Consider the following 72,089-nt stretch of genomic DNA (forward strand, 5'->3'; position numbering starts at 1 on the left):
AATTCAATCACAATGAATGGAATCCACACATTCAATCGGGATGTTTTGGGCCATGCTGCATAAAATCTACTGCATTCAATCGGGATGCATTGGGCCATGCTGTATGAAATCCACTGCATTCCATCATGCTGCATAAAATCCACTGCATTCAATAGGGTTCCATTTCTTCACGCTGCATGGAATCAACTGAATTCTAACACAATGCATGGAGTTCACTGCATTCACTAGGGATGCATTTTACCACGCTGCATGGAGTAATCTGAATTCAATCACAATGCATGGAATCCACTGCATTCAATCGGGATGCTTTGGGCCACGCTGCATCGACTCCACTGCATACAATCGGGATCCATTGCGCCACAATGCATGGAATCCTCTGCATTCAATGACGCTGCATGGAATCCACTGCATTCAATCGGGATGCTTTGGGCCATGCTGCATATAATCCACTGCTTTCAATCACGCTGCATGGAATCCACTGCATTCAATCATGCTGCATAAAATCCACTGCATTCAATAGGGTTCCATTTCTTCACGCTGCATGGAATCGACTGCATTCAATCTCGCTGCATGGAATCCACTGCATTCAATCGGGATGCATTTGACCACGCTGCATGGAGTACACTGCATTCAATCACAATGCATGGAATCCACTGCATTCAATCGGGATGCATTGGGCGATGCTGCATAAAATGCACTTCATTCAATCTGGATGAATTGCGCCTCGCATAATGGACTCCACTGCATACAATCGGGATCCATTGCACCAGAATGCATGGAATACTCTGCATTCAATGACGCTGCATGGAATCCACTGCATTCAATCGGGATGCATTTGACCACGCTGCATGGAGTACACTGCATTCAATTACAATGCATGGAATACACTGCATTCAATCGGGATGCATTGGGCCATGCTGCATAAAACGCTCTGCATTCAATCTGGATGCATTGCGCCTCACTGCATGGACTCCACTGCATACAATCGGGATCCATTGCGCCAAAATGCATGGAATCCTCTGCATTCAATGACGTTGCATGGAATCCACTGCATTCAATCGGGATGCTTTGGGCCATGCTGCATAAAACGCACTTCATTCAATCTGGTTGAATTGAGCCTCGCTGCATGGACTCCACTGCATAAAATCGGGATCCATTGCGCCACAATGCATGGAATCCTCTGCATTCAATGACGCTGCATGGAATCCACTGCATTCAATCGGGATGCTTTGGGCCATGCTGCATGTAATCCACTGCATTCAATCATGCTGCATGGAATCCACTGCATTCAATCATGCTGCATAAAATCCACTGCATTCAATAGGGTTCCATTTCTTCACGCTGCATAGAATCCACTGCATTCAGCCACGCTGCATGCAATCCACTGCATGCAATCGGGATGCATTTTACCACGCTGCATGGATTACACTGCATTCAATCACAATGCATTTAATCCACTGCATTCAATAGGTATGCTTTGGGCCATGCTGCATAAATACCACTGCATTCAATCGGGATGCACTGGGCCTTGTTGCATCGACTCCACTGCATACAATCGGTATCCATTGTGCCACAATGCATGGAATCCTCTGCATTCAATGACGTGGCAAGGAATCCACTGCATTCAGTCTGGATGCTTTGGGCCAAGCTGCATAAAATCCACTGCATTCAATCATGCTGCATAAAATCCACTGCATTCAATAGGGTTTCATTTCTTCATGCTGCATGGAATCCACTACATTTAATCATGTTGCATGGAGTCCACTGCATTCAATCGGGATGCATTTTACCACACTGCATGGATTACACTGCATTCAATGACGCTGCATGGAATCCACTGCATTCAATCGGGATGCTTTGGGACATGCTGCATAAAATCCACTGCATTGTATCGGGATGCATTGGGCCATGCTGTAACGACCCCACTGCATACAATCGGGATCCATTGCGCCACAATGCATGGAATCCTCTGCATTCAATGACGCTGCATCGAATCCACTGCATTCAATCGGGATGCTTTGGGCCATGCTGCATAAAACACACTGCATTCAATCACGCTGCATGGAATCCACTGCATTCAATCACGCTGCATGGAATCCACTGCATTCAATCGGGATATATTGGGCCATGCTGCATAAAACGCACTTCATTCAATCTGGGTGAATTGCGCCTCGCTGCATGGACTCCACTACATACAATCGGGATGCTCTTGGCCATGCTGCATAACATCCACTGCATTCAATCATGCTGCATGGAATCCACTGCATTCAATCATGCTGCATAAAATCCACTGCATTCAATAGGGTTCCATTTTTTCACCCTGCATGGAATCAACTGAATTCTAACACAATGCATGGAGTCCACTTCATTCAACACGGATGCATTTTACCATGCTGCATGGAGTAAACTGCATTCAATCACAATGCATGGAATTCACTGCATTCAATCGGGATGAATTTTACCACGCTGCATGGAGTACACTGCATTCACTCACAATGCATGGAATTCACTTCATTCAATCGGGATGCTTTGGGCGATGCTGCATATAATCCACTTCATTCAATCGGGATGCATTGGGCCTCACTGCATGGACTCCACTGCATGCAATCGGGATCCATTGCGCAACAATGCATGGAATCCTCTGCATTCAATGATAATGCATGGAATCCACTGCATTCAATCGGGATGCTTTGGGCCAGGCTGCATAACATCCACTGCATTCAATCACCCTGAATGGAGTCCAATGCATTCAATCGGGATGCATTTTACCACGCTGCATGGAGTACACAGCATTCAATCTCGCTGCATGGAATCCACTGCATTCAATCGGGATGCTTTGGGCCATGCTGCATAAAATCCACTGCATTCTATCGGGATGCATTGGACCTCGCTGCATCAATTCAACGGCATACAATCGGGATCCATTGCGCCACAATGCAAGGATTCCTCTGCATTCAATGACGCTGCATGTAATCCACTGCATTCAATCGGGATGCTTTGGGCCATGCTGCATAAAATCCACAGCATTCCATCATGATGCATAAAATCCACTGCATTCAATAGGGTTCCATTTCTTCACGCTGCATGGAATCAACTGAATTCTGACACAATGCATGGAGTCCACTGCATTCAATAGGGATGCATTTTACCACGGTGCATGGAGTAAACTGAATTCAATCACAATGCATGGAATCCACTGCATTCAATCGGGATGCTTTGGGCCTCGCTGCATCGACTCCACTGCATACAATCGGGATCCATTGCGCCACAATGCATGGAATCCTCTGCATTAAATGATGCTGCATGGAATCCACTGCATTCAATCGGGATGCTTTGGGCCATGCTGCATAAAATCCACTGCAATCAATCACGCTGCATGGAATCCACTGCATTCAATCATGCTGCATAAAATCCACGACATTCAATAGGGTTCCATTTCTTCACGCTGCATGGAATCCACTGCATTCACTCTCGCTGCATGGGATCCACAGCATTCAACCGGGATGCATTTGACCACGCTGCATGGAGTACACTGCATTCAATCACAATGCATGGAATATACTGCATTCAATCGGGGTGCATTGGGCAATGCTGCATAAAACGCACTTCATTCAATCTGGATGCATTGCGCCTTGCTGCATGGACTCCACTGCATACAATCGGGATCCATTGGGCTAAAATGCATTGAATAATCTGCATTCAATGACGCTGCATGGAATCCACTGCATTCAATCGGGATGCTTTGGGCCATGCTGCATAACATCCACTGCATTCAATCATGCTGCATGGAATTCACTGCATTCAATCATGCTGCATAATATCCACTGCATTCAATAGGGTTCCATTTCTTCATGCTGCATAGAATCCACTGCATTCAACCAAGCTGCATGGAATCCAGTGCATTCAATCGGGATGCATTTTACCACGCTGCATGGATTACACTGCATTCAATCACAATGCATGTAATCCACTGCATTCGATCTGGATGCTTTTGGCATGCTGCATAAAACACACTGCATTCAATCATGCTGCATAAAATCCACTGCATTCAATAGGGTTCTATTTCTTCATGCTGCATGGAATCCACTGCATTTATTCATGCTGCATAGAATCCACTGCTTTCAATCGGGATGCATTTTACAACGCTGCATGGAGTACACTGCATTCAATGACGCTGCATGGAATCCACTGCATTCAATCGGGATGCTTTGTGCCAGGCTGCATAAAATCCACTGCATTATATCGGGATGCATTGGACCTCGCTGCATCGACCCCAATGCATACAATCGGGATCCATTGCGCCACAATGCATGGAATCCTCTGCATTCAATGACGCTGCATGGAATCCACTGCATTCAATCGGGATGCTTTCGGCCATGCTGCATAAAATCCACTGCATTCAATCACGCTGCATGGAATCCACTGCATTCAATCATGCTGCATATAATCCACTGCATTCAATAGAGATCCATTTCTTCACGCTGCATGCAATACACTGCATTCAATCTCGCTGCATGGAATTCACTGCATTCAAACGGGATGCATTTGACCACGCTGAATGGAGTACACTGCATTCAATCACAATGCATGGAATATACTGCATTCAATCGGGATGCATTGGGCCATGCTGCATAAAACCCACTTCATTCAATCGGGATGCATTGGGCCTCACTGTATGGACTCCACTGCATACAATCGGGATCCATTGCGCTAAAATGCATTGAATAATCTGCATTCAATGACGCTGCATGGAATCCATTGCATTCAATCGGTATGCTTTGGGCCATGCTGCATTGCATCCACTGCATTCAATCATGCTGCATTAAATCCACTGCATTCTATAGGGTTCCATTTCTTCACCCTGCATGGAATCAACTGAATTCTAACACAATGCATGGAGTCCACTGCATTCAATAGGGATGCATTATACCACGCTGCATGGAGTAAACTGAATTCAATCACAATGCATGGAATTCACTGCATTCAATCGGGATGCTTTGGGCCATGCTGCAAAAATCCACTGCATTCCATCATGCTGCATAAAATCCACTGCATTCAATATGGTTCCATTTCTTCACGCTGCATGGAATCCACTGCATTCAATCACGCTACATGGAATCCACTGCATTCAATCGGGATGCTTTGTGCGATGCTGCATAAAATCCACTGCATTCAATCGAGATGCATTGCGCCTCGCTGCATGGACTCCACTGCATACAATTGGGATCCATTGCACCACAATGCATGGAATCCTCTGCATTCAATGACGCTGCATGTAATCCACTGCATTCATTCGGGATGCTTTGGGCCATGCTGCATAACATAAACTGCATTCAATCACCCTGCATGGAGTCCATTGCATTCAATACGGATGCATTTTACCACGCTGCATGGAGTACACTGCATTCAATCACAATGCATGGAATCCACTGCATTCAATCGGGATGCTTTTGGCCATGCTGCATAAAAGGCACTGCATTCAATCTGGATGCACTGGGCCTCGCTGCATGGACTCCACTGCATACAATCGGGATCCGTTGCACCACAATGCATGGAATCTTCTTCATTCATTGACGCTGCATGGAATCCACTGCATTCAATCGGGATGCTTTGGGCCATGCTGCATAAACTCCACTGCATTCAAACATGCTGCATAGAATCCACTGCATTCAATCATGCTGCATATAATCCACTGCATTCAATATGGTTCCATTTTTCACGGTGCATGGAATCCACTGCATTCAATCACGCTGCATGGAGTCCACTGCATTCAATCGGTATGATTTGGGCCATGCTGCATGTAATCCACTGCATTCAATTGGGATGCTTTGGGCCATGCTGCATAAAATCCACAGCTTTCAATCACGCTGCATGTAATCCACTGCATTCAATCATGCTGCTTAAAATCCACTGCATTCAATATGGTTCCATTTCTTCACGCTGCATGGAATCAACTGCATTCACTCTCGCTGCATGGAATCCTCTGCATTCAATCGGGATGAATTTTACCACGCTGCATGGAGTACACTGCATTCACTCACAATGCATGGAATTCACTACATTCAATCGGGATGCTTTGGGCGATGCTGCATAAAATCCACTGCATTCCATCACGCTGCATAAAATCCACTGCATTCAATAGGGTTCCATTTCTTCACGCTGCATGGAATCAACTGAATTCTGACACAATGCATGGAGTCCACTGCATTCAATAGGGATGCATTTTACCAAGGTGCATGGGGTAAACTGAATTCAATCACAATGCATGGAATCCACTGCATTCAATCGGGATGCTTTGGGCCTCGCTGCATCGACTCCACTGCATACAATCGGGATCCATTGCGCCACAATGCATGGAATCTTCTGCATTCAATGATGCTGCATGGAATCCACTGCATTCAACCGGGATGCATTTGACCACGCTGCATGGAGTACACTGTATTCAATCACAATGCATGGAATATACTGCATTCAATCGTGGTGCATTGGGCCATGCTGCATAAAACGCACTTCATTCAATCTGGATGCATTGCGCCTCGCTGCATGGACTCCACTGCATACAATCGGGATCCATTGCGCTAAAATGCATTGAATGCATATAATCCACTGCATTCAATATGGTTCCATTTTTCACGGTGCATGGAATCCACTGCATTCAATCACGCTGCATGGAGTCCACTGCATTCATTCGGTATGATTTGGGCCATGCTGCATGTAATCCACTGCATTCAATCGGGATGCTTTGGGCCATGCTGCATAACATCCACTGCATTCAATCATGCTGCATGGAATCCACTGCATTCAATCATGCTGCATAAAATCCACTGCATTCAATAGGGTTCCATTTCTTCACGCTGCAAGGAATCAACTGAATTCTAACACAATGCATGGAGTCCACTGCATTCAATACGGATGCATTTTACCACGCTGCATGGAGTAAACTGAATTCAATCACAATGCATGGAATCCACTGCATTCAATCGGGATGCTTTGGGTGATGCTGCATAAAATCCATTGCATTCAATCGGGATGCATTGGGCCTCGCTGCATGGACTCCACTGCATACAATCGGGATCCATTGCGCCACAATGCATGGAATCCTCGGCATTCAATGACGCTGCATGGAATCCACTGCATTCAATCGGGATGCTTTGGGCCATGCTGCATAACATCCACTGCATTCCATCTTGCTGTAAATCCACTGCATTCAATAGAGTTCCATTTCTTCACGCTGCATGGAATCAACTGAATTCTACCACAATTCAAGGAGTCCACTGCATTCAATAGGGATGCATTTTACCACGCTGCATGGAGTACACTGCATTCAATCTCGCTGCATGGAATCCACTGCATTCCATCGGGATGCTTTGGGCCATGCTGCATAAAACGCACTGCATTCAATCTGGATGCATTGGGCCTCGCTGCATGGACTCCACTGCATACAATCGGGATCCTTTGTACCACAATGCATGGAATCCTCTTCATTCAATGACGCTGCATGGAATCCACTGCATTCAATCGGGATGCTTTGGGCCATGCTGCATAAAATCAACTGCATTCAATCATGATGCATGGAATCCACTGCATTCAATCATGCTGCATAAAATCCACTACATTCAATGGGTTCCATTTCTTCACACTGCATAGACTCCACTGCATTCAATCGGGATGCATTTGAACACGCTGCATGGAGCACACTGAATTCAATCACAATGAATGGAATCCACACATTCAATCGAGATGATTTGGGCCATGCTGCATAAAATCCACTGATTTCAATCGGGATGCATTGGGTGATGCTGCATAAAATCCACTGCATTCAAACATGCTGCATAGAATCCACTGCATTCAATCATGCTGCATATAATCCACTGCATTCAATATGGTTCCATTTTTCACGGTGCATGGTATCCAATTCATTCAATCACGCTGCATGGAGTCCACTGCATTCAATCGGTATGATTTGGGCCATGCTGCATGTAATCCACTGCATTCAATTGGGATGCTTTGGGCCATGCTGCATAAAATCCACAGCTTTCAATCACGCTGCATGTAATCCACTGCATTCAATCATGCTGCATAAAATCCACTGAATTCAATATGGTTCCATTTCTTCACACTGCATGGAATCAACTGCATTCAATCTCGCTGCATGGAATCCTCTGCATTCAATCGGGATGAATTTTACCACGCTGCATGGAGTACACTGCATTCACTCACAATGCATGGAATTCACTACATTCAATCGGGATGCTTTGGGCGATGCTGCATATAATCCACTTCATTCAATAGGGATGCATTGGGCCTCACTGCATGGACTCCACTGCATGCAATCGGGATCCATTGCGCAACAATGCATGGAATCCTCTGCATTCAATGATAATGCATGGAATCCACTGCATTCAATCGGGATGCTTTGGGCCAGGCTGCATAAAATCCACTGCATTTCATCATGCTGCATAAAATCCACGGCATTCAATAGGGTTCCATTTCTTCACGCTGAATGGAATCAACTGAATTCTAACACAATGCATGGAGTCCACTGCATTCAATAGGAATGCATTTTACCAGGCTGCATGGAGTAAACTGCATTCAATCACAATGCATGGAATCCACTGCATTCAATCGGGATGCTTTGGGCCATGCTGCATAAAACACACTGCATTCAATCACGCTGCATGGAATCCACTGCATTCAATCATGCTGCATAAAATCCACTGCATTCAATATGGTTCCATTTCTTCACACTGCATGGAATCCACTGCATTCAATCACGCTACATGGAATCCACTGCATTCAATCGGGATGCTTTGAGCGATGCTGCGTAAAATCCACTGCATTCAATCGAGATGCATTGGGCCTCTCTGCATGGACTCCACTGCATACATTTGGGATCCATTGCACCACAATGCATGGAATCCTCTGCATTCAATGACGCTGCATGGAATCCACTGCATTCAATCGGGATGCTTTGGGCCATGCTGCATAAAACACACTGCATTCAATCACGCTGCATGGAATCCACTGCATTCAATCATGCTGCATAAAATCCACTGCATTCAATAGGGTTCCATTTCTTCACGCTGCATGGAATCCACTGCATTCAATCACGCTACATGGAATCCACTGCATTCATTCGGGATGCTTTGGGCCATGCTGCATAACATCCACTGCATTCAATCACCCTGCATGGAGTCCATTGCATTCAATACGGATGCATTTTACCACACTGCATGGAGTACACTACATTCAATCACAATGCATGGAATCCACACAATTCATTCGGGATGCTTTTGGCCATGCTGCATAAAAGGCACTGCATTCAATCTGGATGCACTGGGCCTCGCTGCATGGACTCCACTGCATACAATCGGGATCCGTTGCACCACAATGCATGGAATCCTCTTCATTCATTGACGCTGCATGGAAACCACTGCATTCAATCGGGATGCTTTGGGCGATGCTGCATAAAATCCACTGCATTCAAACATGCTGCATAGAATCCACTGCATTCAATCATGCTGCATAAAATCCACTGCATTCAATACGGTTCCATTTTTCACGGTGCATGGAATCCACTGCATTCAATCACGCTGCATGGAGTCCACTGCATTCAATCGGTATGATTTGGGCCATGCTGCATGTAATCCACTGCATTCAATTGGGATGCTTTGGGCCATGCTGCATAAAATCCACAGCTTTCAATCACGCTGCATGTAATCCACTGCATTCAATCATGCTGCATAAAATCCACTGCATTCAATAGGGTTCCATTTCTTCACGCTGCATGGAATCAACTGCATTCAATCTCGCTGCATGCAATCCTCTGCATTCAATCGGGATGAATTTTACCACGCTGCATGGAGTACACTGCATTCACTCACAATGCATGGAATTCACTACATTCAATCGGGATGCTTTGGGCGATGCTGCATATAATCCACTTCATTCAATCGGGATGCATTGGGCCTCACTGCATGGACTCCACTGCATGCAATCGGGATCCATTGCGCAACAATGCATGGAATCCTCTGCATTCAATGATAATGCATGGAATCCACTGCATTCAATCGGGATGCTTTGGGCCAGGCTGCATAACATCCACTGCATTCAATCACCCTGAATGGAGTCCAATGCATTCAATCGGGATGCATGTTACCACGCTGCATGGAGTACACTGCATTCAATCTCGCTGCATGTAATCCACTGCATTCAATCATGCTGCATAAAATCCACTGCATTCAATAGGGTTCCATTTCTTCACGCTGCATGGAATCAACTGAATTCTAACACAATGCATGGAGTCCACTGCATTCAATACGGATGCATTTTACCACGCTGCATGGAGTAAACTGAATTCAATCACAATGCATGGAATCCACTGCATTCAATCGGGATGCTTTGGGTGATGCTGCATAAAATCCATTGCATTCAATCGGGATGCATTGCGCCTCGCTGCATGGACTCCACTGCATAAAATCGGGATCCATTGCGCCACAATGCATGGAATCCTCTGCATTCAATCACGCTGCATGGAATCCACTGCATTCAATCATGCTGCATATAATCCACTACATTCAATAGGGTTCCATTTCTTCACGCTGCATGGAATCCACTGCATTCAATCACGCTACATGGAATCCACTGCATTCAATCGGGATGCTTTGAGCGATGCTGCGTAAAATCCACTGCATTCAATCGAGATGCATTGGGCTTCTCTGCATGGACTCCACTGCATACATTTGGGATCCATTGCACCACAATGCATGGAATCCACTGCATTCAATCGGGATGCTTTGGGCCAGGCTGCATAACCTCCACTGCATTCAATCACCCTGAATGGAGTCCAATGCATTCAATCGGGATGCATGTTACCACGCTGCATGGAGTACACTGCATTCAATCTCGCTGCATGGAATCCACTGCATTCAATCGGGATGCTTTGGGCCATGCTGCATAAAATCCACTGCATTCTATCGGGATGCATTGGACCTCGCTGCATCGATTCAACGGCATACAATCGGGATCCATTGCGCCACAATGCAAGGATTCCTCTGCATTCAATGACGCTGCATGTAATCCACTGCATTCAATCGGGATGCTTTGGGCCATGATGCATAAAATCCACAGCATTCCATCATGCTGCATAAAATCCACTGCATTCAATAGGGTTCCATTTCTTCACGCTGCATGGAATCCACTGCATTCACTCTCGCTGCATGGGATCCACTGCATTCAACCGGGATGCATTTGACCACGCTCCATGGAGTACACTGCATTCAATCACAATGCATGGAATATACTGCATTCAATCGGGGTGCTTTGGGCCATGCTGCATAAAACGCACTTCATTCAATCTGGATGCATTGCGCCTCGCTGCATGGACTCCACTGCATACAATCTGGATCCATTGCGCTAAAATGCATTGAATAATCTGCATTCAATGACGCTGCATGGAATCCACTGCATTCAATCGGGATGCTTTGGGCCATGCTGCATAACATCCACTGCATTCAATCATGCTGCATGGAATCCACTGCATTCAATCATGCTGCATAAAATCCACTGCATTCAATAGGGTTCCATTTCTTCACGCTGCATGGAATCAACTGAATTCTAACACAATGCATGGAGTCCACTGCATTCAATACGGATGCATTTTACCACGCTGCATGGAGTAAACTGAATCCAATCACAATGCATGGAATCCACTGCATTCAATCGGGATGCTTTGGGTGATGCTGCATAAAATCCATTGCATTCAATCGGGATGCATTGGGCCTCGCTGCATGGACTCCACTGCATACAATCGGGATCCATTGCGCCACAATGCATGGAATCCTCGGCATTCAATGACGCTGCATGGAATCCACTGCATTCAATCGGGATGCTCTGGGCCATGCTGCATAACATCCACTGCATTCCATCTTGCTGCATAAATCCACTGCATTCAATAGAGTTCCATTTCTTCACCCTGCATGGAATCAACTGAATTCTACCACAATTCATGGAGTCCACTGCATTCAATAGGTATGCATTTTAACACGCTGCATGGAGTACACTGCATTCAATCTCGCTGCATGGAATCCACTGCATTCAAACGTGATGCTTTGGGCCATGCTGCATACAACGCACTGCATTCAATCTGGATGCATTGGGCCTCGCTGCATGGACTCCACTGCATACAATCAGGATCCTTTGTACCACAATGCATGGAATCCTCTGCATTCAATGACGCTGCATGGAATCCACTGCATTCAGTCGGGATGTTTGGGCCATGCTGCATAACATCCAGTGCTTTCAATCACCCTCCATATAATCCACTGCATTCAATCATGCTGCATAAAATCCACTGCATTCAATATGGTTCCATTATTTCACGCTGCATGGAATCCACTGCATTCAGTCTGGATGCTTTGGGCCAAGCTGCATAAAATCCACTGCATTCAATCGGGATGCATGGAATCCACTGCATTCAATCATGCTGCATAACATCCACTACATTCAATAGGGTTCCATGACTTCATGCTGCATAGAATCCACTGCATTCTACCACGCTGGATGGAATCCACTGCATTCAATCGGGATGCATTTTAGCACGCTGCATGGATTACACTGCATTCAATCACAATGCATGTAATCCACTGCATTCAATAGGGATGTTTGGGCCATGCTGCATAAATACAACTGCAATCAAGCGGGATGCTTTGGGCCTCGTTGCATCGACTCCACTGCATAAAATCGGTATCCATTGCGCCACAATGCATGGAATCCTCTGCATTCAATGATGCTGCATGGAATCCACTGCATTCAATCTACATGATTTGGGCCATGCTGCATAATATCCACTGCATTCAATCCGGATGCATTGGGCCTCGCTGCATCAACTCCACTGCATACAATCTGGATCCATTGCGCCACAATGCATGGAATCCTATGCATTCAATTACGCTGCATGGAATCCACTGCATACAATCGGGATGCTTTGGGCCATGCTGCATAAAATCCACTGCATTCCATCATGCTACATGGAATCCACGGCATTCAATCATGCTGCATATAATCCACTGCATTCAATAGTGTTCCATTTCTTCATGCTGCATGGAATCCACTGCATTCAATCACGCTGCATGGAATCCACTGCATTCAATCGGGATGCATTTTACCACGCTGCATGGATTTCACTGCATTCAATCACAAGGCATGGATTCCACTGCATTCAATCAGTATCCATTACACCTGGCTGCATGGAATGCATTGCATTCAATCTGGATACATTGCCCCACACTGCATTAAATCTACTGCATTCACTCGGGATGCATTTCACAACGCTGCATGGAATCCACTGCATTCAATCTTGATGCATGGAATCTACTGCATTCAATCTGGATCCTTTCTGCCACGCTGCATGGAATCATCTCCAATCAATCACGCCACATGGAATCCACTGCATTCAAACAGGATCCATTGGGCCACGCTGCATAGAATCCACTGCTTTCAATCCCGATCCATTGGGCCACGCTGGATGAAATCCACTGCATTCAATCGGGATTCATTGCACCATGCTGCATGGAATCCACTGCATTCAATCGGTATCCACTCTGCCATGCTGCATGGAATCCACTGCATTCACTCGGGATACATTGCCCCAAGCTGCATGGAATCCACTGCATTCACTCAGGATGCATTTCACAACGCTGACTGGAATACACTGCTTTCAATCATGCTGAATAGAATCCACTGCATTCAATCGGCATCAATTACACCATGCTGCATGGAATCGACTACATTCACTCTGGATGCATTTCACAACGCTGCATGGATTCCACTGCATTCAACCACGCTGCATGGAGTCCACTGCATTCAATCAGTATCAATTACACCACGCAGCATGGAATCCAATGCATTCAATCGGAATTCATTGTGCCATGCTGCATATAATCCACTACATTCAATCGGGATCCATTGTGCCACGCTGCATGGAATCCAATGCATTCAATCACGCTGCATGGAATCCACTATATTCAATCAGTATCCATTTCACCATGCTGCATTGAATCCACTGCATTCACTCTGGATACATTGCCCCAAGCTTCATGGACTCCACTGCATTCACTCAGGATGCATTTCAAAACGCTGCATGGAATCCACTGCATTCATTCGGTATCCATTACACCATGCTGTATGCAATCCACTGCATTCAATCGGTATCCATTTCACCACGCTGCATAAAATCTACTGCATTCAATCTGGATACATTGCCCCAAGCTGCATGGAATCTACTGCATTCACTCGGGATTCACTTCACAATGCTGCATGCAATCCACTGCATTCAATCATGCTGCATGCAATCCACTGCATTTGATCGGAATTCATTGTGCCATGCTCCATGGAATCCACTGCATTCAATCGGGCTCCATTGTGGCACGCTGCATGGAATCCACTGCATTCAATCACGCTGCATGGAATCCACTGCATTCAATCGGTATCAATTACACCACGCAGCATGGAATCCAATGCACTCAATCGGAATTCATTGTGCCATGCTGCATGGAATCCACTGCATTCAATCGGGCTCCATTGTGCCACGCTGCAGGGAATCCACTGCATTCTATCACGCTGCATGGAATCCACTGCATTCATTCGGTATCAATTCCACCACGCAGCATTGAATCCAATGCATTCAATCGGAATTCATTGTGCCATGCTGCATGGAATCCACTGCATTCAATCGGGCTCCATTGCGCCACGCTGCAGGGAATCCAAGGCATTCAATCACACTGCATGGAATCCACTGCATTCAATCGGTATCCATTTCACCTTGCTGCATGGAATCCACTGCATCAAATCTGGATCCATTGCACCACGCTGCATGGAATCCACTGCATTCAATCGGTATCCACTCTGCCATGCTGCATGGAATCCACTGCATTCACTCGGGATACATTGCCCCAAGCTGCATGGAATCCACTGCATTCACTCAGGATGCATTTCACAACGCTGACTGGAATACACTGCTTTCAATCATGCTGAATAGAATCCACTGCATTCAATCGGCATCAATTACACCATGCTGCATGGAATCGACTACATTCACTCTGGATGCATTTCACAACGCTGCATGGATTCCACTGCATTCAATCCCGCTGCATGGAATCCACTGCATTCAATCAGTATCAATTACACCATGCTGCATGGAATCCACTACATTTACTCTGGATGCATTTTATAACGCTGCATGGATTCCACTGCATTCAACCACACTGCATGGAATCCACTGCATTCAATCAGTATCAATTACACCACGCAGCATGGAATCCAATGCATTCAATCGGAATTTATTGTGCCGTGCTGCATGGAATCCACTTCATTCAATCTGGATCCATTTCACCATGCTGCATTGAATCCACTGCATTCACTCTGGATACATTGACCCAAGCTGCATGGAATCCACTGCATTCAATCTTGATGCATGCAATCCACTGCATTCAATCGGGATCCTTTCTGCCACGATGCATGGAATCATCTGCATTCAATCACACCACATGGAATCCACTGCATTCAAACAGGATCCATTGGGCCACGCTGCATAGAATCCACTGCTTTCAATCCCGATCCATTGGGCCACGCTGGATGAAATCCACTGCATTCAATCGGGATTCATTGCACCATGCTGCATGGAATCCACTGCATCAAATCTGGATCCATTGTGCCATGCTGCATTGAATCCACTGCCTTCAATCTGGATACATTGCACCACGCTGCATGGAATCCACTGCATTCAATCGGTATCCACTCTGCCATGCTGCATGGAATCCACTGCATTCACTCGGGATACATTGCCCCAAGCTGCATGGAATCCACTGCATTCACTCAGGATGCATTTCACAACGCTGATTGGAATACACTGCATTCAATCATGCTGAATGGAATCCACTGCATTCAATCGGTATCAATTACACCATGCTGCATGGAATCGACTACATTCACTCTGGATGCATTTCACAACGCTGCATGGATTCCCCTGCATGTAATCCACTGCATTCAATCGGTATCAATTACACCATGCTGCATGGAATCCACTGCATTCACTCTAGATGCATTTCACAACGCTGATTGGAATGCACTGCATTCAATCATGCTGCATAAAATCCACTGCATTCAATATGGTTCCATTTTTTCACGCTGCATGGAATCCACTGCATTCAATCTCGCTGCATGGAATCCTCTGCATTCAATCGGGATGCATTTTACCACGCTGCATGGAGTACACTGCATTCAATCACAATGCATGGAATCCACTGCATTCAATCGGGATGCTTTGGGCCATGTTGCATAAAATCCACTGCATTCTATCGGGATGCATTGGACCTCGCTGCATCGATTCCACTGCATATAATCGGGATCCATTGCGCCACAATGCATGGATTTTTCTGCATTTAATGACGCTGCATGCAATCCACTGCATTCAATCGAGATGCTTTGGGCCATGAGCATAAAATCCACTGCATTCCATCATGCTGCATGGAAACCACTGCATTCAATCATGCTGCATAAAATCCACTACATTCAATAGGGTTCCATTTCTTCACGCTGCATGGAATCAACTGAATTCTAACACGCTGCATGGAGTCCACTGCATTAATAGGGATGCATTTTACCACGCTGCATGGAATACACTGCAGTCAATCACAATGCATGGAGTCCACTGCATTCAATAGGGTTGCATTTACCAGGCTGTATGGAGTAAACTGAATTCACTCACAATGCATGGAATCCACTGCATTCAATCGGGATGCTTTGGGCCTCGCTGCATCGACTCCACTGCATACAATCGGGATCCATTGCGCCAAAATGGATGGAATCCTCTGCATTCAATGACGCTGCATGGAATCCACTGCATTCAATCGGGATGCTTTGGGCCATGCTGCATAACATCCACTGCGTTCAATCACGCTGCATGGAATCCACTGCATTCAATCATGCTGCATAAAATCCACTGCATTCAATAGGGTTCCATTTCTTCACGCTGCATGGAATCCACTGCATTCAATCTCGCTACATGGAATCCACTGCATTCAATCGGGATCCATTGCGCCACAATGCATGGAATCCTCTGCATTCAATGACGCTGCATGGAATCCACTGCATTCAATCGGGATGCTTTGGGCCATGCTGCATGTAATCCACTGCATTCAATCATGCTGCATGGAATCCACTGCATTCAATCATGCTGCATAAAATCCACTGCATTCAATAGGGTTCCATTTCTTCACTCTGCATAGAATCCACTGCATTCCACCACGCTGCATGCAATCCACTGCATGCAATCGGGATGCATTTTACCACGCTGCATGGATTACACTGCATTCAATCACAATGCATTTAATCCACTGCATTCAATAGGGATGCTTTGGGCCATGCTGCATAAATACCACTGCATTCAATCGGGATGCACTGGGCCTTGTTGCATCGACTCCACTGCATACAATCGGTATCCATTGTGCCACAATGCATGGAATCCTCTGCATTCAATGACGCGGCAAGGAATCCACTGCATTCAGTCTGGATGCTTTGGGCCAAGCTGCATAAAATCCACTGCATTCAATCATGCTGCATAAAATCCACTGCATTCAATAGGGTTCCATTTCTTCACGCTGCATGGAATCCACTGCATTTAATCATGTTGCATGGAGTCCACTGCATTCAATCGGGATGCATTTTACCACACTGAATGGAGAACACTGCATTCAATGTCGCTGCATGGAATCCACTGCATTCAATCGGGAGGCTTTGGGACATGCTGCATATAATTCACTGCATTCTATCGGGATGCATTGGACCTCGCTGCATCGACCCCACTGCATACAATCGGGATCCATTGCGCCACAATGCATGGAATCCTCTGCATTCAATGACGCTGCAGGGAATCCACTGAATTCAGTCACCCGGCATGGAGTCCATTGCATTCAATACGGATGCATTTTACCACGCTGCATGGAGTACACTGCATTCAATCACAATGCATGGAATCAACTGCATTCAATCGGGATGCTTTTGGCCATGCTGCATAACACGCACTGCATTCAATCTGGATGCATTGGGCCTCGCTGCATGGACTCCACCGTATACAATCTGGATCCGTTGCACCAAAATGCATGGAACCCTCTTCATTAAATGACGCTGCATGGAAACCACTGCATTCAATCGGGATGCTTTGGGCCATGCTGCATAAAATCCACTGCATTCAAACATGCTGCATGGAATCCACTGCATTAAATCATGCTGCATAAAATCCACTGCATTCCATAGGGTTGCATTTTTCACGGTGCATGGAATCCACTGCATACAATCACGCTGCATGGAGTCCACTGCATTCAATCGGTATGATTTGAGCCATGCTGCATGTAATCCACTGCATTCAATCGGGATGGTTTGGGCCATGCTGCATAAAATCCACTGCTTTCAAACATGCTGCATGGAATCCACTGCATTCAATCATGCTGCATAAAATCCACTGCATTCAATATGGTTCCATTTCTTCACGCTGCATGGAATCCTCTGCATTCAATAGGGATGCATTTGACCACGCTGCATGGAGTACACTGCATTCAATCTCGCTGCATGGAATCCACTGCATTCAATCGTGATGCTTTGGGCCATGCTGCATAAAATCCACTGCATTCAATCGAGATGCATTGGGCCTCGCTGCATGGACTCCACTGCATACAATCGGGATCCATTGCGCCACAATGCATGGAATCCTCTGCATTCAATGACGCTGCATGGAATCCACTGCATTCAATCGGGATGCTTTGGGCCATGCTGCATAAAATCAACTGCATTCAATCATGATGCATGGAATCCACTGCATTCAATCATGCTGCATAAAATCCACTACATTCAATGGGTTCCATTTCTTCACACTGCATAGACTCCACTGCATTCAATCGGGATGCATTTGAACACGCTGCATGGAGCACACTGAATTCAATCACAATGAATGGAATCCACACATTCAATCGTGATGCTTTGGGCCATGCTGCATAAAATCCACTGCATTCAATCGGGATGCATTGGGCCATGCTGCATAAAATGCACTGCATTCCTTCATGCTGCATGGAATCCACTGCATTCAATAGGGTTCCATTTCTTCACGCTGCATGGAATCAACTGAATTCTAACACAATGCATGGAGTTCACTGCATTCAATAGGGATGCATTTTACCACGCTGCATGGAGTAATCTGAATTCAATCACAATGCATGGAATCCACTGCATTCAATCGGGATGCTTTGGGCCTCGCTGCATCGACTCCACTGCATATAATCGGGATCCATTGCGCAACAATGCATGGAATCCTCTGCATTCAATGACACTGCATGGAATCCACTGCATTCAATCGGGATGCTTTGGGCCATGCTGCATAAAATCAACTGCATTCAATCATGATGCATGGAATCCACTGCATTCAATCATGCTGCATAAAATCCACTGCATTCAATATGGTTCCATTTCTTCACGCTTTATAGAATACACTGCATTCAATCTCGCTTCATGGAATCCACTGCATTCAATCGGGATGCATTGGGCCATGCTGCATAAAACGCACTTCATTCAATCTGGATGAATTGCGCCTCGCTGCATGGACTCCACTGCATACAATCGGGATCCATTGCGCCACAATGCATGGAATCCTCTGCATTCAATGACGCTGCATGGAATCCACTGCATTCAATCGGGATGCTTTGGGCCATGCTGCATGTAATCCACTGCATTCCATCATGCTGCATGGAATCCACTGCATTCAATCATGCTGCATAAAATCCACTGCATTCAATAGGGTTCCATTTCTTCACGCTGCATAGAATCCACTGCATTCAACCAAGCTGCATGGAATCCACTGCATGCAATCGGGATGCATTTTACCACGCTGCATGGATTACACTGCATTCAATCACAATGCATTTAATCCACTGCATTCAATAGGGATGCTTTTGGCCATGCTGCATAAATACCACTGCATTCAATCGGGATGCACTGGGCCTCGTTGCATCGACTCCACTGCATACAATCGGTATCCATTTTGCCACAATGCATGGAATCCTCTGCATTCAATGACGCGGCAAGGAATCCACTGCATTCAGTCTGGATGCTTTGGGCCAAGCTGCATAAAATCCACTGCATTCAATCATGCTGCATAAAATCCACTGCATTCAATAGGGTTCCATTTCTTCACGCTGCATGGAATCCACTGCATTTAATCATGTTGCATGGAGTCCACTGCATTCAATCGGGATGCATTTTACCACACTGAATGGAGAACACTGCATTCAATGACGCTGCATGGAATCCACTGCATTCAATCGGGAGGCTTTGGGACATGCTGCATATAATTCACTGCATTCTATCGGGATGCATTGGACCTCGCTGCATCGACCCCACTGCATACAATCGGGATCCATTGCGCCACAATGCATGGAATCCTCTGCATTCAATGACGCTGCAGGGAATCCACTGAATTCAATCACCCGGCATGGAGTCCATTGCATTCAATACGGATGCATTTTACCACGCTGCATGGAGTACACTGCATTCAATCACAATGCATGGAATCAACTGCATTCAATCGGGATGCTTTTGGCCATGCTGCATAACACGCACTGCATTCAATCTGGATGCATTGGGCCTCGCTGCATGGACTCCACCGTATACAATCTGGATCCGTTGCACCAAAATGCATGGAATCCTCTTCATTAAATGACGCTGCATGGAATCCAGTGCATTCAATCGGGATGCTTTGGGACATGCTGCATAAAATCCACTGCATTCAAACATGCTGCATGGAATCCACTGCATTAAATCATGCTGCATAAAATCCACTGCATTCAATAGGGTTGCATTTTTCACGGTGCATGGAATCCAATGCATTCAATCACGCTGCATGGAGTCCACTGCATTCAATCGGTATGATTTGAGCCATGCTGCATGTAATCCACTGCATTCAATCGGGATGCATTGGGCCATGCTGCATAAAATGCACTGCATTCCATCATGCTGCATGGAATCCACTGCATTCAATCATGCTGCATAAAATCCACTGCATTCAATATGGTTGCATTTCTTCACGCTGCATGGAATCCACTGCATTCAATCGGGATGCATTTGACCACGCTGCATGGAGTACACTGCATTCAATCACAATGCATGGAATCCACTGCATTCAATCGCGATGCTTTGGGCGATGCTGCATAAAATCCACTGCATTCAATCGAGATGCATTGGGCCTCGCTGCATGGACTCCACTGCATACAATCGGGATTCATTGCGCCACATTGCATGGAATCCTCTGCATTCAATGACGCTGCATGGAATCCACTGCATTCAATCGGGATGCTTTGGGCCATGCTGCGTAACATCCACTGCATTCAATCACCCTGCATGGAGTCCATTGCATTCAATACGGATGCATTTTACCACGCTGCATGGAGTACACTGCATTCAATCTCGCTGCATGGAATCCACTGCATTCCATCGGGATGCTTTGGGCCATGCTGCATAAAACGCACTGCATTCAATCTGGATGCATTGGGCCTCGCTGCATGGACTCCACTGCATACAATCGGGATCCATTGCGCCACAATACATGGAATCCTCTTCATTCAATGACGCTGCATGGAATCCACTGCATTCAATCGGGATGCTTTGGGCCATGCTGCATAAAATCCACTGCATTCAAACATGCTGCATGGAATCCACTGCATTAAATCATGCTGCATAAAATCCACTGCATTCAATAGGGTTGCATTTTTCACGATGCATGGAATCCACTGCATTCAATCACGCTGCATGGAGTCCACTGCTTTCAATCGGTATGATTTGAGCCATGCGGCATGTAATCCACTGCATTCAATCGGGATGGTTTGGGCCATGCTGCATAAAATCCACTGCTTTCAAACATGCTGCATGGAATCCACTGCATTCAATCATGCTGCATAAAATCCACTGCATTCAATATGGTTCCATTTCTTCACACTGCATGGAATCCTCTGCATTCAATAGGGATGCATTTGACCACGCTGCATGGAGTACACTGCATTCAATCACAATGCATGGAATCCACTGCATTCAATCGTGATGCTTTGGGCGATGCTGCATAAAATCCACTGCATTCAATCGAGATGCATTGGGCCTCGCTGCATGGACTCCACTGCATACAATCGGGATCCATTGCGCCACAATGCATGGAATCCTCTGCATTCAATGATGCTGCATGGAATCCACTTCATTCAATCGGGATGCTTTGGGCCATGCTGCATAACATCTACTGCATTCAATCACCCTGCATGGAGTCCATTGCATTCAATACGGATGCATTTTACCACGCTGCATGGAGTACACTGCATTCAATCTCGCTGCATGGAATCCACTGCATTCCATCGGGATGCTTTGGGCCATGCTGCATAAAACGCACTGCATTCAATCTGGATGCATTGGGCCTCGCTGCATGGACTCCACTGCATACAATCGGGATCCTTTGCGCCACAATGCATGGAATCCTCTTCATTCAATGACGCTGCATGGAATCCACTGCATTCAATCGGGATGCTTTGGGCCATGCTGCATAAAATCAACTGCATTCAATCATGATGCATGGAATCCACTGCATTCAATCATGCTGCATAAAATCCACTACATTCAATGGGTTCCATTTCTTCACACTGCATAGACTCCACTGCATTCAATCGGGATGCATTTGAACACGCTGCATGGAGCACACAGAATTCAATCACAATGAATGGAATCCACACATTCAATCGAGATGCTTTGGGCCATGCTGCATAAAATCCACTGCATTCAATCGGGATGCATTGGGTGATGCTGCATAAAATGCACTGCATTCCATCATGCTGCATGGAATCCACTGCATTCAATAGGGTTCCATTTCTTCACGCTGCATGGAATCAACTGAATTCTAACACAATGCATGGAGTTCACTGCATTCACTAGGGATGCATTTTACCACGCTGCATGGAGTAATCTGAATTCAATCACAATGCATGGAATCCACTGCATTCAATCGGGATGCTTTGGGCCTCGCTGCATCGACTCCACTGCATACAATCGGGATCCATTGCGCCACAATGCATGGAATCCTCTGCATTCAATGACGCTGCATGGAATCAACTGCATTCAATCGGGATGCTTTGGGCCATGCTGCATAAAACACACTGCATTCAATCACGCTGCATGGAATCCACTGCATTCAATCATGCTGCATAAAATCCACTGCATTCAATAGGGTTCCATTTCTTCACACTTTACAGAATACACTGCATTCAATCTCGCTGCATGGAATCCACTGCATTCAATCGGGATGCATTTGACCACGCTGCATGGTGTACACTGCATTCAATCACAATTCATGGAATCCACTGCATTCAATCGGGATGCATTGGGCCATGCTGCATAAAACGCACTTCATTCAATCTGGATGAATTGCGCCTCGCTGCATGGACTCCACTGCATACAATCGGGATCCATTGCGCCACAATGCATGGAATCCTCTGCATTCAATGACGCTGCATGGAATCCACTGCATTCAATCGGGATGCTTTGGGCCATGCTGCATGTAATCCACTGCATTCCATCATGCTGCATGGAATCCACTGCATTCAATCATGCTGCATAAAATCCACTGCATTCAATAGGGTTCCATTTCTTCACGCTGCATAGAATCCACTGCATTCAACCACGCTGCATGCAATCCACTGCATGCAATCGGGATGCATTTACCACGCTGCATGGATTACACTGCATTCGATCACAATGCATTTAATCCACTGCATTCAATAGGGATGCTTTGGGCCATGCTGCATAAATACCACTGCATTCAATCGGGATGCACTGGGCCTCGTTGCATCGACTCCACTGCATACAATCGGTATCCATTGTGCCACAATGCATGGAATCCTCTGCATTCAATGACGCGGCAAGGAATCCACTGCATTCAGTCTGGATGCTTTGGGCCAAGCTGCATAAAATCCACTGCATTCAATCATGCTGCATAAAATCCACTGCATTCAATAGGGTTCCATTTCTTCACGCTGCATGGAATCCACTGCATTTAATCATGTTGCATGGAGTCCACTGCATTCAATCGGGATGCATTTTACCACACTGAATGGAGAACACTGCATTCAATGTCGCTGCATGGAATCCACTGCATTCAATCGGGAGGCTTTGGGACATGCTGCATATAATTCACTGCATTCTATCGGGATGCATTGGACCTCGCTGCATCGACCCCACTGCATACAATCGGGATCCATTGCGCCACAATGCATGGAATCCTCTGCATTCAATGACGCTGCAGGGAATCCACTGAATTCAATCACCCGGCATGGAGTCCATTGCATTCAATACGGATGCATTTTACCATGCTGCATGGAGTACACTGCATTCAATCACAATGCATGGAATCAACTGCATTCAATCGGGATGCTTTTGGCCATGCTGCATAACACGCACTGCATTCAATCTGGATGCATTGGGCCTCGCTGCATGGACTCCACCGTATACAATCTGGATACGTTGCACCAAAATGCATGGAATCCTCTTCATTAAATGATGCTGCATGGAATCCACTGCATTCAATCGGGATGCTTTGGGACATGCTGCATAAAATCCACTGCATTCAAACATGCTGCATGGAATCCACTGCATTAAATCATGCTGCATAAAATCCACTGCATTCAATAGGGTTGCATTTTTCAAGGTGCATGGAATCCAATGCATTCAATCACGCTGCATGGAGTCCACTGCATTCAATCGGTATGATTTGAGCCATGCTGCATGTAATCCACTGCATTCAATCGGGATGCTTCAGCCATGCTGCATAAAATCCACTGCTTTCAAACATGCTGCATGGAATCCACTGCATTCAATCATGCTGCATAAAATCCACTGCATTCAATATGGTTCCATTTCTTCACACTGCATGGAATCCTCTGCATTCAATCGGGATGAATTTGACCACGCTGCATGGAGTACACTGCATTCAATCACAATGCATGGAATCCACTGCATTCAATCGTGATGCTTTGGGCAATGCTGCATAAAATCCACTGCATTCAATCGAGATGCATTGGGCCTCGCTGCATGGACTCCACTGCATACAATCGGGATTCATTGCGCCACAATGCATGGAATCCTCTGCATTCAATGACGCTGCATGGAATCCACTGCATTCAATCGGGATGCTTTGGGCCATGCTGCATAACATCTACTGCATTCAATCTCGCTGCATGGAATCCACTGCATTCCATCGGGATGCTTTGGGCCATGCTGCATAAAACGCACTGCATTCAATCTGGATGCATTGGGCCTCGCTGCATGGACTCCACTGCATACAATCGGGATCCTTTGCGCCACAATGCATGGAATCCTCTTCATTCAATGACGCTGCATGGAATCCACTGCATTCAATCGGGATGCTTTGGGCCATGCTGCATAAAATCAACTGCATTCAATCATGATGCATGGAATCCACTGCATTCAATCATGCTGCATATAATCCACTACATACAATGGGTTCCATTTCTTCACACTGCCTAGACTCCACTGCATTCAATCGGGATGCATTTGAACACGCTGCATGGAGCACACTGAATTCAATCACAATGAATGGAATCCACATATTCAATAGAGATGCTTTGGGCCATGCTGCATAAAATCCACTGCATTCAATCGGGATGCATTGGGTGATGCTGCATAAAATGCACTGCATTCCATCATGCTGCATGGAATCCACTGCATTCAATAGGGTTCCATTTCTTCACGCTGCATGGAATCAACTGAATTCTAACACAATGCATGGAGTTCACTTCATTCAATACGGATGCATTTTACCACGCTGCATGGAGTAATCTGCATTCAATCACAATGCATGGAATCCACTGCATTCAATCGGGATGATTTGGGCCTCGCTGCATCGACTCCACTGCATACAATCGGGATCCATTGCGCCACAATGCATGGAATCCTCTGCATTCAATGACGCTGCATGGAATCCACTGCATTCAATCGGGATGCTTTGGGCCATGCTGCATAAAATCCACTGCTTTCAAATATGCTGCATGGAATCCACTGCATTCAATCATGCTGCATAAAATCCACTGCATTCAATATGGTTCCATTTCTTCACGCTGCATGGAATCCACTGCATTCAATCTCGCTTCATGGAATCCTCTGCATTCAATAGGGATGCATTTGACCACGCTGCCTGGAGTACACTGCATTCAATCACAATGCATGCAATCCACTGCATTCAATCGGGATGATTTGGGCCATGCTGCGTAACATCCACTGCATTCAATCACCCTGCATGGAGTCCATTGCATTCAATACGGATGCATTTTACCACGCTGCATGGAGTACACTGCATTCAATCTCGCTGCATGGAATCCACTGCATTCCATCGGGATGCTTTGGGCCATGCTGCATAAAACGCACTGCATTCAATCTGGATGCATTGGGCCTCGCTGCATGGACTCCACTGCATACAATCGGGATCCTTTGCACCACAATGCATGGAATCCTCTTCATTCAATGACGCTGCATGGAATCCACTGCATTCAATCGGGATGCTTTGGGCCATGCTGCATAAAATCAACTGCATTCAATCATGATGCATGGAATCCACTGCATTCAATCATGCTGCATAATATCCACTACATTCAATGGGTTCCATTTCTTCACACTGCATAGACTCCACTGCATTCAATCGGGATGCATTTGAACACGCTGCATGGAGTACACTGAATTAAATCACAATGAATGGAATCCACACATTCAATCGAGATGCTTTGGGCCATGCTGCATAAAATCCACTGCATTCAATCGGGATGCATTGGGTGATGCTGCATAAAATCCACTGCATTCCATCATGCTGCATAAAATCCACTTCATTCAATAGGGTTCCATTTCTTCACGCTGCATGGAATCAACTGAATTCTAACACAATGCAAGGAGTTCACTGCATTCAATAGGGATGCATTTTACCACGCTGCATGGAGTAATCTGCATTCAATCACAATGCATGGAATCCACTGCATTCAATCGGGATGCTTTGGGCCTCGCTGCATCGACTCCACTGCATACAATCGGGATCCATTGCGCCACAATGCATGGAATCCTCTGCATTCAATGACGCTGCATGGAATCCACTGCATTCAATCGGGATGCTTGGGGCCATGCTGCATAAAACGCACTTCATTCAATCTGGTTGAATTGCGCCTCGCTGCATGGACTCCACTGCATACAATCGGGATCCATTGCGCCACAATGCATGGAATCCTCTGCATTCAATGACGCTGCATCGAATCCACTGCATTCAATCGGGATGCTTTGGGCCATGCTGCATGTAATCCACTGCATTCAATCACGCTGCATGGAATCCACTGCATTCAATCATGTTGCATAAAATCCACTGCATTCAATAGGGTTCCATTACTTCACGCTTCATAGAATCCACTGCATTCAATCTCGCTGCATGGAATCCACTGCATTCAATCGGGATGCATTTGACCACGCTGCATGGTGTACACTGCATTCAATCACAATTCATGGAATCCACTGCATTCAATCGGGATGCTTGGGGCCATGCTGCATAAAACGCACTGCATTCAATCTGGTTGAATTGCGCCTCGCTGCATGGACTCCACTGCATAAAATCGGGATCTATTGCGCCACAATGCATGGAATCCTCTGCATTCAATGACGCTGCATGGAATCCACTGCATTCAATCGGGATGCTTTGGGCCATGCTGCATGTAATCCACTGCATTCAATCATGCTGCATGGAATCCACTGCATTCAATCATGCTGCATAAAATCCACTGCATTCATTAGGGTTCCATTTCTTCACGCTGCATAGAATCCACTGCATTCAACCACGCTGCATGCAATCCACTGCATGCAATCCGGATGCATTTTACCACGCTGCATGGATTACACTGCATTCAATCACAATGCATTTAATCCACTGCATTCAAATGGGATGCTTTGGGCCATGCTGCATAAATACCACTGCATTCAATCGGGATGCACTGGGCCTTGTTGCATCGACTCCACTGCATACAATCGGTATCCACTGTGCCACAATGCATGGAATCCTCTGCATTCAAGGACGCGGCAAGGAATCCACTGCATTCAGTCTGGATGCTTTGGGCCAAGCTGCATAAAATCCACTGCATTCAATCATGCTGCATAAAATCCACTGCATTCAATAGGGTTTCATTTCTTCACGCTGCATGGAATCCACTACATTTAATCATGTTGCATGGAGTCCACTGCATTCAATCTGGATGCATTTTACCACACTGCATGGATTACACTGCTTTCAATGACGCTGCATGGAATCCACTGCATTCAATCGGGATGCTTTGGGACATGCTGCATAAAATCCACTGCATTCTATCGGGATGCATTGGACCTCGCTCTAACGACCCCACTGCATACAATCGGGATCCTTTGCGCCACAATGCATGGAATCCTCTGCATTCAATGACGCTGCATCGAATCCACTGCATTCAATCGGGATGCTTTGGGCCATGCTGCATAAAACACACTGCATTCAATCACGCTGCATGGAATCCACTGCATTCAATCTCGCTGCATGGAATCCACTGCATTCAATCGGGATGCATTTGACCACGCTGCATGGAGTAAACTGCATTCAATCACAATGCATGGAATATACTGCATTCAATCAGGATGCATTGGGCCATGCTGCATAAAACAAACTTCATTCAATCTGGGTGAATTGCGCCTCGCTGCATGGACTCCACTACATACAATCGGGATGCTCTTGGCCATTCTGCATAACATCCACTGCATTCAATCATGCTGCATGGAATCCACTGCATTCAATCATGCTGCATAAAATCCACTGCATTCAATAGGGTTCCATTTCTTCACGCTGAATCGAATCAACTGAATTCTAACACAATGCATGGAGTCCACTGCATTCAATAGGGATGCATTTTACCACGCTGCATGGAGTAAACTGAATTCAATCACAATGCATGGAATCCACTGCATTCAATCAGATGCTTTGGGACATGCTGCATAAAATCCACTGCATTCAATGACGCTGCATAAAATCCACTGCATTCAATAGAGTTCCATTTCTTCACGCTGAATGGAATCAACTGAATTCTAACACAATGCATGGAGTCAACTGCATTCAATAGGGATGCATTTTACCAGGCTGCATGGAGTAAACTGAATTCAATCACAATGCATGGAATCCACTGCATTCGATCGGGATTCTTTTGGCCATGCTGCATAAAACCCACTGCATTCAATCATGCTGCATAAAATCCACTGCATTCAATAGGGTTCTATTTCTTCATGCTGCATGGAATCCACTGCATTTATTCATGCTGCATAGAATCCACTGCTTTCAATCGGGATGCATTTTACAACGTTGCATGGAGTACACTGCATTCAATGACGCTGCATGGAATCCACTGCATTCAATCGGGATGCTTTGTGCCAGGCTGCATAAAATCCACTGCATTATATCGGGATGCATTGGACCTCGCTGCATCGACCCCAATGCATACAATCGGGATCCATTGCGCCACAATGCATGGAATCCTCTGCATTCAATGACGCTGCATGGAATCCACTGCATTCAATCGGGATGCTTTCGGCCATGCTGCATAAAATCCACTGCATTCAATCACGCTGCATGGAATCCACTGCATTCAATCATGCTGCATATAATCCACTGCATTCAATAGAGATCCATTTCTTCACGCTGCATGCAATACACTGCATTCAATCTCGCTGCATGGAATTCACTGCATTCAAACGGGATGCATTTGACCACGCTGAATGGAGTACACTGCATTCAATCACAATGCATGGAATATACTGCATTCAATCGGGATGCATTTGGCCATGCTGCATAAAACCCACTTCATTCAATCGGGATGCATTGGGCCTCACTGTATGGACTCCACTGCATACAATCGAGATCCATTGCGCTAAAATGCATTGAATAATCTGCATTCAATGACGCTGCATGGAATCCACTGCATTCAATCGGTATGCTTTGGGCCATGCTGCATAGCATCCACTGCATTCAATCATGCTGCATAAAATCCACTGCATTCAATAGCGTTCCATTTCTTCACAATGCATGGAATCAACTGAATTCTAACACAATGCATGGAGTCCACTGCATTCAATAGGGATGCATTATACCACGCTGCATGGAGTAAACTGAATTCAATCACAATGCATGGAATTCACTGCATTCAATCGGGATGCTTTGGGCCATGCTGCAAAAATCCACTGCATTCCATCATGCTGCATAAAATCCACTGCATTCAATATGGTTCCATTTCTTCACGCTGCATGGAATCCACTGCATTCAATCACGCTACATGGAATCCACTGCATTCAATCGGGATGCTTTGAGCGATGCTGCATAAAATCCACTGCATTCAATCGAGATGCATTGCGCCTCGCTGCATGGACTCCACTGCATACAATTGGGATCCATTGCACCACAATGCATGGAATCCTCTGCATTCAATGACGCTGCATGGAATCCACTGCATTCATTCGGGATGCTTTGGGCCATGCTGCATAACATCCACTGCATTCAATCACCCTGCATGGAGTCCATTGCATTCAATACGGATGCATTTTACCACGCTGCATGGAGTACACTGCATTCAATCACAATGCATGGAATCCACTGAATTCAATCGGGATGCTTTTGGCCATGCTGCATAAAAGGCACTGCATTCAATCTGGATGCACTGGGCCTCGCTGCATGGACTCCACTGCATACAATCGGGATCCGTTGCACCACAATGCATGGAATCCTCTTCATTCATTGACGCTGCATGGAATCCACTGCATTCAATCGGGATGCTTTGGGCCATGCTGCATAAAATCCACTGCATTCAAACATGCTGCATAGAATCCACTGCATTCAATCATGCTGCATAAAATCCACTGCATTCAATACGGTTCCATTTTTCACAGTGCATGGAATCCACTGCATTCAATCACGCTGCATGGAGTCCACTGCATTCAATCGGTATGATTTGGGCCATGCTGCATGTAATCCACTGCATTCAATTGGGATGCTTTGGGCCATGCTGCATAAAATCCACAGCTTTCAATCACGCTGCATGTAATCCACTGCATTCTATCATGCTGCATAAAATCCACTGCATTCAATATGGTTCCATTTCTTCACGCTGCATGGAATCAACTGCATTCAATCTCGCTGCATGGAATCCTCTTCATTCAATCGGGATGAATTTTACCACGCTGCATGGAGTACACCGCATTCACTCACAATGCATGGAATTCACTACATTCAATCGGGATGCTTTGGGCGATGCTGCATATAATCCACTTCATTCAATAGGGATGCATTGGGCCTCACTGCATGGACTCCACTGCATGCAATCGGGATCCATTGCGCAACAATGCATGGAATCCTCTGCATTCAATGATAATGCATGGAATCCACTGCATTCAATCGGGATGCTTTGGGCCAGGCTGCATAACCTCCACTGCATTCAATCACCCTGAATGGAGTCCAATGCATTCAATCGGGATGCATGTTACCACGCTGCATGGAGTACACTGCATTCAATCTCGCTGCATGGAATCCACTGCATTCAATCGGGATGCTTTGGGCCATGCTGCATAAAATCCACTGCATTCCATCATGCTGCATAAAATCCACTGCATTCAATAGGGTTCCATTTCTTCACGCTGAATGGAATCAACTGAATTCTAACACAATGCATGGAGTCCACTGTATTCAATAGGGATGCATTTTACCAGGCTGCATGGAGTAAACTGAATTCAATCACAATGCATGGAATCCACTGCATTCAATCGGGTTGCTTTGGGCCTCGCTGCATCAACTCCACTGCATACAATCGGGATCCATTGCGCCACAATGCATGGAATCCTCTGAATTCAATGACACTGCATGGAATCCACTGCACTCAATCGGGATGCTTTGGGCCATGCTGCATAAAACACACTGCATTCAATCACGCTGCATGGAATCCACTGCATTCAATCATGCTGCATAAAATCCACTACATTCAATAGGGTTCCATTTCTTCACGCTGCATGGAATCCACTGCATTCAATAACGCTACATGGAATCCACAGCATTCAATCGGGATGCTTTGAGCGATGCTGCATAAAATCCACTGCATTCAATCGAGATGCATTTGGCCTCGCTGCATGGACTCCACTGCATACATTTTGGATCCATTGCACCACAATGCATGGAATCATCTGCATTCAATGACGCTGCATGGAATCCACTGCATTCAATCGGGTTGCTTTGGGCCATGCTGCATAGAACACACTGCATTCAATCACGCTGCATGGAATCCACTGCATTCAATCATGCTGCATAAAATCCACTGCATTCAATAGGGTTCCATTTCTTCACGCTGCATGGAATCCACTGCATTCAATCACGCTACATGAAATCCACTGCATTCATTCGGGATGCTTTGGGCCATGCTGCATAACATCCACTGCATTCAATCACCCTGCATGGAGTCCATTGCATTCAATACGGATGCATTTACCACGCTGCATGGAGTACACTGCATTCAATCACAATGCATGGAATCCACTGAATTCAATCGGGATGCTTTTGGCCATGCTGCATAAAAGGCACTACATTCAATCTGGATGCACTGGGCCTCGCTGCATGGACTCCACTGCATACAATCGGGATCCGTTGCACCACAATGCATGGAATCCTCTTCATTCATTGACGCTGCATGGAAACCACTGCATTCAATCGGGATGCTTTGGGCCATGCTGCATAAAATCCACTGCATTCAAACATGCTGCATAGAATCCACTGCATTCAATCATGCTGCATATAATCCACTGCATTCAATATGGTTCCATTTTTCACGATGCATGGTATCCACTGCATTCAATCACGCTGCATGGAGTCCACTGCATTCAATCGGTATGATTTGGGCCATGCTGCATGTAATCCACTGCATTCAATTGGGATGCTTTGGGCCATGCTGCATAAAATCCACTGCTTTCAATCACGCTGCATGTAATCCACTGCATTCAATCATGCTGCATAAAATCCACTGCATTCAATATGGTTCCATTTCTTCACGCTGCATGGAATCAACTGCATTCAATCTCGCTGCATGGAATCCTCTGCATTCAATCGGGATGAATTTTACCACGCTGCATGGAGTACACTGCATTCACTCACAATGCATGGAATTCACTACATTCAATCGGGATGCTTTGGGCCATGCTGCATAAATACCACTGCATTCAATCGGGATGCTTTTGGCCAGGCTGCATAACATCCACTGCATTCAATCACCCTGAATGGAGTCCAATGCATTCAATCGGGATGCATGTTACCACGCTGCATGGAGTACACTGCATTCAATCTCGCTGCAAGGAATCCACTGCATTCAATCGGGATGCTTTGGGCCATGCTGCATAAAATCCACTGCATTCTATCGGGATGCATTGGACCTCGCTGCATCGATTCAACGGCATACAATTGGGATCAATTGCGCCACAATGCAAGGATTCCTCTGCATTCAATGACGCTGCATGTAATCCACTGCATTCAATCGGGATGCTTTGGGCCATGCTGCATAAAATCCACAGCATTCCATCATGCTGCATAAAATCCACTGCATTCAATAGGGTTCCATTTCTTCACGCTGCATGGAATCAACTGAATTCTGACACAATGCATGGAGTCCACTGCATTCAATAGGGATGCATTTTACCACGGTGCATGGAGTAAACTGAATTCAATCACAATGCATGGAATCCACTGCATTCAATCGGGATGCTTTGGGCCTCGCTGCATCGACTCCACTGCATACAATCGGGATCCATTGCGCCACAATGCATGGAATCCTCTGCATTCAATGATGCTGCATGGAATCCACTGCATTCAATCGGGATGCTTTGGGCCATGCTGCATAAAATCCACTGCCTTCAATCACGCTGCATGGAATCCACTGCATTCAATCATGCTGCATAAAATCCACTACATTCAATAGGGTTCCATTTCTTCACGCTGCATGGAATCCACTGCATTCACTCTCGCTGCATGGGATCCACTGCATTCAACCGGGATGCATTTGACCACGCTGCATGGAGTACACTGCATTCAATCACAATGCATGGAATACACTGCATTCAATCGTTATGCTTTGGGCCATGCTGCATAAAACGCACTTCATTCAATCTGGATGCATTGCGCCTCGCTGCATGGACTCCACTGCATACAATCGGGATCCATTGCGCCACAATGCATGGAATCCTCGGCATTCAATGACGCTGCATGGAATCCACTGCATTCAATCGGGATGCTTTGGGCCATGATGCATAACATCCACTGCATTCCATCTTGCTGCATAAATCCACTGCATTCAATAGAGTTCCATTTCTTCACGCTGCATGGAATCAACTGAATTCTACCACAATTCATGGAGTCCACTGCATTCAATAGGGATGCATTTTACCACGCTGCATGGAGTACACTGCATTCAATCTCGCTGCATGGAATCCACTGCATTCAAACGTGATGCTTTGGGCCATGCTGCATAAAACGCACTGCATTCGATCTGGATGCATTGGGCCTCGCTGCATGGACTCCACTGCATACAATCGGGATCCTTTGCGCCACAATGCATGGAATCCTCTTCATTCAATGACGCTGCATGGAATCCACTGCATTCAATCGGGATGCTTTGGGCCATGCTGCATAAAATCAACTGCATTCAATCATGATGCATGGAATCCACTGCATTCAATCATGCTGCATAAAATCCACTACATTCAATGGGTTCCATTACTTCACGCTGCATAGACTCCACTGCATTCAATCGGGATGCATTTGAACACGCTGCATGGAGCACACTGAATTCAATCACAATGAATGGAATCCACACATTCAATCGAGATGATTTGGGCCATGCTGCATAAAATCCACTGATTTCAATCGGGATGCATTGGGTGATGCTGCATGAAATCCACTGCATTCAAACATGCTGCATAGAATCCACTGCATTCAATCATGCTGCATATAATCCACTGCATTCAATATGGTTCCATTTTTCACGATGCATGGTATCCACTGCATTCAATCACGTTGCATGGAGTCCACTGCATTCAATCGGTATGATTTGGGCCATGCTGCATGTAATCCACTGCATTCAATTGGGATGCTTTGGGCCATGCGGCATAAAACCCACTGCTTTCAATCACGCTGCATGTAATCCACTGCATTCAATCATGCTGCATAAAATCCACTGCATTCAATATGGTTCCATTTCTTCACGCTGCATGGAATCAACTGCATTCAATCTTGCTGCATGGAATCCTCTGCATTCAATCGGGATGAATTTTACCACGCTGCATGGAGTACACTGCATTCACTCACAATGCATGGAATTCACTACATTCAATCGGGATGCTTTGGGCGATGCTGCATATAATCTACTTCATTCAATAGGGATGCATTGGGCCTCACTGCATGGACTCCACTGCATGCAATCGGGATCCATTTCGCCACAATGCAAGGATTCCTCTGCATTCAATGATGCTGCATGTAATCCACTGCATTCAATCGGGATGCTTTGGGCCATGCTGCATAAAATCCACAGCATTCCATCATGCTGCATAAAATCCACTGCATTAAATAGGGATGCATTTTACCACGGTGCATGGAGTTAACTGAATTCAATCACAATGCATGGAATCCACTGCATTCAATCGGGATGCTTTGGGCCTCGCTGCATCGACTCCACTGCATACAATCGGGATCCATTGCGCCAAAATGCATGGAATCCTCTGCATTCAATGATGCTGCATGGAATCCACTGCATTCAATCGGGATGCTTTGGGCCTCGCTGCATCGACTCCACTGCATTCAATCACGCTTCATGGAATCCACTGCATTCAATCATGCTGCATAAAATCCACTGCATTCAATAGGGTTCCATTTCTTCACGCTGCATGGAATCCACTGCATTCACTCTCGCTGCATGGGATCCACTGCATTCAACCGGGATGCATTTGACCACGCTGCATGGAGTACACTGCATTCAATCACAATGCATGGAATATACTGCATTCAATCGGGGTGCATTGGGCCATGCTGCATAAAACGCACTTCATTCAATCTGGATGCATTGCGCCTCGCTGCATGGACTCCACTGCATACAATCGGGATCCATTGCGCTAAAATGCATTGAATAATCTGCATTCAATGACGCTGCATGGAATCCACTGCATTCAATCGGGATGCTTTGGGCCATGCTGCATAACATCCACTGCATTCAATCATGCTGCATGGAATCCACTGCATTCAATCATGCTGCATAAAATCCACTGCATTCAATAGGGTTCCATTTCTTCACGCTGCATGGAATCAACTGAATTCTAACACAATGCACGGAGTCCACTGCATTCAATACGGATGCATTTTACCACGCTGCATGGAGTAAACTGAATTCAATCACAATGCATGGAATCCACTGCATTCAATCGGGATGCTTTGGGTGATGCTGCATAAAATCCATTGCATTCAATCGAGATGCATTGGGCCTCGCTGCATGGACTCCACTGCATACAATTGGGATCCATTGCGCCACAATGCATGGAATCCTCGGCATTCAATGACGCTGCATGGAATCCACTGCATTCAATCGGGATGCTTTGGGCCATGCTGCATAACATCCACTGCATTCCATCTTGCTGCATAAATCCACTGCATTCAATAGAGTTCCATTTCTTCACGCTGCATGGAATCAACTGAATTCTACCACAATTCATGGAGTCCACTGCATTCAATAGGTATGCATTTTAACACGCTGCATGGAGTACACTGCATTCAATCTCGCTGCATGGAATCCACTGCATTCAAACGTGATGCTTTGGGCCATGCTGCATAAAACGCACTGCATTCAATCTGGATGCATTGGGCCTCGCTGCATGGACTCCACTGCATAAAATCAGGATCCTTTGTACCACAATGCATGGAATCCTCTGCATTCAATGACGCTGCATGGAATCCACTGCATTCAATCGGGATGTTTGGGCCATGCTGCATAACATCCAGTGCTTTCAAACACCCTCCATATAATCCACTGCATTCAATAGGGTTCCATTTCTTCACGCTGCATGGAATCCACTGCATTCACTCTCGCTGCATGGAATCCACTGCATTCAACCGGGATGCATTTGACCACGCTGCATGGAGTACACTGCATTCAATCACAATGCATGGAATATACTGCATTCAATCGGGGTGCATTGGGCCATGCTGCATAAAACGCACTTCATTCAATCTGGATGCATTGCGATTCGCTGCATGGACTCCACTGCATACAATCGGGATCCATTGCGCTAAATTGCATTGAAAAATCTGCATTCAATGACGCTGCATGGAATCCACTGCATTCAATCGGGATGCTTTGGGCCATGCTGCATAACATTCACTGCATTCAATCATGCTGCATGGAATCCACTGCATTCAATCATGCTGCATAAATTCCACTGCATTCAATAGGGTTCCATGTCTTCATGCTGCATAGAATCCACTGCATTCAACCACGCTGCATGGAATCCAGTGCATTCAATCGGGATGCATTTTACCACGCTGCATGGATTATACTGCATTCAATCACAATACATGTAATCCACTGCATTCAATCGGGATGCTTTTGGCCATGCTGCATAAAACACACTGCATTCAATCATGCTGCATAAAATTCACTGCATTCAATAGGGTTCTATTTCTTCATGCTGCATGGAATCCACTGCATTTATTCATGCTGCATAGAATCCACTGCTTTCAATCGGGATGCATTTTACAACGTTGCATGGAGTACACTGCATTCAATGACGCTGCATGGAATCCACTGCATTCAATCGGGATGCTTTGTGCCAGGCTGCATAAAATCCACTGCATTATATCGGGATGCATTGGACCTCGCTGCATCGACCCCAATGCATACAATCGGGATCCATTGCGCCACAATGCATGGAATCCTCTGCATTCAATGACGCTGCATGGAATCCACTGCATTCAATCGGGATGCTTTCGGCCATGCTGCATAAAATCCACTGCATTCAATCACGCTGCATGGAATCCACTGCATTCAATCATGCTGCATATAATCCACTGCATTCAAAAGAGATCCATTTCTTCAAGCTGCATGGAATCCACTGCATTCAATCTCGCTGCATGGAATTCACTGCATTCAAACGGGATGCATTTGACCACGCTGAATGGAGTACACTGCATTCAATCACAATGCATGGAATATACTGCATTCAATCGGGATGCATTTGGCCATGCTGCATAAAACCCACTTCATTCAATCGGGATGCATTGGGCCTCACTGCATGGACTCCACTGCATGCAATCGGGATCCATTGCGCTAAAATGCATTGAATAATCTGCATTCAATGACGCTGCATGGAATCCACTGCATTCAATCGGTATGCTTTGGGCCATGCTGCATAGCATCCACTGCATTCAATCATGCTGCATAAAATCCACTGCATTCTATAGGGTTCCTTTTCTTCACACTGCATGGAATCAACTGAATTCTAACACAATGCATGGAGTCCACTGCATTCAATAGGGATGCATTATACCACGCTGCATGGAGTAAACTGAATTCAATCACAATACATGTAATTCACTGCATTCAATCGGGATGCTTTGGGCTATGCTGCATAAAATCCACTGCATTCCATCATGCTGCATAAAATCCACTGCATTCAATAGGGTTCCATTACTTCACGCTGAATGGAATCAACTGAATTCTAGCACAATGCATGGAGCCCACTGCATTCAATAGGGATGCATTTTACCAGGCTGCATGGAGTAAACTGCATTCAATCACAATGCATGGAATCCACTGCATTCAATCGGGATGCTTTGGGCCTCGCTGCATCGACTCCACTGCATACAATCGGGATCCATTGCGCCACAATGGATGGAATCCTCTGCATTCAATGACGCTGCATGGAATCCACTGCACTCAATCGGGATGCTTTGGGCCATGCTGCATAAAATCCACTGCTTTCAAACATGCTGCATGGAATCCACTGCATTCAATCATGCTGCATAAAATCCACTGCATTCAATATGGTTCCATTACTTCACGCTGCTTGGAATCCACTGCATTCAATCACGATACATGGAATCCACTGCATTCAATCGGGATGCTTTGAGCGATGCTGCATGAAATCCACTGCATTCAATCGAGATGCATTGGGCCTCGCTGCATGGACTCCACTGCATACAATTGGGATCCATTGCACCACAATGCATGGAATCTTCTGCATTCAATGACGCTGCATGGAATCCACTGCATTCATTCGGGATGCTTTGGGCCACGCTGCATAACATCCACTGCATTCAATCACCCTGCATGGAGTCCATTGCATTCAATACGGATGCATTTTACCACGCTGCATGGAGTACACTGCATTCAATCACAATGCATGGAATCCACTGAATTCAATCGGGATGCTTTTGGCCATGCTGCCTAAAAGGCACTGCATTCAATCTGGATGCATTGGGCCTCGCTGCATGGACTCCACTGCATACAATCGGGATCCGTTGCACCACAATGCATGGAATCCTCTTCATTCATTGACGCTGCATGGAATCCACTGCATTCAATCGGGATGCTTTGGGCCATGCTGCATAAAATCCACTGCATTCAAACATGCTGCATAGAATCCACTGCATTCAATCATGCTGCATAAAATCCACTGCATTCAATACGGTTCCATTTTTCATGGTGCATGGAATCCACTGCATTCAATCACGCTGCATGGAGTCCACTGCATTCAATCGGTATGATTTGGGCCATGCTGCATGTAATCCACTGCATTCAATTGGGATGCTTTGGGCCATGCTGCATAAAATCCACTGCTTTCAATCACGCTGCATGTAATCCACTGCATTCAATCATGCTGCATAAAATCCACTGCATTCAATATGGTTCCATTTCTTCACGCTGCATGGAATCAACTGCATTCAATCTCGCTGCATGGAATCCTCTGCATTCAATCGGGATGAATTTTACCACGCTGCATGGAGTACACTGCATTCACTCACAATGCATGGAATTCACTACATTCAATCGGGATGCTTTGGGCGATGCTGCATATAATCCACTTCATTCAATCGGGATGCATTGGGCCTCACTGCATGGACTCCACTGCATGCAAACGGGATCCATTGCGCAACAATGCATGGAATCCTCTGCATTCAGTGATAATGCATGGAATCCACTGCATTCAATCGGGATGCTTTGGGCCAGGCTGCATTACCTCCACTGCATTCAATCACCCTGAATGGAGTCCAATGCATTCAATCGGGATGCATGTTACCACGCTGCATGGAGTACACTGCATTCAATCTCGCTGCATGGAATCCACTGCATTCAATACGGATGCTTTGGGCCATGCTGCATAAAATCCACTGCATTCTATCGGGATGCATTGGACCTCGCTGCATCAATTCAACGGCATACAATCGGGATCCATTGCGCCACAATGCAAGGATTCCTCTGCATTCAATGACGCTGCATGGAATCCACTGCATTCAATCGGGATGCTTTGGGCCATGCTGCATAAAATCCACAGCATTCAATCATGATGCATAAAATCCACTGCATTCAATAGGGTTCCATTTCTTCACGCTGCATGGAATCAACTGAATTCTGACACAATGCATGGAGTCCACTGCATTCAATAGGGATGCATTTTACCACGGTGCATGGAGTAAACTGAATTCAATCGCAATGCATGGAATCCACTGCATTCAATCGGGATGCTTTGGGCCTCGCTGCATCGACTCCACTGCATACAATCGGGATCCATTGCGCCACAATGCATGGAATACTCTGCATTCAATGATGCTGCATGGAATCCACTGCATTCAATCGGGATGCTTTGGGCCATGCTGCATAAAATCCACTGCATTCAATCACGCTGCATGGAATCCACTGCATTCAATCATGCTGCATAAAATACACTACATTCAATAGGGTTCCATTTCTTCATGCTGCATGGAATCCACTGCATTCACTCTCGCTGCATGGGATCCACTGCATTCAACCGGGATGCATTTGACCACGCTGCATGGAGTACACTGCATTCAATCACAATGCATGGAATATACTGCATTCAATCGGGGTGCATTGGGCCATGCTGCATAAAATCCACTGCATTCAATCTGGATGCATTGCGCCTCGCTGCATGGACTCCACTGCATACAATCGGGATCCATTGCGCCACAATGCATGGAATCCTCTTCATTCAATGATGCAGCATGGAATCCACTGCATTCAATCGGGATGCTTTGGGCCTCGCTGCATCGACTCCACGGCATACAATCGGGATCCATTGCGCCACAATGCATGGAATCCTCTTCATTCAATGATGCAGCATGGAATCCACTGCATTCAATCGGGATGCTTTGGGCCATGCTGCATAAAACACACTGCCTTCAATCACGCTGCATGGAATCCACTGCATTCAATCATGCTGCATAAAATCCACTGCATTCAATAGGGTTCCATTTCTTCACGCTTTATAGAATCAACTGCATTCAATCTCGCAGCATGAAATCCACTGCATTCAATCGTGATGCATTTTACCACGCTGCATGGAGTAAACTGCATTCAATCACAATGCATGGAATATACTGCATTCAATCAGGATGCATTGGGCAATGCTGCATAAAACGCACTTCATTCAATCTGGATTAATTGCACCTCGCTGCATGGACTCCACTGCATACAATCGGGATCCATTGCGCTAAATTGCATTGAATAATCTGCATTCAATGACGCTGCATGGAATCCACTGCATTCAATCGGGATGCTTTGGGCCATGCTGCATAACATCCACTGCATTCCATCATGCTGCATAGAATCCACTGCATTCAATAGAGTTCCATTTCTTCACGCTGCATGGAATCAACTGATTTCTAACACAATGCATGGAGTCCACTGCATTCAATAGGGATGAATTTTACCAGGCTGCATGGAGTAAACTGAATTCAATCACAATGCATGGAATCCACTGCATTCAATCGGGATGCTTTGGGCCTCGCTGCATCGATTCCACTGCATACAATCATGATCCATTGCGCCACAATGGATGGAATCCTCTGCATTCAATGACGCTGCATGGAATCCACTGCATTCAATCGGGATGCTTTGGTCCATGCTGCATAAAATCCACTGCTTTCAAACATGCTGCATGGAATCCACTGCATTCAATCATGCTGCATAAAATCCACTGCATTCAATAGGGTTCCATTTCTTCACGCTGCATGGAATCTACTGCATTCAATAACGCTACATGGAATCCACTGCATTCAATCTGGATGCATTTGACCACGCTGCATGGAATCCACTGCATTCAATCTTGCTGCATGTAATCCACTGCATTCAATCGGGATGCATTTGACCACGCTGCATGGAGTACACTGAATTCAATCACAATGCATGGAATCCACTGCATTCAATTGGGATGCTTTGGGCCATGCTGCATAAAATCCACTGCATTCAATCATGCTGCATAAAATCCACTGCATTCAATAGGGTTCCATTTCTTCACGCTGCATGAAATCCACTGCATTCAATCATGCTGCATAAAATCCACTGCATTCAATAGGGTTCCATTTCTTCACGCTGCTTGGAATCCACTGCATTCAATAACGCTGCATGGAATCCACTGCATTCAATCTGGATGCATTTGACCACGCTGCATGGAATCCACTGCATTCAATGTCGCTGCATGGAATCCACTGCATTCAATCGGGATGCATTGGGCCTCGCTGCATGGACTCCACTGCATACAATCGGGATACATTGCGCCACAATGCATGGAATCCTCTTCATTCAATGACGCTGCATGGAATCCACTGCATTCAATCGGGATGCTTTGGGCCATACTGCATAAAATCCACTGCATTCAAACATGCTGCATAGAATCCACTGCATTCAATCATGCTGCATAAAATCCACTGCATTCAATATGGTTCCATTTTTCACGGTGCATGGAATCCACTGCATTCAATCACGCTGCATGGAGTCCACTGCATTCAATCGGTATGATTTGGGCCATGCTGCATGTAATCCACTGCATTCAATCGGGATGCATTTGGTGATGCTGCATAAAATGCACTGCATTCCATCATGCTGCATGGAATCCACTGCATTCAATAGGGTTCCATTTCTTCACGCTGCATGGAATCAACTGAATTCTAACACAATGCATGGAGTTCACTTCATTCAATACGGATGCATTTTACCACGCTGCATGGAGTAATCTGAATTCAATCACAATGCATGGAATCCACTGCATTCAATCGGGATGATTTGGGCCATGCTGCATAAAATCCACAGCATTCCATCATGCTGCATAAAATCCACTGCATTCAATAGGGTTCCATTTCTTCACGCTGCATGGAATCAACTGAATTCTGACAAAATGCATTGAGTCCACTGCATTCAATAGGGATGCATTAGACCAGGCTGCATGGAGTAAACTGAATTCAATCACAATGCATGGAATCCACTGCATTCAATCGGGATGCTTTGGGCCTCGCTGCATCGACTCCACTGCATACAATCGGGATCCATTGCGCCACAATGCATGGAATCCTCTGCATTCAATGATGCTGCATGGAATCCTCTGCATTCAATCGGGATGCTTTGGGCCATGCTGCATAAAATCCACTGCATTCAATCACGCTGCATGGAATCCACTGCATTCAATCATGCTGCATAAAATCCACTGCATTCAATAGGGTTCCATTACTTCACGCTGCATGGAATCCACTGCATTCACTCTCGCTGCATGGAATCCACTGCATTCAACCGGGATGCATTTGACAACGCTGCATGGAGTACACTGCATTCAATCACAATGCATGGAATATACTGCATTCAATCGGGGTGCATTGGGCCATGCTGCATAAAACGCACTTCATTCAATCTGGATGCATTGCGCCTCGCTGCATGGACTCCACTGCATACAATCGGGATCCATTGCGCTAAAATGCATTGAAAAATCTGCATTCAATGACGCTGCATGGAATCCACTGCATTCAATCGGGATGCTTTTGGCCATGCTGCATAACATCCACTGCATTCAATCATGCTGCATGGAATCCACTGCATTCAATCATGCTGCATAAAATCCACTGCATTCAATAGGGTTCCATGTCTTCATGCTGCATAGAATCCACTGCATTCAACCACGCTGCATGGAATCCAGTGCATTCAATCGGGATGCATTTTACCACGCTGAATGGATTACACTGCATTCAATCACAATGCATGTAATCCACTGCATTCAATCGGGATGCTTTCGGCCATGCTGCATAAAACCCACTGCATTCAATCATGCTGCATAAAATCCACTGCATTCAATAGGGTTCTATTTCTTCATGCTGCATGGAATCCACTGCATTTATTCATGCTGCATAGAATCCACTGCTTTCAATCGGGATGCATTTTACAACGTTGCATGGAGTACACTGCATTCAATGACGCTGCATGGAATCCACTGCATTCAATCGGGATGCTTTGTGCCAGGCTGCATAAAATCCACTGCATTATATCGGGATGCATTGGACCTCGCTGCATCGACCCCAATGCATACAATCGGGATCCATTGCGCCACAATGCATGGAATCCTCTGCATTCAATGACGCTGCATGGAATCCACTGCATTCAATCGGGATGCTTTCGGCCATGCTGCATAAAATCCACTGCATTCAATCACGCTGCATGGAATCCACTGCATTCAATCATGCTGCATATAATCCACTGCATTCAATAGAGATCCATTTCTTCAAGCTGCATGGAATCCACTGCATTCAATCTCGCTGCATGGAATTCACTGCATTCAAACGGGATGCATTTGACCACGCTGAATGGAGTACACTGCATTCAATCACAATGCATGGAATATACTGCATTCAATCGGGATGCATTTGGCCATGCTGCATAAAACCCACTTCATTCAATCGGGATGCATTGGGCCTCACTGCATGGACTCCACTGCATACAATCGGGATCCATTGCGCTAAAATGCATTGAATAATCTGCATTCAATGACGCTGCATGGAATCCACTGCATTCAATCGGTATGCTTTGGGCCATGCTGCATAGCATCCACTGCATTCAATCATGCTGCATAAAATCCACTGCATTCTATAGGGTTCCTTTTCTTCACACTGCATGGAATCAACTGAATTCTAACACAATGCATGGAGTCCACTGCATTCAATAGGGATGCATTATACCACGCTGAATGGAGTACACTGCATTCAATCACAATACATGTAATTCACTGCATTCAATCGGGATGCTTTGGGCTATGCTGCATAAAATCCACTGCATTCCATCATGCTGCATAAAATCCACTGCATTCTATAGGGTTCCTTTTCTTCACACTGCATGGAATCAACTGAATTCTAACACAATGCATGGAGTCCACTGCATTCAATAGGGATGCATTATACCACGCTGCATGGAGTAAACTGAATTCAATCACAATACATGTAATTCACTGCATTCAATCGGGATGCTTTGGGCTATGCTGCATAAAATCCACTGCATTCCATCATGCTGCATAAAATCCACTGCATTCAATAGGGTTCCATTTCTTCACGCTGAATGGAATCAACTGAATTCTAGCACAATGCATGGAGCCCACTGCATTCAATAGGGATGCATTTTACCAGGCTGCATGGAGTAAACTGCATTCAATCACAATGCATAGAATCCACTGCATTCAATCGGGATGCTTTGGGCCTCGCTGCATCGACTCCACTGCATACAATCGGGATCCATTGCGCCACAATGGATGGAATCCTCTGCATTCAATGACGCTGCATGGAATCCACTGCATTCAATCGGGATGCTTTGGGCCATGCTGCATAAAATCCACTGCTTTCAAACATGCTGCATGGAATCCACTGCATTCAATCATGCTGCATAAAATCCACTGCATTCAATATGGTTCCATTTTTTCACGCTGCTTGGAATCCACTGCATTCAATCACGATACATGGAATCCACTGCATTCAATCGAGATGCATTGGGCCTCGCTGCATGGACTCCACTGCATACAATTGGGATCCATTGCACCACAATGCATGGAATCTTCTGCATTCAATGACGCTGCATGGAATCCACTGCATTCATTCGGGATGATTTGGGCCATGCTGCATAACATCCACTGCATTCAATCACCCTGCATGGAGTCCATTGCATTCAATACGGATGCATTTTACCACGCTGCATGGAGTACACTGCATTCAATCACAATGCATGGAATCCACTGAATTCAATCGGGATGCTTTTGGCCATGCTGCCTAAAAGGCACTGCATTCAATCTGGATGCATTGGGCCTCGCTGCATGGACTCCACTGCATGCAATCGGGATCCATTGCGCAACAATGCATGGAATCCTCTGCATTCAGTGATAATGCATGGAATCCACTGCATTCAATCGGGATGCTTTGGGCCAGGCTGCATAACCTCCACTGCATTCAATCACCCTGAATGGAGTCCAATGCATTCAATCGGGATGCATGTTACCACGCTGCATGGAGTACACTGCATTCAATCTCGCTGCATGGAATCCACTGCATTCAATACGGATGCTTTGGGCCATGCTGCCTAAAATCCACTGCATTCTATCGGGATGCATTGGACCTCGCTGCATCAATTCAACGGCATACAATCGGGATCCATTGCGCCACAATGCAAGGATTCCTCTGCATTCAATGACGCTGCATGGAATCCACTGCATTCAATCGGGATGCTTTGGGCCATGCTGCATAAAATCCACAGCATTCCATCATGATGCATAAAATCCACTGCATTCTATAGGGTTCCATTTCTTCACGCTGCATGGAATCAACTGAATTCTGACACAATGCATGGAGTCCACTGCATTCAATAGGGATGCATTTTACCACGGTGCATGGAGTAAACTGAATTCAATCACAATGCATGGAATCCACTGCATTCAATCGGGATGCTTTGGGCCTCGCTGCATCGACTCCACTGCATACAATCGGGATCCATTGCGCCACAATGAATGGAATACTCTGCATTCAATGATGCTGCATGGAATCCACTGCATTCAATCGGGATGCTTTGGGCCATGCTGCATAAAATCCACTGCATTCAATCACGCTGCATGGAATCCACTGCATTCAATAGGGTTCCATTTCTTCACGCTGCATGGAATCCACTGCATTCACTCTCGCTGCATGGGATCCACTGCATTCAACCGGGATGCATTTGACCACGCTGCATGGAGTACACTGCATTCAATCACAATGCATGGAATATACTGCATTCAATCGGGGTGCATTGGGCCATGCTGCATAAAACGCACATCATTCAATCTGGATGCATTGCGCCTCGCTGCATGGACTCCACTGCATACAATCGGGATCCATTGCGCTAAAATGCATTGAATAATCTGCATTCAATGACGCTGCATGGAATCCACTGCATTCAATCGGGATGCTTTTGGCCATGCTGCATAACATCCACTGAATTCAATCATGCTGCATGGAATCCACTGCATTCAATCATGCTGCATAAAATCCACTGCATTCAATAGGGTTCCATTTCTTCACGCTGCATGGAATCAACTGAATTCTAACACAATGCATGGAGTCCACTGCATTCAATACGGATGCATTTTACCACGCTGCATGGAGTAAACTGAATTCAATCACAATGCATGGAATCCACTGCATTCAATCGGGATGCTTTGGGCGATGCTGCATAAAATCCATTGCATTCAATCGGGATGCATTGGGCCTCGCTGCATGGACTCCACTGCATACAATCGGGATCCTTTGCGCCACAATGCATGGAATCCTCTTCATTCAATGACGCTGCATGGAATCCACTGCATTCAATCGGGATGCTTTGGGCCATGCTGCATAAAATCAACTGCATTCAATCATGATGCATGGAATCCACTGCATTCAATCATGCTGCATAAAATCCACTACCTTCAATGGGTTCCATTTCTTCACGCTGCATAGACTCCACTGCATTCAATCGGGATGCATTTGAACACGCTGCATGGAGTACACTGAATTCAATCACAATGAATGGAATCCACACATTCAATCGGGATGTTTTGGGCCATGCTGCATAAAATCTACTGCATTCAATCGGGATGCATTGGGCCATGCTCTATGAAATCCACTGCATTCCATCATGCTGCATAAAATCCACTGCATTCAATAGGGTTCCATTTCTTCACGCTGCATGGAATCAACTGAATTCTAACACAATGCATGGAGTTCACTGCATTCACTAGGGATGCATTTTACCACGCTGCATGGAGTAATCTGAATTCAATCACAATGCATGTAATTCACTGCATTCAATCGGGATGCTTTGGGCCACGCTGCATCGACTCCACTGCATACAATCGGGATCCATTGCGCCACAATGCATGGAATCCTCTGCATTCAATGACGCTGCATGGAATCCACTGCATTCAATCGGGATGCTTTGGGCCATGCTGCATAAAATCCACTGCTTTCAATCACGCTGCATGGAATCCACTGCATTCAATCATGCTGCATAAAATCCACTGCATTCAATAGGGTTCCATTTCTTCACGCTGCATGGAATCTACTGCATTCAATAACGCTACATGGAATCCACTGCATTCAATCTGGATGCATTTGACCACGCTGCATGGAATCCACTGCATCCAATCTTGCTGCATGGAATCCACTGCATTCAATCGAGATGCATTGGGCCTCGCTGCATGGACTCCACTGCCTACAATTGGGATCCATTGCACCACAATGCATGGAATCTTCTGCATTCAATGACGCTGCATGGAATCCACTGCATTCATTCGGGATGATTTGGGCCATGCTGCATAACATCCACTGCATTCAATCACCCTGCATGGAGTCCATTGCATTCAATACGGATGCATTTTACCTCGCTGCATGGAGTACACTGCATTCAATCACAATGCATGGAATCCACTGAATTCAATCGGGATGCTTTTGGCCATGCTGCCTAAAAGGCACTGCATTCAATCTGGATGCATTGGGCCTCGCTGCATGGACTCCACTGCATATAATCGGGATCCGTTGCACCACAATGCATGGAATCCTCTTCATTCATTGACGCTGCATGGAATCCACTGCATTCAATCACGCTGCATGGAGTCCACTGCATTCAATCGGTATGATTTGGGCCATGCTGCATGTAATTCACTGCATTCAATTGGGATGCTTTGGGCCATGCTGCATAAAATCCACTGCTTTCAATCACGCTGCATGTAATCCACTGCATTCAATCATGCTGCATAAAATCCACTGCATTCAATATGGTTCCATTTCTTCACGCTGCATGGAATCAACTGCATTAAATCTCGCTGCATGGAATCCTCTGCATTCAATCGGGATGAATTTTACCACGCTGCATGGAGTACACTGCATTCACTCACAATGCATGGAATTCACTACATTCAATCGGGATGCTTTGGGCGATGCTGCATATAATCCACTTCATTCAATCGGGATGCATTGGGCCTCACTGCATGGACTCCACTGCATGCAATCGGGATCCATTGCGCAACAATGCATGGAATCCTCTGCATTCAGTGATAATGCATGGAATCCACTGCATTCAATCGGGATGCTTTGGGCCAGGCTGCATTACCTCCACTGCATTCAATCACCCTGAATGGAGTCCAATGCATTCAATCGGGATGCATGTTACCACGCTGCATGGAGTACACTGCATTCAATCTCGCTGCATGGAATCCACTGCATTCAATACGGATGCTTTGGGCCATGCTGCATAAAATCCACTGCATTCTATCGGGATGCATTGGACCTCGCTGCATCAATTCAACGGCATACAATCGGGATCCATTGCGCCACAATGCAAGGATTCCTCTGCATTCAATGACGCTGCATGGAATCCACTGCATTCAATCGGGATGCTTTGGGCCATGCTGCATAAAATCCACAGCATTCCATCATGATGCATAAAATCCACTGCATTCTATAGGGTTCCATTTCTTCACGCTGCATGGAATCAACTGAATTCTGACACAATGCATGGAGTCCACTGCATTCAATAGGGATGCATTTTACCACGGTGCATGGAGTAAACTGAATTCAATCACAATGCATGGAATCCACTGCATTCAATCGGGATGCTTTGGGCCTCGCTGCATCGACTCCACTGCATACAATCGGGATCCATTGCGCCACAATGAATGGAATACTCTGCATTCAATGATGCTGCATGGAATCCACTGCATTCAATCGGGATGCTTTGGGCCATGCTGCATAAAATCCACTGCATTCAATCACGCTGCATGGAATCCACTGCATTCAATCATGCTGCATAAAATCCACTGCATTCAATAGGGTTCCATTTCTTCACGCTGCATGGAATCCACTGCATTCACTCTCGCTGCATGGGATCCACTGCATTCAACCGGGATGCATTTGACCACGCTGCATGGAGTACACTGCATTCAATCACAATGCATGGAATATACTGCATTCAATCGGGGTGCATTGGGCCATGCTGCATAAAACGCACATCATTCAATCTGGATGCATTGCGCCTCGCTGCATGGACTCCACTGCATACAATCGGGATCCATTGCGCTAAAATGCATTGAATAATCTGCATTCAATGACGCTGCATGGAATCCACTGCATTCAATCGGGATGCTTTTGGCCATGCTGCATAACATCCACTGAATTCAATCATGCTGCATGGAATCCACTGCATTCAATCATGCTGCATAAAATCCACTGCATTCAATAGGGTTCCATTTCTTCACGCTGCATGGAATCAACTGAATTCTAACACAATGCATGGAGTCCACTGCATTCAATACGGATGCATTTTACCACGCTGCATGGAGTAAACTGAATTCAATCACAATGCATGGAATCCACTGCATTCAATCGGGATGCTTTGGGCGATGCTGCATAAAATCCATTGCATTCAATCGGGATGCATTGGGCCTCGCTGCATGGACTCCACTGCATACAATCGGGATCCTTTGCGCCACAATGCATGGAATCCTCTTCATTCAATGACGCTGCATGGAATCCACTGCATTCAATCGGGATGCTTTGGGCCATGCTGCATAAAATCAACTGCATTCAATCATGATGCATGGAATCCACTGCATTCAATCATGCTGCATAAAATCCACTACATTCAATGGGTTCCATTTCTTCACGCTGCATAGACTCCACTGCATTCAATCGGGATGCATTTGAACACGCTGCATGGAGTACACTGAATTCAATCACAATGAATGGAATCCACACATTCAATCGGGATGTTTTGGGCCATGCTGCATAAAATCTACTGCATTCAATCGGGATGCATTGGGCCATGCTCTATGAAATCCACTGCATTCCATCATGCTGCATAAAATCCACTGCATTCAATAGGGTTCCATTTCTTCACGCTGCATGGAATCAACTGAATTCTAACACAATGCATGGAGTTCACTGCATTCACTAGGGATGCATTTTACCACGCTGCATGGAGTAATCTGAATTCAATCACAATGCATGTAATTCACTTCATTCAATCGGGATGCTTTGGGCCACGCTGCATCGACTCCACTGCATACAATCGGGATCCATTGCGCCACAATGCATGGAATCCTCTGCATTCAATGACGCTGCATGGAATCCACTGCATTCAATCGGGATGCTTTGGGCCATGCTGCATAAAATCCACTGCTTTCAATCACGCTGCATGGAATCCACTGCATTCAATCATGCTGCATAAAATCCACTGCATTCAATAGGGTTCCATTTCTTCACGCTGCATGGAATCTACTGCATTCAATAACGCTACATGGAATCCACTGCATTCAATCTGGATGCATTTGACCACGCTGCATGGAATCCACTGCATCCAATCTTGCTGCATGGAATCCACTGCATTCAATCGGGATGCATTTGACCACGCTGCATGGAGTACACTGAATTCAATCACAATGCATGGAATCCACTGCATTCAATTGGGATGATTTGGGCCATGCTGCATAAAATCCACTGCATTCAATCATGCTGCATAAAATCCACTGCATTCAATAGTGTTCCATTTCTTCACGCTGCATGAAATCCACTGCATTCAATCATGCTGCATAAAATCCACTGCATTCAATAGGGTTCCATTTCTTCACGCTGCTTGGAATCCACTGCATTCAATAACGCTACATGGAATCCACTGCATTCAATCGGGATGCATTTGACCACGCTGCATGGAATCCACTGCATTCAATGTCGCTGCATGGAATCCACTGCATTCAATCGGGATGCATTGGGCCTCGCTGCATGGACTCCACTGCATACAATCGGGATACATTGCGCCACAATGCATGGAATCCTCTTCATTCAATGACGCTGCATGGAATCCACTGCATTCAATCGGGATGCTTTGGGCCATACTGCATAAAATTCACTGCATTCAAACATGCTGCATAGAATCCACTGCATTCAATCATGCTGCATAAAATCCACTGCATTCAATATGGTTCCATTTTTCACGGTGCATGGAATCCACTGCATTCAATCACGCTGGATGGAGTCCACTGCATTCAATCGGTATGATTTGGGCCATGCTGCATGTAATCCACTGCATTCAATCGGGATGCATTGGGTGATGCTGCATAAAATGCACTGCATTCCATCATGCTGCGTGGAATCCACTGCATTCAATAGGGTTCCATTTCTTCACACTGCATGGAATCAACTGAATTCTAACACAATGCATGGAGTTCACTTCATTCAATACGGATGCATTTTACCACGCTGCATGGAGTAATCTGAATTCAATCACAATGCATGGACTCCACTGCATTCAATCGGGATGATTTGGGCCATGCTGCATAAAATCCACAGCATTACATCATGCTGCATAAAATCCACTGCATTCAATAGGGTTCCATTTCTTCACGCTGCATGGAATCAACTGAATTCTGACAAAATGCATTGAGTCCACTGCATTCAATAGGGATGCATTAGACCAGGCTGCATGGAGTAAACTGAATTCAATCACAATGCATGGAATCCACTGCATTCAATCGGGATGCTTTGGGCCTCGCTGCATCGACTCCACTGCATACAATCGGGATCCATTGCGCCACAATGCATGGAATCCTCTGCATTCAATGATGCTGCATGGAATCCTCTGCATTCAATCGGGATGCTTTGGGCCATGCTGCATAAAATCCACTGCATTCAATCACGCCGCATGGAATCCACTGCATTCAATCATGCTGCATAAAATCCACTGCATTCAATAGGGTTCCATTACTTCACGCTGCATGGAATCCACTGCATTCAATTTCGCTTCATGGAATCAACTGCATTCAACCGGGATGCATTTGACCACGCTTCATGGAGTACACAGCATTCAATCACAATGCATGGAATATACTGCATTCAATCGGGGTGCATTGGGCCATGCTGCATAAAACGCACTTCATTCAATCTGGATGCATTGCGCCTCGCTGCATGGACTCCACTGCATACAATCGGGATCCATTGCGCTAAAATGCATTGAAAAATCTGCATTCAATGACGCTGCATGGAATCCACTGCATTCAATCGGGATGCTTTTGGCCATGCTGCATAACATCCACTGCATTCAATCATGCTGCATGGAATCCACTGCATTCAATCATGCTGCATAAAATCCACTGCATTCAATAGGGTTCCATGTCTTCATGCTGCATAGAATCCACTGCATTCAACCACGCTGCATGGAATCCAGTGCATTCAATCGGGATGCATTTTACCACGCTGCATGGATTACACTGCATTCAATCACAATGCATGTAATCCACTGCATTCAATCGGGATGCTTTCGGCCATGCTGCATAAAACCCACTGCATTCAATCATGCTGCATAAAATCCACTGCATTCAATAGGGTTCTATTTCTTCATGCTGCATGGAATCCACTGCATTTATTCATGCTGCATAGAATCCACTGCTTTCAATCGGGATGCATTTTACAACGTTGCATGGAGTACACTGCATTCAATGACGCTGCATGGAATCCACTGCATTCAATCGGGATGCTTTGTGCCAGGCTGCATAAAATCCACTGCATTATATCGGGATGCATTGGACCTCGCTGCATCGACCCCAATGCATACAATCGGGATCCATTGCGCCACAATGCATGGAATCCTCTGCATTCAATGACGCTGCATGGAATCCACTGCATTCAATCGGGATGCTTTCGGCCATGCTGCATAAAATCCACTGCATTCAATCACGCTGCATGGAATCCACTGCATTCAATCATGCTGCATATAATCCACTGCATTCAATAGAGATCCATTTCTTCAAGCTGCATGGAATCCACTGCATTCAATCTCGCTGCATGGAATTCACTGCATTCAAACGGGATGCATTTGACCACGCTGAATGGAGTACACTGCATTCAATCACAATGCATGGAATATACTGCATTCAATCGGGATGCATTTGGCCATGCTGCATAAAACCCACTTCATTCAATCGGGATGCATTGGGCCTCACTGCATGGACTCCACTGCATACAATCGGGATCCATTGCGCTAAAATGCATTGAATAATCTGCATTCAATGACGCTGCATGGAATCCACTGCATTCAATCGGTATGCTTTGGGCCATGCTGCATAGCATCCACTGCATTCAATCATGCTGCATAAAATCCACTGCATTCTATAGGGTTCCTTTTCTTCACACTGCATGGAATCAACTGAATTCTAACACAATGCATGGAGTCCACTGCATTCAATAGGGATGCATTATACCACGCTGCATGGAGTAAACTGATTTCAATCACAATACATGTAATTCACTGCATTCAATCGGGATGCTTTGGGCTATGCTGCATAAAATCCACTGCATTCCATCATGCTGCATAAAATCCACTGCATTCAATAGGGTTCCATTTCTTCACGCTGAATGGAATCAACTGAATTCTAGCACAATGCATGGAGCCCACTGCATTCAATAGGGATGCATTTTACCAGGCTGCATGGAGTAAACTGCATTCAATCACAATGCATGGAATCCACTGCATTCAATCGGGATGCTTTGGGCCTCGCTGCATCGACTCCACTGCATACAATCGGGATCCATTGCGCCACAATGGATGGAATCCTCTGCATTCAATGACGCTGCATGGAATCCACTGCATTCAATCGGGATGCTTTGGGCCATGCTGCATAAAATCCACTGCTTTCAAACATGCTGCATGGAATCCACTGCATTCAATCATGCTGCATAAAATCCACTGCATTCAATATGGTTCCATTTCTTCACGCTGCTTGGAATCCACTGCATTCAATCACGATACATGGAATCCACTGCATTCAATCGGGATGCTTTGAGCGATGCTGCATGAAATCCACTGCATTCAATCGAGATGCATTGGGCCTCGCTGCATGGACTCCACTGCATACAATTGGGATCCATTGCACCACAATGCATGGAATCTTCTGCATTCAATGACGCTGCATGGAATCCACTGCATTCATTCGGGATGCTTTGGGCCATGCTGCATAACATCCACTGCATTCAATCACCCTGCATGGAGTCCATTGCATTCAATACGGATGCATTTTACCACGCTGCATGGAGTACACTGCATTCAATCACAATGCATGGAATCCACTGAATTCAATCGGGATGCTTTTGGCCATGCTGCCTAAAAGGCACTGCATTCAATCTGGATGCATTGGGCCTCGCTGCATGGACTCCACTGCATACAATCGGGATCCGTTGCACCACAATGCATGGAATCCTCTTCATTCATTGACGCTGCATGGAATCCACTGCATTCAATCGGGATGCTTTGGGCCATGCTGCATAAAATCCACTGCATTCAAACATGCTGCATAGAATCCACTGCATTCAATCATGCTGCATAAAATCCACTGCATTTAATATGGTTCCATTTCTTCACGCTGCATGGAATCAACTGCATTCAATCTCGCTGCATGGAATCCTCTGCATTCAATCGGGATGAATTTTACCACGCTGCATGGAGTACACTGCATTCACTCACAATGCATGGAATTCACTACATTCAATCGGGATGCTTTGGGCGATGCTGCATATAATCCACTTCATTCAATCGGGATGCATTGGGCCTCACTGCATGGACTCCACTGCATGCAATCGGGATCCATTGCGCAACAATGCATGGAATCCTCTGCATTCAATGATAATGCATGGAATCCACTGCATTCAATCGGGATGCTTTGGGCCAGGCTGCATTACCTCCACTGCATTCAATCACCCTGAATGGAGTCCAATGCATTCAATCGGGATGCATGTTACCACGCTGCATGGAGTACACTGCATTCAATCTCGCTGCATGGAATCCACTGCATTCAATACGGATGCTTTGGGCCATGCTGCATAAAATCCACTGCATTCTATCGGGATGCATTGGACCTCGCTGCATCAATTCAACGGCATACAATCGGGATCCATTGCGCCACAATGCAAGGATTCCTCTGCATTCAATGACGCTGCATGGAATCCACTGCATTCAATCGGGATGCTTTGGGCCATGCTGCATAAAATCCACAGCATTCCATCATGATGCATAAAATCCACTGCATTCAATAGGGTTCCATTTCTTCACGCTGAATGGAATCAACTGAATTCTGACACAATGCATGGAGTCCACTGCATTCAATAGGGATGCATTTTACCACGGTGCATGGAGTAAACTGAATTCAATCACAATGCATGGAATCCACTGCATTCAATCGGGATGCTTTGGGCCTCGCTGCATCGACTCCACTGCATACAATCGGGATCCATTGCGCCACAATGCATGGAATAATCTGCATTCAATGATGCTGCATGGAATCCTCTGCATTCAATCGGGATGCTTTGGGCCATGCTGCATAAAATCCACTGCATTCAATCACGCTGCATGGAATCCACTGCATTCAATCATGCTGCATAAAATCCACTGCATTCAATAGGGTTCCATTTCTTCACGCTGCATGGAATCAACTGAATTCTAACACAATGCATGGAGTCCACTGCATTCAATACGGATGCATTTTACCACGCTGCATGGAGTAAACTGAATTCAATCACAATGCATGGAATCCACTGCATTCAATCGGGATGCTTTGGGTGATGCTGCATAAAATCCATTGCATTCAATCGGGATGCATTGGGCCTCGCTGCATGGACTCCACTGCATACAATCGGGATCCATTGCGCCACAATGCATGGAATCCTGTGAATTCAATGACGCTGCATGGAATCCACTGCATTCAATCAGGATGCTTTGGGCCATGCTGCATAACATCCACTTCATTCAATCACCCTGCATGGAGTCCATTGCATTCAATACGGATGCATTTTACCACGCTGCATGGAGTACACTGCATTCAATCTCGCTGCATGGAATCCACTGCATTCAAACGTGATGCTTTGGGCCATGCTGCATAAAACGCTCTGCATTCAATCTGGATGCATTGGGCCTCGCTGCATGGACTCCACTGCATAGAATCGGGATCCTTTGCGCCACAATGCATGGAATCCTCTTCATTCAATGACGCTGCATGGAATCCACTGCATTCAATCGGGATGCTTTGGGCCATGCTGCATAAAATCAACTGCATTCAATCATGATGCATGGAATCCACTGCATTCAATCATGCTGCATAAAATCCACTACCTTCAATGGGTTCCATTTCTTCACGCTGCATAGACTCCACTGCATTCAATCGGGATGCATTTGAACACGCTGCATGGAGTACACTGAATTCAATCACAATGAATGGAATCCACACATTCAATCGGGATGTTTTGGGCCATGCTGCATAAAATCTACTGCATTCAATCGGGATGCATTGGGCCATGCTGTATGAAATCCACTGCATTCCATCATGCTGCATAAAATCCACTGCATTCAATAGGGTTCCATTTCTTCACGCTGCATGGAATCAACTGAATTCTAACACAATGCATGGAGTTCACTGCATTCACTAGGGATGCATTTTACCACGCTGCATGGAGTAATCTGAATTCAATCACAATGCATGGAATCCACTGCATTCAATCGGGATGCTTTGGGCCACGCTGCATCGACTCCACTGCATACAATCGGGATCCATTGCGCCACAATGCATGGAATCCTCTGCATTCAATGACGCTGCATGGAATCCACTGCATTCAATCGGGATGCTTTGGGCCATGCTGCATAAAATCCACTGCTTTCAATCACGCTGCATGGAATCCACTGCATTCAATCATGCTGCATAAAATCCACTGCATTCAATAGGGTTCCATTTCTTCACGCTGCATGGAATCGACTGCATTCAATCTCGCTGCATGGAATCCACTGCATTCAATCGGGATGCATTTGACCACGCTGCATGGAGTACACTGCATTCAATCACAATGCATGGAATCCACTGCATTCAATCGGGATGCATTGGGCGATGCTGCATAAAATGCACTTCATTCAATCTGGATGAATTGCGCCTCGCATAATGGACTCCACTGCATACAATCGGGATCCATTGCACCAGAATGCATGGAATACTCTGCATTCAATGACGCTGCATGGTATCCACTGCATTCAATCGGGATGCATTTGACCACGCTGCATGGAGTACACTGCATTCAATTACAATGCATGGAATACACTGCATTCAATCGGGATGCATTGGGCCATGCTGCATAAAACGCACTTCATTCAATCTGGATGCATTGCGCCTCACTGCATGGACTCCACTGCATACAATCGGGATCCATTGCGCCAAAATGCATGGAATCCTCTGCATTCAATGACGCTGCATGGAATCCACTGCATTCAATCGGGATGCTTTGGGCCATGCTGCATAAAACGCACTTCATTCAATCTGGTTGAATTGAGCCTCGCTGCATGGACTCCACTGCATAAAATCGGGATCCATTGCGCCACAATGCATGGAATCCTCTGCATTCAATGACGCTGCATGGAATCCACTGCATTCAATCGGGATGCTTTGGGCCATGCTGCATGTAATCCACTGCATTCAATCATGCTGCATGGAATCCACTGCATTCAATCATGCTGCATAAAATCCACTGCATTCAATAGGGTTCCATTTCTTCACGCTGCATAGAATCCACTGCATTCAACCACGCTGCATGCAATCCACTGCATGCAATCGGGATGCATTTTACCACGCTGCATGGATTACACTGCACTCAATCACAATGCATTTACTCCACTGCATTCAATAGGTATGCTTTGGGCCATGCTGCATAAATACCACTGCATTCAATCGGGATGCACTGGGCCTTGTTGCATCGACTCCACTGCATACAATCGGTATCCATTGTGCCACAATGCATGGAATCCTCTGCATTCAATGACGCGGCAAGGAATCCACTGCATTCAGTCTGGATGCTTTGGGCCAAGCTGCATAAAATCCACTGCATTCAATCATGCTGCATAAAATCCACTGCATTCAATAGGGTTTCATTTCTTCACGCTGCATGGAATCCACTACATTTAATCATGTTGCATGGAGTCCACTGCATTCAATCGGGATGCATTTTACCACACTGCATGGATTACACTGCATTCAATGACGCTGCATGGAATCCACTGCATTCAATCGGGATGCTTTGGGACATGCTGCATAAAATCCACTGCATTCTATCGGGATGCATTGGGCCATGCTGTAACGACCCCACTGCATACAATCGGGATCCATTGCGCCACAATGCATGGAATCCTCTGCATTCAATGACGCTGCATCGAATCCACTGCATTCAATCGGGATGCTTTGGGCCATGCTGCATAAAACACACTGCATTCAATCACGCTGCATGGAATCCACTGCATTCAATCACGCTGCATGGAATCCACTGCATTCAATCGGGATATATTGGGCCATGCTACATAAAACGCACTTCATTCAATCTGGGTGAATTGCGCCTCGCTGCATGGACTCCACTACATACAATCGGGATGCTCTTGGCCATGCTGCATAACATCCACTGCATTCAATCATGCTGCATGGAATCCACTGCATTCAATCATGCTGCATAAAATCCACTGCATTCAATAGGGTTCCATTTCTTCACGCTGAATCGAATCAACTGACTTCTAACACAATGCATGGAGTCCACTGCATTCAATAGGGATGCATTTTACCACGCTGCATGGAGTAAACTGAATTCAATCACAATGCATGGAATCCACTGCATTCAATCGGGATGCTTTGGGCCATGCTGCATAAAATCCACTGCATTCAATGACGCTGCATAAAATCCACTGCATTCAATAGAGTTCCATTTCTTCACGCTGAATGGAATCAACTGAATTCTAACACAATGCATGGAGTCAACTGCATTCAATAGGGATGCATTTTACCAGGCTGCATGGAGTAAACTGAATTCAGTCACAATGCATGGAATCCACTGCATTCAATAGGTATGCATTTTACCAGGCTCCATGGAATCCACTGCATTCAATCACGCTGCATGGAGTCCACTGCATTCAATAGGGATGCATTAGACCAGGCTGCATGGAGTAAACTGAATTCAATCACAATGCATGGAATCCACTGCATTCAATCGGGATGCTTTGGGCCTCGCTGCATCGACTCCACTGCATACAATCGGGATCCATTGTGCCACAATGCATGGAATCCTCTGCATTCAATGACGCTGCATGGAATCCACTGCATTCAATCGGGATGCTTTGGGCCATGCTGCATAAAATCCACTGCTTTCAATAACGCTGCATGGAATCCACTGCATTCAATCATGCTGCATAAAATCCACTGCATTCAATAGGGTTCCATTTCTTCACGCTGCATGGAATCCACTGCATTCAATCAAGCTACATGGAATCCACTGCATTCAATCGGGATGCATTTGACCACGCTGCATGGAATCCACTGAATTCAATGACGCTGCATGGAATCCACTGCATTCAATCGGGATGCATTTGACCACGCTGCATGGAGTACACTGTATTCAATCACAATGCATGGAATCCACTGCATTCAATCGGGATGCTTTGGGCCATGCTGCATAAAATCCACTGCATTAAATCATGCTGCATAAAATCCACTGCATTCAATAGGGTTCCATTTCTTCACGCTGCATGGAATCCCCTGCATTTAATCATGCTGCATGGAGACCACTGCATTCAATCGGGATGCATTTGACCACGCTGCATGGAGTACACTGCATTCAATCACAATGCATGGAATATACTGCATTCAATCGGGATGTATTGGGCCATGCTGCATAAAACGCACTTCATTCAATCTGGATGCATGGCGCCTCGCTGCATGGACTCCACTGCATACAATCGTGATCCATTGCGCTAAAATGCATTGAATAATCTGCATTCAATGACGCTGCATGGAATCCACTGCATTCAATCGGTATGCTTTGGGCCATGCTGCATAAAATCCACTGCATTCAATCATGCTGCATGGAATCCACTGCATTCAATCATGCTGCATAAAATCCACTGCATTCAATAGGGTTCCATTTTTTCACCCTGCATGGAATCAACTGAATTCTAACACAATGCATGGAGTCCACTTCATTCAACACGGATGCATTTTACCATGTTGCATGGAGTAAACTGCATTCAATCACAATGCATGGAATTCACTGCATTCAATCGGGATGAATTTTACCACGCTGCATGGAGTACACTGCATTCACTCACAATGCATGGAATTCACTTCATTCAATCGGGATGCTTTGGGCGATGCTGCATATAATCCACTTCATTCAATCGGGATGCATTGGGCCTCACTGCATGGACTCCACTGCATGCAATCGGGATCCATTGCGCAACAATGCATGGAATCCTCTGCATTCAATGATAATGCATGGAATCCACTGCATTCAATCGGGATGCTTTGGGCCAGGCTGCATAACATCCACTGCATTCAATCACCCTGAATGGAGTCCAATGCATTCAATCGGGATGCATTTTACCACGCTGCATGGAGTACACACCATTCAATCTCGCTGCATGGAATCCACTGCATTCAATCGGGATGCTTTGGGCCATGCTGCATAAAATGCACTGCATTCTATCGGGATGCATTGGACCTCGCTGCATCAATTCAACGGCATACAATCGGGATCCATTGCGCCACAATGCAAGGATTCCTCTGCATTCAATGACGCTGCATGTAATCCACTGCATTCAATCGGGATGCTTTGGGCCATGCTGCATAAAATCCACAGCATTCCATCATGATGCATAAAATCCACTGCATTCAATAGGGTTCCATTTCTTCACGCTGCATGGAATCAACTGAATTCTGACACAATGCATGGAGTCCACTGCATTCAATAGGGATGCATTTTACCACGGTGCATGGAGTAAACTGAATTCAATCACAATGCATGGAATCCACTGCATTCAATCGGGATGCTTTGGGCCTCGCTGCATCGACTCCACTGCATACAATCGGGATCCATTGCGCCACAATGCATGGAATCCTCTGCATTAAATGATGCTGCATGGAATCCACTGCATTCAATCGGGATGCTTTGGGCCATGCTGCATAAAATCCACTGCATTCAATCACGCTGCATGGAATCCACTGCATTCAATCATGCTGCATAAAATCCACGACATTCAATAGGGTTCCATTTCTTCACGCTGCATGGAATCCACTGCATTCACTCTCGCTGCATGGGATCCACAGCATTCAACCGGGATGCATTTGACCACGCTGCATGGAGTACACTGCATTCAATCACAATGCATGGAATATACTGCATTCAATCGGGGTGCATTGGGCCATGCTGCATAAAACGCACTTCATTCAATCTGGATGCATTGCGCCTTGCTGCATGGACTCCACTGCATACAATCGGGATCCATTGGGCTAAAATGCATTGAATAATCTGCATTCAATGACGCTGCATGCAATCCACTGCATTCAATCGGGATGCCTTGGGCCATGCTGCATAACATCCACTGCATTCAATCATGCTGCATGGAATCCACTGCATTCAATCATGCTGCATAATATCCACTGCATTCAATAGGGTTCCATTTCTTCATGCTGCATAGAATCCACTGCATTCAACCAAGCTGCATGGAATCCAGTGCATTCAATCGGGATGCATTTTACCACGCTGCATGGATTACACTGCATTCAATCACAATGCATGTAATCCACTGCATTCGATCTGGATGCTTTTGGCATGCTGCATAAAACCCACTGCATTCAATCATGCTGCATAAAATCCACTGCATTCAATAGGGTTCTATTTCTTCATGCTGCATGGAATCCACTGCATTTATTCATGCTGCATAGAATCCACTGCTTTCAATCGGGAGGCATTTTACAACGCTGCATGGAGTACACTGCATTCAATGACGCTGCATGGAATCCACTGCATTCAATCGGGATGCTTTGTGCCAGGCTGCATAAAATCCACTGCATTATATCGGGATGCATTGGACCTCGCTGCATCGACCCCAATGCATACAATCGGGATCCATTGCGCCACAATGCATGGAATCCTCTGCATTCAATGACGCTGCATGGAATCCACTGCATTCAATCGGGATGCTTTCGGCCATGCTGCATAAAATCCACTGCATTCAATCACGCTGCATGGAATCCACTGCATTCAATCATGCTGCATATAATCCACTGCATTCAATAGAGATCCATTTCTTCACGCTGCATGCAATACACTGCATTCAATCTCGCTGCATGGAATTCACTGCATTCAAACGGGATGCATTTGACCACGCTGAATGGAGTACACTGCATTCAATCACAATGCATGGAATATACTGCATTCAATCGGGATGCATTGGGCCATGCTGCATAAAACCCACTTCATTCAATCGGGATGCATTGGGCCTCACTGTATGGACTCCACTGCATACAATCGGGATCCATTGCGCTAAAATGCATTGAATAATCTGCATTCAATGACGCTGCATGGAATCCATTGCATTCAATCGGTATGCTTTGGGCCATGCTGCATTGCATCCACTGCATTCAATCATGCTGCATTAAATCCACTGCATTCTATAGGGTTCCATTTCTTCACCCTGCATGGAATCAACTGAATTCTAACACAATGCATGGAGTCCACTGCATTCAATAGGGATGCATTATACCACGCTGCATGGAGTAAACTGAATTCAATCACAATGCATGGAATTCACTGCATTCAATCGGGATGCTTTGGGCCATGCTGCAAAAATCCACTGCATTCCATCATGCTGCATAAAATCCACTGCATTCAATATGGTTCCATTTCTTCACGCTGCATGGAATCCACTGCATTCAATCACGCTACATGGAATCCACTGCATTCAATCGGGATGCTTTGTGCGATGCTGCATAAAATCCACTACATTCAATCGAGATGCATTGCGCCTCGCTGCATGGACTCCACTGCATACAATTGGGATCCATTGCACCACAATGCATGGAATCCTCTGCATTCAATGACGCTGCATGTAATCCACTGCATTCATTCGGGATGCTTTGGGCCATGCTGCATAACATAAACTGCATTCAATCACCCTGCATGGAGTCCATTGCATTCAATACGGATGCATTTTACCACGCTGCATGGAGTACACTGCATTCAATCACAATGCATGGAATCCACTGCATTCAATCGGGATGCTTTTGGCCATGCTGCATAAAAGGCACTGCATTCAATCTGGATGCACTGGGCCTCGCTGCATGGACTCCACTGCATACAATCGGGATCCGTTGCACCACAATGCATGGAATCCTCTTCATTCATTGACGCTGCATGGAATCCACTGCATTCAATCGGGATGCTTTGGGCCATGCTGCATAAACTCCACTGCATTCAAACATGCTGCATAGAATCCACTGCATTCAATCATGCTGCATATAATCCACTGCATTCAATATGGTTCCATTTTTCACGGTGCATGGAATCCACTGCATTCAATCACGCTGCATGGAGTCCACTGCATTCAATCGGTATGATTTGGGCCATGCTGCATGTAATCCACTGCATTCAATTGGGATGCTTTGGGCCATGCTGCATAAAATCCACAGCTTTCAATCACGCTGCATGTAATCCACTGCATGCAATCAGGTTGCATAGAATCCACTGCATTCAATATGGTTCCATTTCTTCACGCTGCATGGAATCAACTGCATTCACTCTCGCTGCATGGAATCCTCTGCATTCAATCGGGATGAATTTTACCACGCTGCATGGAGTACACTGCATTCACTCACAATGCATGGAATTCACTACATTCAATCGGGATGCTTTGGGCGATGCTGCATAAAATCCACTGCATTCCATCACGCTGCATAAAATCCACTGCATTCAATAGGGTTCCATTTCTTCACGCTGCATGGAATCAACTGAATTCTGACACAATGCATGGAGTCCACTGCATTCAATAGGGATGCATTTTACCAAGGTGCATGGAGTAAACTGAATTCAATCACAATGCATGGAATCCACTGCATTCAATCGGGATGCTTTGGGCCTCGCTGCATCGACTCCACTGCATACAATCGGGATCCATTGCGCCACAATGCATGGAATCTTCTGCATTCAATGATGCTGCATGGAATCCACTGCATTCAACCGGGATGCATTTGACCACGCTGCATGGAGTACACTGCATTCAATCACAATGCATGGAATATACTGCATTCAATCGTGGTGCATTGGGCCATGCTGCATAAAACGCACTTCATTCAATCTGGATGCATTGCGCCTCGCTGCATGGACTCCACTGCATACAATCGGGATCCATTGCGCTAAAATGCATTGAATGCATATAATCCACTGCATTCAATATGGTTCCATTTTTCACGGTGCATGGAATCCACTGCATTCAATCACGCTGCATGGAGTCCACTGCATTCATTCGGTATGATTTGGGCCATGCTGCATGTAATCCACTGCATTCAATCGGGATGCTTTGGGCCATGCTGCATAACATCCACTGCATTCAATCATGCTGCATGGAATCCACTGCATTCAATCATGCTGCATAAAATCCACTGCATTCAATAGGGTTCCATTTCTTCACGCTGCAAGGAATCAACTGAATTCTAACACAATGCATGGAGTCCACTGCATTCAATACGGATGCATTTTACCACGCTGCATGGAGTAAACTGAATTCAATCACAATGCATGGAATCCACTGCATTCAATCGGGATGCTTTGGGTGATGCTGCATAAAATCCATTGCATTCAATCGGGATGCATTGGGCCTCGCTGCATGGACTCCACTGCATACAATCGGGATCCATTGCGCCACAATGCATGGAATCCTCGGCATTCAATGACGCTGCATGGAATCCACTGCATTCAATCGGGATGCTTTGGGCCATGCTGCATAACATCCACTGCATTCCATCTTGCTGCATAAATCCACTGCATTCAATAGAGTTCCATTTCTTCACGCTGCATGGAATCAAATGAATTCTACCACAATTCAAGGAGTCCACTGCATTCAATAGGGATGCATTTTACCACGCTGCATGGAGTACACTGCATTCAATCTCGCTGCATGGAATCCACTGCATTCCATCGGGATGCTTTGGGCCATGCTGCATAAAACGCACTGCATTCAATCTGGATGCATTGGGCCTCGCTGCATGGACTCCACTGCATACAATCGGGATCCTTTGTACCACAATGCATGGAATCCTCTTCATTCAATGACGCTGCATGGAATCCACTGCATTCAATCGGGATGCTTTGGGCCATGCTGCATAAAATCAACTGCATTCAATCATGATGCATGGAATCCACTGCATTCAATCATGCTGCATAAAATCCACTGCATTCAATAGGGTTCCATTTCTTCACACTGCATAGACTCCACTGCATTCAATCGGGATGCATTTGAACACGCTGCATGGAGCACACTGAATTCAATCACAATGAATGGAATCCACACATTCAATCGAGATGATTTGGGCCATGCTGCATAAAATCCACTGATTTCAATCGGGATGCATTGGGTGATGCTGCATAAAATCCACTGCATTCAAACATGCTGCATAGAATCCACTGCATTCAATCATGCTGCATATAATCCACTGCATTCAATATGGTTCCATTTTTCACGGTGCATGGTATCCACTGCATTCAATCACGCTGCATGGAGTCCACTGCATTCAATCGGTATGATTTGGGCCATGCTGCATGTAATCCACTGCATTCAATTGGGATGCTTTGGGCCATGCTGCATAAAATCCACAGCTTTCAATCACGCTGCATGTAATCCACTGCATTCAATCATGCTGCATAAAATCCACTGAATTCAATATGGTTCCATTTCTTCACACTGCATGGAATCAACTGCATTCAATCTCGCTGCATGGAATCCTCTGCATTCAATCGGGATGAATTTTACCACGCTGCATGGAGTACACTGCATTCACTCACAATGCATGGAATTCACTACATTCAATCGGGATGCTTTGGGCGATGCTGCATATAATCCACATCATTCAATAGGGATGCATTGGGCCTCACTGCATGGACTCCACTGCATGCAATCGGGATCCATTGCGCAACAATGCATGGAATCCTCTGCATTCAATGATAATGCATGGAATCCACTGCATTCAATCGGGATGCTTTGGGCCATGCTGCATAAAATCCACTGCATTCCATCATGCTGCATAAAATCCACTGCATTCAATAGGGTTCCATTTCTTCACGCTGAATGGAATCAACTGATATCTAACACAATGCATGGAGTCCACTGCATTCAATAGGGATGCATTTTACCAGGCTGCATGGAGTAAACTGCATTCAATCACAATGCATGGAATACACTGCATTCAATCAGGATGCTTTGGGCCATGCTGCATAAAACACACTGCATTCAATCACGCTGCATGGAATCCACTGCAATCATGCTGCATAAAATCCACTGCATTCAATAGGGTTCCATTTCTTCACGCTGCATGGAATCCACTGCATTCAATCACGCTACATGGAATCCACTGCATTCAATCGGGATGCTTTGAGCGATGCTGCGTAAAATCCACTGCATTCAATCGAGATGCATTGGGCCTCTCTGCATGGACTCCACTGCATACATTTGGGATCCATTGCACCACAATGCATGGAATCCACTGCATTCAATGACGCTGCATGGAATCCACTGCATTCAATCGGGATGCTTTGGGCCATGCTGCATAAAACACACTGCATTCAATCACGCTGCATGGACTCCACTGCATTCAATCATGCTGCATAAAATCCACTGCATTCAATAGGGTTCCATTTCTTCACGCTGCATGGAATCCACTGCATTCAATCACGCTACATGGAATCCACTGCATTCATTCGGGATGCTTTGGGCCATGCTGCATAACATCCACTGCATTCAATCACCCTGCATGGAGTCCATTGCATTCAATACGGATGCATTTTACCACACTGCATGGAGTACACTACATTCAATCAAAATGCATGGAATCCACACAATTCAATCGGGATGCTTTTTGCCATGCTGCATAAAAGGCACTGCATTCAATCTGGATGCACTGGGCCTCGCTGCATGGACTCCACTGCATACAATCGGGATCCGTTGCACCACAATGCATGGAATCCTCTTCATTCATTGACGCTGCATGGAAACCACTGCATTCAATCGGGATGCTTTGGGCGATGCTGCATAAAATCCACTGCATTCAAACATGCTGCATAGAATCCACTGCATTCAATCATGCTGCATAAAATCCACTGCATTCAATACGGTTCCATTTTTCACGGTGCATGGAATCCACTGCATTCAATCACGCTGCATGGAGTCCACTGCATTCAATCGGTATGATTTGGGCCATGCTGCATGTAATCCACTGCATTCAATTGGGATGCTTTGGGCCATGCTGCATAAAATCCACAGCTTTCAATCACGCTGCATGTAATCCACTGCATTCAATCATGCTGCATAAAATCCACTGCATTCAATATGGTTCCATTTCTTCACGCTGCATGGAATCAACTGCATTCAATCACGCTGCATGGAATCCTCTGCATTCAATCGGGATGAATTTTACCACGCTGCATGGAGTACACTGCATTCACTCACAATGCATGGAATTCACTAAATTCAATCGGGATGCTTTGGGCGATGCTGCATATAATCCACTTCATTCAATCGGGATGCATTGGGCCTCACTGCATGGACTCCACTGCATGCAATCGGGATCCATTGCGCAACAATGCATGGAATCCTCTGCATTCAATGATAATGCATGGAATCCACTGCATTCAATCGGGATGCTTTGGGCCAGGCTGCATAACATCCACTGCATTCAATCACCCTGAATGGAGTCCAATGCATTCAATCGGGATGCATGTTACCACGCTGCATGGAGTACACTGCATTCAATCTCGCTGCATGGAATCCACTGCATTCAATCATGCTGCATAAAATCCACTGCATTCAATAGGGTTCCATTTCTTCACGCTGCATGGAATCAACTGAATTCTAACACAATGCATGGAGTCCACTGCATTCAATACGGATGCATTTTACCACGCTGCATGGAGTAAACTGAATTCAATCACAATGCATGGAATCCACTGCATTCAATCGGGATGCTTTGGGTGATGCTGCATAAAATCCATTGCATTCAATCGGGATGCATTGCGCCTCGCTGCATGGACTCCACTGCATACAATCGGGATCCATTGCGCCACAATGCATGGAATCCTCTGCATTCAATCACGCTGCATGGAATCCACTGCATTCAATCATGCTGCATATAATCCACTACATTCAATAGGGTTCCATTTCTTCACGCTGCATGGAATCCACTGCATTCAATCACGCTACATGGAATCCACTGCATTCAATCGGGATGCTTTGAGCGATGCTGCGTAAAATCCACTGCATTCAATCGAGATGCATTTGGCTTCTCTGCATGGACTCCACTGCATACATTTGGGATCCATTGCACCACAATGCATGGAATCCACTGCATTCAATCGGGATGCTTTGGGCCAGGCTGCATAACCTCCACTGCATTCAATCACCCTGAATGGAGTCCAATGCATTCAATCGGGATGCATGTTACCACGCTGCATGGAGTACACTGCATTCAATCTCAATGCATGGAATCCACTGCATTCAATCGGGATGCTTTGGGCCATGCTGCATAAAATCCACTGCATTCTATCGGGATGCATTGGACCTCGCTGCATCAATTCAACGGCATACAATCGGGATCCATTGTGCCACAATGCAAGGATTCCTCTGCATTCAATGACGCTGCATGTAATCCACTGCATTCAATCGGGATGCTTTGGGCCATGATGCATAAAATCCACAGCATTCCATCATGCTGCATAAAATCCACTGCATTCAATAGGGTTCCATTTCTTCACGCTGCATGGAATCCACTGCATTCACTCTCGCTGCATGGGATCCACTGCATTCAACCGGGATGCATTTGACCACGCTCCATGGAGTACACTGCATTCAATCACAATGCATGGAATATACTGCATTCAATCGGGGTGCTTTGGGCCATGCTGCATAAAACGCACTTCATTCAATCTGGATGCATTGCGCCTCGCTGCATGGACACCACTGCATACAATCTGGATCCATTGCGCTAAAATGCATTGAATAATCTGCATTCAATGACGCTGCATGGAATCCACTGCATTCAATCGGGATGCTTTGGGCCATGCTGCATAACATCCACTGCATTCAATCATGCTGCATGGAATCCACTGCATTCAATCATGCTGCATAAAATCCACTGCATTCAATAGGGTTCCATTTCTTCACGCTGCATGGAATCAACTGAATTCTAACACAATGCATGGAGTCCACTGCATTCAATACGGATGCATTTTACCACGCTGCATGGAGTAAACTGAATCCAATCACAATGCATGGAATCCACTGCATTCAATCGGGATGCTTTGGGTGATGCTGCATAAAATCCATTGCATTCAATCGGGATGCATTGGGCCTCGCTGCATGGACTCCACTGCATACATTTGGGATCCATTGCACCACAATGCATGGAATCCACTGCATTCAATCGGGATGCTTTGGGCCAGGCTGCATAACCTCCACTGCATTCAATCACCCTGAATGGAGTCCAATGCATTCAATCGGGATGCATGTTACCACGCTGCATGGAGTACACTGCATTCAATCTCAATGCATGGAATCCACTGCATTCAATCGGGATGCTTTGGGCCATGCTGCATAAAATCCACTGCATTCTATCGGGATGCATTGGACCTCGCTGCATCAATTCAACGGCATACAATCGGGATCCATTGCGCCACAATGCAAGGATTCCTCTGCATTCAATGACGCTGCATGTAATCCACTGCATTCAATCGTGATGCTTTGGGCCATGATGCATAAAATCCACAGCATTCCATCATGCTGCATAAAATCCACTGCATTCAATAGGGTTCCATTTCTTCACGCTGCATGGAATCCACTGCATTCACTCTCGCTGCATGGGATCCACTGCATTCAACCGGGATGCATTTGACCACGCTCCATGGAGTACACTGCATTCAATTACAATGCATGGAATATACTGCATTCAATCGGGGTGCTTTGGGCCATGCTGCATAAAACGCACTTCATTCAATCTGGATGCATTGCGCCTCGCTGCATGGACTCCACTGCATACAATCTGGATCCATTGCGCTAAAATGCATTGAATAATCTGCATTCAATGACGCTGCATGGAATCCACTGCATTCAATCGGGATGCTTTGGGCCATGCTGCATAACATCCACTGCATTCAATCATGCTGCATGGAATCCACTGCATTCAATCATGCTGCATAAAATCCACTGCATTCAATAGGGTTCCATTTCTTCACGCTGCATGGAATCAACTGAATT

The sequence above is a fragment of the Sus scrofa genome, chromosome 17 (genome assembly GCF_054392235.1).
Source record: "Sus scrofa isolate SSC_HxYL_T2T_F1_AM1 chromosome 17, Sscrofa_HxYL_maternal_Yorkshire_Landrace_v2.0, whole genome shotgun sequence".
Classification (NCBI taxonomy): domain Eukaryota; kingdom Metazoa; phylum Chordata; class Mammalia; order Artiodactyla; family Suidae; genus Sus; species Sus scrofa.